We start from the raw sequence: 72089 nt of genomic DNA on the forward strand, positions 1-72089 counted from the left end.
GCGACACGGACTCTGCTGGCACGACCTGCTGTAGCTGCTGCGCTGCGAGGAGGGGAGCGCTACTGCTGCTGATCTACAGCTACGCTGGGAAGATCCCTGCTAAGAACACACACAACACGACATCGCCCATCTACTGCACCACACACACCACCCTGCTGCCGATCTACTGACAGAGAAGCACGCGACGGAGAGATCGCCGGCTGCCTCGTCGTGCTGCTGTTGCTCCCGGAGGCCGGAGCAAAACGAGGAGAAGGGGGCCCTTAGAGATCCACTGCTACTGCACCTAGCTCTACCTAGACGCCCCGACACGACCACCACCTGCACCTGCTACCGGCTACCTGACAGAGAAGCACGGCGCACCACCACGGCGGATCTAAGACGGAACCAAGGAGGAAGAAGGAAGGGGAGGTGATCTGCTCACCTTGGGGAAGGAAGGAGGAACCGATCGGAGGAGGAGGCCGACCGGAGAGGAAGAAGATGCTCGGAGAAGTCCCTGCCCTGTCGAACCGAAGCATGACAGAGAGACCACCGGGGCCGAGCCGTTGACGAGGTCGAGATCATCGGTGAGGACGCTCCTCGTCCTCAGCGACGGCGGGAATGGAGCGCGGGGTGCACCCCCGAGCCCCTGGACATGGCGGACTCGCCGGACGGCGACGAAGACAGGGTAGACGCGGCGAGCTTCTTCCTCTCTCTCTCTGCTTCTAACCTACAAACATACCAGGGAAGAAGAAGAAGAGATGGAGATGGGGATGGGGAGAGGTGGCGGCGGCGGCTGAGGGGAAGAGGAACCCTAGGAGAGGGGAGGCACGGACGCCAACGCAATTTAAGGGGGGGCCTCGACGTTGCTGCTGCTCACGGCGTCGGTCGAGTTCTCTGTGATCCTGACGGAAAGGCGAGCTGGACGCGACGACGTTAGGAAGTAGAAGAGAAAAAGCCACGGGCCTAGTGCGCGAGGGAAAGAGAGAAGTGGGCCGGCCTGTGGTTAGAAGCCCACAGGGTGGCGCCAGTTAGGGGAGAGGAACTCCCCTAGCTCTTTCCATTTACAGGAAACAAATAAATGACAGGGAGAAAACAAAAGCACAAGGAAAAAAATACAAGTGCTAAAAAATAAAATAGCACTTGTTCTGGACATGTAAAAACAAGACTTATGTAATAAAAATGAGAACAAGAATTTAGGAGCAAGCATTTATTTAACAAAACACCCATGGTATGGGCTATTTGTAGTTGCTTACCCCTTTTAAGCCCCTGATCAAAATCAGCAAATCGCACATCTCATCCACCATAATTCTAAGCTAACACATGAGCATTTTCAAAAGAGGAAAGGAAGAAGAGAATCTTGACATAGGGGAAATAGAGAGAGGGGTGATGATGATTTTTGAAACCTAAGCATATACTACCACATGCATCACCTCACACAAGCTATATATCACATGCACACAACACAAGGCAACACATGGAATCATAAGAGCACATTGCAACAACAAGAACACATGGCATGAAACAACATGGTATGCATGAATGCAAGGGAGAGACATTAATAAGGTGACAACACATGAAATCATGGCTCAAAATGACATCATCATAACCATGACAAGGTGGACCCACTTGCAATAGGTTCCAAATAGGGAAGGTTCTACACTTGGGGCATTACACCAGGGCGCCGGCCGGGACTCATGAGCCATTTGTCCCGGTTCATTTGTCACCTTCGGTCCCGGTTCCAGACACGAACCGGCACCAATGTGCCTCGCTCCTGGCCCACAACTAGTAGTCCCGGCTTGTGGCTGGAACCGGGACCTCAGGTTGTCCTTTGGTCTCTGTTCTAGCCACAAACCGGGACCAATGGTTGGCCTACATATACCCCCATAAGCAGAGCAGTGCACTGCTCTGTTTTTTCGGCCAGCCATGGGAGAGCTTTGTGGTGCTATAGCTCACCTCCTATGCACATGAGGTGTTCGATGAAATGCCCGAGCCACACTTAAGCTTTCTCCTTTAGAAGCTCCTTGTCCAAGATCCATTTTCATCAAGATTTGTGTAGTTTTTAATACACTTTATTATATAACGCACGCAGATGAACTGTCAATGGATGTACGGTGACCGACGCACCTCCGAGTATATTAATGGCGTGCATAATTTTCTCAAAGTGGCTAAGGTAAACAAGCAGAATGGTTTTATGCATTGTCCATGTACTGTTTGTGAGAATACAAAGGAATTCGCCGACTATAAAACCTTTCACTTCCACCTGTTTCAGAAGGGTTTTATGCCACACTATAATGTTTGGACCAAGCACGGAGAAAGATGGGTTATGATGGAAGACAACATAGAAGAAGAGGATGATGACAACTACCCGACCCCTGAATACGGTGATGCTGCAGTGGGGGAAGCTGAAGATCAAGAGGAACCACATGATGTGCCCGATGATTATCTTCGTCGGGTCATTGTTGATGCACATAGAGAATGTGAAAGTGAAAGGGAGAAGTTGAAGTTCAATCACATGTTAGAGGATCACAAACAAGGGTTGTACCCAAATTGCGAAGATGACAACACAAAACTCGGTACCACACTAGAATTGCTGCAATGGAAGGCAGACAATGGTGTATCTGACAAGGCATTTAGTTTGCTACTGAAATTAATGAAGAAGAAGATTCCAAAGGATAACGAATTGCCCGGCAGTACGTACGAAGCAAAGAAGGTTCTATGCCTTCTAGGATTGGAGGTGAAGAAGATACATGCATGCCCTAATGACTGCGTCCTCCACCGCGGTGCATACGAGGATTTGAACGCATGCCTGGTATGCGGCGCATTGCGGTATAAGATCAGAAGAGATGACCCTAGTGGTCTTGAGGGCCAGCGCACCGGGAAGATGGTTCCTGCCAAGGTGATGTGGTATGCTCCTATAATACCACGGTTGAAACGTCTGTTCAGAAACAAAAAAGCATGCCGAGTTGATGCAATGGCACATAAAAGACCGTAAGAAAGACGGGAAGTTGAGAGCACCCGCTGACGGGTCGTAGTGGAGAAAGATCGAGAGAAAGTGGAGCGACTTTACACATGACCCAAGGAATGTATGGTTTGGTTTAAGTGCAGTTGTCGTTAATCCTTTTGGGGAGTAGAGAAGCAAGCATAGTACATGGCATGTGACTCCATGTATGTATAACCTTCCTCCTTGGTTGTCATGAAGCGGTAGTTCATTATGACGCCAGTGCTCATCCAAGGCCCTAGGCAACCCGACAATGACATTGATGTGTACCTAAGGCCATTAGTTGATGAACTTTTACAGCTATGGAATGGAAATGGTGTACGTGTGTGGGATGAGAACGAATAGGAGGAATTTGACCTACATGCATTGCTATTTGTAACCATCAATGATTGGCCTGCTCTCAGTAACCTTACATAACAGACAAACAAGTGATACAATGCATGCACACACTATTTAGATGACACCGACAGTATATATTTGGACAAATGCAGGAAGAATGTGTACATGGGGCATCGTCGATTTCTTCCGACCAACCATCAATGTCGAAAGAAAGGAAAGCATTTCAAAGGTGAGGCAGATCACCGGAAGAAGCCCGCCCTCCGTACTAGTGATCACATACTTTATATGGTCAATGATTTACAAATAATCTTTGGAAAGGTTCCTGGCGGACTATATGTTCCGAATGACGATGCGGGACACGCACCCATGTGGAAGAAGAAATCTATATTTTGGGACCTACCCTATTGGAAAGACCTAGAGGTTCGTGATACGTCTCCAATGTATCTATAATTTTTGATGGTTTCATGGTATTATCTTGTCAAACTTTGGATGTTTTCATGCCTTTTATATATTTTTTGGGACTAACTTATTAACTCAGTGCCAAGTGCTAGTTCCTGTTTTTCCATGTTTTTGACCCCTTTCAGAGGAGATTCTGAAACGGCGTCCAAACGGAATAAAATCCTCAAAAAGATTTTTTCCGTAACGGAAGGAGATCAGGAGACTTGAGAGCCAAGGCAGGGGGCCCCAAGGGCCTCGCAAGCCCTCACCCCGCGGCCAGGGGGAGGCCGCGGCCCACAGGCTTGTGGGTCCCCTGGACCTCCTTTTCCCTAGGGGTTGCGCCTATATATTCCCTAAAAATCCCAAAAAAATCAAGAGATCATCGAAAGGACTTTTCCGCCGCCGCAAGCTTCTGTCTCCGCAAGATCCCATCTAGGGCACGTTCTGGTGCCCTGCTGAAGGCGGGATTCGGACACGGAGGGCTTCTTCATCAACACCAAGACCTCTCCAATGATGCGTGAGTAGTTCACCATAGACCTACGGGTCCATAGCTAGTAACTCGATGGCTTCTTCTCTCTCTTGGATCTTCAATACAAAGTTCTCCATGATCTTCACGGAGATCTATCCGATGTAATCTTGTTTTGCGGTGTGTTTGTCGAGATCCGATGAATTGTGGATTTACGATCAGATTATCTATGAATCTTATTTGAGTTTCTTGTGGTCTCTCTTATGCATGATTTCATATTCTTGTAATTCTCTTCGAGTTGTGGTTTTTGTTTCGCCAACTAGATCTATGATTCTTGTAATAGGAGAAGTGCTTGGTTTTGGGTTCATACCGTGCGGTGACCTCACGCAGTGACAGAAGGGATAGCGAGGCACGTATCGTGTTGTTGCCATCAAGGGTAAAAAGATGGGGTTTTCATCATTGGTTTGAGATTATCCCTCTACATCATGTCATCTTGCTTAAGGCGTTACTCTCTTCGTCATGGACTCAACACACTAGATGCATGATGGATAGCGGTCGATGTGTGGAGTAATAGTAGTAGATGCAGAAAGTATCGGTCTACTTGTCTCGGACGTGATGCCTATATGTATGATCATTGCCTTAGATATCGTCATGACTTTGCGCGGTTCTATCAATTGCTCGACAGTAATTTGTTCACCCACCGTAGTACTTGCTATTTTAAGAGAAGCCTCCAGTTTACACTATGGCTCCCAGGGTCTACTCCACACCATATTTTCAGCCTTACACTTTTTACTTCGTTGCTCTTTCCACCTTCAGATCTCACTTTGCAAACAATCTTGAAGGGATTGACAACCCCTTTATAGCGTTGGGTGCAAGCTCTTTTGTGTTTGCGCAGGTACTCTGGACTTGACGAGATTCTCCTACTGGATTGATACCTTGGTTCTCAAACTGAAGGAAATACTTACTGCTCCTGTGCTGCATCACCTTTTCCTCTTCAAGGGAAAAACCAACGCAAGCAAGTCTCCTTCAACGTGTCAATTTCTGGCGTTGTTGTTTGAGAAGTAGCAGAAGGATTTTTGGCGCCGTAGCCGGGGAGGATCAAGTCAAGAACTCATCCAAGTAGGTGTCGCAAACTCATCTCTTGCATTTACTTTGTTTGCGAGTTGCCTCTCGTTTTCCTCTCCCCCACTTCACAATTTGCCATTTTTGTTTGTCTTTTTCGTTCGCCTTTTCGTTCGCCCTTTTTCTCGCTTGCTCTTTGTTTGCTTGTGTGATCGCTTGCTTGCTGAACTCACCATGAATGAAAACACCAAACTTTGTGACTTCTCGAATACTAATAATAATGATTTTATTAGTACTCCGATAGCTCTCGCCACTAGTGCGGAGTCATACAAAATTAGTGCCGCTTTGCTGAATCTTGTTATGAAAAAGCAATTCTCTGGCCTTCCTAGTGAAGATGCCGCATCCCATCTCAATACCTTCATTGAGCTTTTTGATATGCAAAAGAAGAAAGATGTGGATAATGACGTGATTAAATTGAAGCTTTTTCCTTTCTCGTTGCCAAAAATAGTATCGGTTCTTGGGATAAGTGCAAAGATGCTTATATATCCAAGTATTTTCCATCAGCTAAGATCATCTCTCTTCGTAATGATATCATGAATTTCAAGCAACTTGATCATGAACATGTTGAACAATCTTGGGAGAGAAGGAAATTAATGATTAGGAATTGTCCCGCTCATGGCTTGAGTCTTTGGATGATTATTCAAATCTTTTACGCTGGCTTGAATTTCGTTTTTAGAAATATCTTGGACTCCACCTCAGGTGGAACGTTCATGGAAATCACGTTAGGGGAGGCCACAAAGCTCCTAGACAATATCATGACGAACTACTCTTAGTGGCACACTAAAAGGTCACCTACTAGTAAAAAGGTACACGCTATAGAAGAAATTAACTCGTTGAGTGCTAGGATGGACGAGTTAATGAATTTGGTTGCTAGTAGAAGTGCTCCTTTAGATCCTAATGATATGCCCTTATCTTCTTTGATTGAGAGTAGCAACACTAGCTTGGACGTTAATTTTGTTGGTAGGAATAACTTTGGCAACAACAATGCTTGTAGAGGAAACTATGTTCCTAGGCCTTTTCCTAGTAACTCCTCTAATAATTTTGGCAACTCCTACAACAATACTCATGGAAATTACAATAGATTACCCTCTGACCTAGAGAGTAATATCAAAGAGTTCATCAACTCTCAAAAGTTTTTCAATGCGTCCATAGAGGAAAAGCTTCTCAAAATTGACGATTTGGTTAAGAGAGTTGATAGAATGTCTAGTGATGTTGATGCTTTGAAAGTTAGATGTGCTCCTCCCAAAATCAACATGGATGAAACTTTGAAAGCTATGCGTGTTTCCATGATTGAGAGCCAAGAAAGAACCGCCCAAATTCATGCTAGACAGGAATGGCTTAAAAAGGCGAGTTCTCATGATAAGAATCACGAAGATCTTAAAGTGCTTGGTGTGACTCCCATTGAATCTATTTTTTCTCGTGCCAAACCTAATGATTATGGGGCTGGATATGAATCCACTTTGGTTGAAAAGTTCCCCAATGATTCGGAGTCCACCTATCTTGATGCTAAATGCATTGAAAGTGGAGTAGAAGATGTTAAAACTTAGAGTAGTAATGAAATTACTACCGTGGATTTCAAGGAATTCAATTATGATAGTTGCTCCTTGATTGAATGCATTTCTTTGATGCAATCCATGTTAAACTTTCCACACGCTTATAGCCAAAACAAGGCCTTTACCGATCATATCGTCGAAGCTATGATAAAACCTCTTGAAGAGAAACTTGAATTGGAAGTCTCTATCTCTAGAAAGCTTCATGATGAGTGGGAACCTACCATCAAAATCAAAATCAAAAACTATGAATGCAATGCTTTGTGTGATTTGGGTGCTAGTGTTTCCGCGATTCCAAAGTCTTTATGTGATGTTCTGGGTTTTAATGAGATTGAAGAGTGTTCTCTTAATTTGCATATTGCTGATTCTACTGTCAATAAACCCATGGTAAGGATCAATGATGTTCTTATTATTGCAAATAGGAACTATGTACCCGTGGATTTCATTGTGCTTGACATTGATTGCAATCCTACATGCCCTATTATTCTTGGTAGACCTTTCCTAAGGACTATCGGTGCTATCATTGATATGAAGGAAGGGAATATTAGATTTCAATTTCCTTTAAGGAAGGGCATGGAACACATTCCTCGAAAGAAAATAATATTGCCTTATGAATCCATGATGAGGGCCACTTATGGTTTGAGCACCAAAGACGACGATACGTGATTCTACCGCTTTTATGCCTAGCTAAGGGCGTTAAACAATAGCGCTTGTTGGGAGGCAACCCAATGAATTTATCTTTTTCTTTCTGTTTTGCTGCGTCCACACCATCACAATTATGTTGAGATTGTGTTTTTTGTGTTTCTTTTTGTGTCTAAGCCAAGCAAAACCTTTATGACTAGTCTTGGTAATGGTTGTTTGATCCTGCTGGAAAAAGATAGAAACTTTCTGCTCATGAGATGACTTTTCATTTTTATTCAGAAAGAGCTTTTGAGTTGATTATTTTTGCTGCTGGTTGGTATGCCTTTTTCCCAGGCCGTCGCAATTTTTTGGATTTTGTGAGGAACCACAAGTATACGAAGTATACAGATTGCTACAGACTGGTCTGTTTTTGACAAATTCTGTTTTTTGTTGAGTTGGTTGCTTGTTTTGATGAAACTATGGTTAGTATCGGGTGGTACTGGCCATGGAAAAGTGAGAATACAATATCCCAACACCAATATAGATGGAATTCAAGTTGCTACAGTACCAAAAGAGGTAGTAGTTTGTTTTCTTGTGGTAATGTTATCACGAGTTTCTGTTTAAGTTTTGTGTTGTGAAGTTTTCAAGTTTTGGGTGATGTTCTCATGGACAAAGAGATAAGGAGTGGAAAGAGCTCAATCTTGGGGATGCCAAAGGCATCCCAAGCCAAATTCAAGGACACCAAAAAGCCTAAGCTTGGGGATGCCCCGGGAAGGCATCCCCTCTTTCGCCTTCAATCCATCGGTAACATTATTTAGCTATATTTTTATTCACCACATGATATGTGTTTTGCTTGGAGTGTCTTGTATCGTAGGTGTCTTTTATTTTTAAAGTGTCACAATCATCCTTGCTGCACACCTTTTTGAGAGAGAGATACATGCACTCATCGTAATCTTTGCTAGAATGTTCATAATGCTTCACTTATATCTTTTCAGCTAGATACTTTTGCTCTATTGCTTCACTTATATCTTTTAGAGCACGGCGGTGCGTGACTTGGTAGTTGGCTTATGCTATGAAAGTAGTCCCAAATGTGATAGGTACCCAAAGAGGATGCAAAAAACCTCCATCTTCATGTGCACTGAGTAGAAAGAGAAGTCTTGATTCCTCTCAATTAGGTTTGAGACGTGGATTCGGTAATATTAAGAGTTACGTTAGTAAGGTGTTGAGAATCTAGAAATACTTGTTGAAGTTAGTGATTCCCGTAGCATGCACGTATGATGAACCGCTATGTTAGGAAGTCGGAGCATAATTGATCTATTGATTGTCATCCTTTGTGTTGAGGTCGGAATCGCGTGATGGTTAACACCTACCAACCCTTCCCCTAGGAGTATACATTTAGCACTTTGTTTCGATTACTAATGAAAACTTTCGCAACAAGTATGTGAGTTCTTCATGAGTAATGTGAGTCCATGGTATAGATTCACTTTCACCTTCCACCATTGCTAGCCTCTCTAGTGCCGTGCAATTCTCGCCGGTGCACAAACCCACCATATGCCTTCCTCAAAACAGCCACCATACCTACCTACTATGGCATTTTCATAGCCATTCCAAGATATATTGCCATACAACTCCCACCGTTCCGTCTCATGACTTGTGTCACTCTCATATTGCCATTGCATGATCATAAGATAGCTAGCAAGATGTTTTCAACGTCATACGCCATGCTAGATCGTTGCACATCCCGGTAAACAGCCAGAGGCATTTCCTATAGAGTCATCATCATTCTGAGCTTTGAGCTGTGAGTAAATAAAAGTGTGATGATCATCATTATTAGAGTATTGTCCCATGTGAGGAAATAAAAAAAGGGAAAAGAATAAAAGAGTCCAAAGAGACCAAAAATAATAATTAAAAAGAGAGAAAAGAGAAAAGAAAAAAGAGTGGCCTAAGAGCCCAAATAAAAAAAGAGACAGAGAAAAAGAGAGAAGGGACAATGCTACTATCTTTTTCCACACTTGTGCTTCATAATAGCACCATGTTCTTCATGATTGAGAGCCTCTTTCTTTGTCACTACCATATGCTTGTGGGAATCTTCATTATATAACTTGGCTTGTATATTCCAATGATGGGTTTCCTCAAAATTTCCCTAGGTCTTCGTGAGCAAGCAAGTTGGATGCACACCCACTAGTTTTCCTTTTGAGCTTTCACATACTTATAGCTCGAGTGCATCTATTGTATGGCAATCCCTACTCATTCACATTGATATCTATTAACGGGCATCTCCATAGCCTTTTGATACGCCGAGTCAATGTGACCATCTCCTCCTTTTTGTCTCACAACAACCACCACACTCTATTCCACCTAGTGCTATATCCATGGCTCGCGCTCATGTATTGCGTGATAGTTATAAAAAGTTTGAGAAAGTAAGAGTGGGAAAAGAATTACTTGGCCAATATCGGGGTTGTGCATGATTTCATTAGTTGTGTGAGGATGATGGAGCATAGCCAGACTATATGATTTTGTAGGGATAACTTTCCATGGCCTTGTTATTTTGAAAGTTCATGATTACCTTGCTAGTTTGCTTGAAGTATTATCGTTTTCATGTCAATAGCAAACTATTGTTTTGAATCTTACAGATCTGAATATTCAAGTCACGTGAAAGAAGTTGCAAAGGACAACTATGCTAGGTAGCATTCCACATAAAAAAATCATTCTTTATTACTTCCCTACTCGAGGAAGAGCACGAGTTAAGCTTGGGGATGCTTGATACGTCTCCAACGTATCTATAATTTTTGATGGTTTCATGCTATTATCTTGTCAAACTTTGGATGTTTTGCATGCCTTTTATATATTTTTTGGGACTAACTTATTAACTCAGTGCCAAGTGTCAGTTCCTGTTTTTTCCATGTTTTTGACCCCTTTCAGAGGAGATTTTGAAACGGAGTCCAAACGGAATAAAATCTCCGAAAAGATTTTTTCCGTAACGGAAGAAGATCAGAAGACTTGAGAGCCAAGGCAGAGGGCCCCAGGGGCCCCACAAGCCCTCACCCCACGACCAGGGGGGAGGCCGCGGCCCACAGGCTTGTGGGCCCCCTGCACCTCCTTTGCCCTAGGGGTTGCGCCTATATATCCCTAAAAACCCCAAAACACCAGAGATCATCGAAAGTACTTTTCCGCCGCCGGAAGCTTCTGTCTCCGCAAGATCCCATCTGGGGCACGTTTTGGTGCCCTGCCGGAGCTGGGATTCGGACACGGAGGGCTACTTCATCAACACCATGACCTCTTCGATGATGCGTCAGTAGTTCACCATAGACCTACGGGTCCATAGCTAGTAACTAGATGGCTTCTTCTCTCTCTTGGATCTTCAATACAAAGTTCTCCATGATCTTCATGGAGATCTATCCGATGTAATCTTCTTTTGCGGTGTGTTTGTCGAGATCCGATGAATTGTGGATTTATGATCAGATTATCTATGAATTTTATTTGAGTTTCTTCTGATCTCTCTTATGCATGATTTCATATCCTTGTAATTCTCTTCGAGTTGTGGGTTTTGTTTGGCCAACTAGATCTATGATTCTTGCAACAGGAGAAGTGCTTGGTTTTGGGTTCATACCGTGCGGTGACCTCACCCAGTGATAGAAGGGGTAGCGAGGCACGTGTCGTGTTGTTGCCATCAAGGGTAAAAAGATGGGGTTTTCATCATTGGTTTGAGATTATCCCTCTACATCATGTCATCTTGCTTAAGGTGTTACTCTGTTCGTCATGAACTCAATACACCAGATGCATGCTGGATAGCGGTCGATGTGTGGAGTAATAGTAGTAGATGCAAAAAGTATCGGTCTACTTGTCTCAGACGTGGTGCCTATATGTATGATCATTGCCTTAGATATCGTCATGACTTTGCGCGGTTCTATCAATTGCTCGACAGTAATTTGTTCACCCACCATAATACTTGCTATTTTGAGAGAAGCCTCTAGTGAACACTATGGCCCCCAGGGTCTATTCCACACCATATTTTCAGCCTTACACTTTTTACTTCGTTGCACTTTTTGCCTTCAGATCTCACTTTGCAAACAATCTTGAAGGGATTGACAACCCCTTTATAGCGTTGGGTGCAAGCTCTTTTGTGTTTGCGCAGGTACTCTGGACTTGATGAGATTCTCCTACTGGATTGATACCTTGGTTCTCAAACTGAGGGAAATACTTACTGCTCCTGTGCTGCATCACCCTTTCCTCTTCAAGGGAAAAACCAACGCAAGCAAATCTCCGTCAACGTGTCAATTTCTGGCGCTGTTGTTTGAGAAGTAGCAGTCTGCTCTGCAATCGATGTGATGCACGTGACGAAGAATCTTTGCATGAACCTGCTAGGCTTCTTGGGAGTGTATGGGAAGACAAAAGATACACCGGAGGCATGGGAGTAACATCAACGTGTGCATGAAAAATACGGCATGCATCCAGAGAAGTATGAAGGTCCTGCCAGCTACGCTCTTACCAAAGAAGAGAAGGAAATCTTCTTTGAATGCCTGCTCAGTATGAAGGTCCCGGCTGGATTCTCGTCGAATATAAAGGGATGAATAAATATGGCACAGAAGATGTTCTAGAACCTAAAGTCTCATGACTGCCACGTAATTATGACACAACTGCTTCCAGTTGCATTGAGGGGGCTTCTACTGGAAAACGTTCGATTAGCCATTGTGAAGCTATGTGCATTCCTCAATGCAATATCTCCGAAGGTGATTGATCCAGTAATCCTGCCAAGGTTAAGGAGTGATTTTGTGCAATGTCTTGTTAGTTTCGAGTTGGTGTTCCCACCATCCTTCTTCAATATCATGACGCACGTCCTAGTTCATCTAGCCGACGAGATTGTCATTCTGGGCCCTGTATTTCTACACAATATGTTCCCCTTTGAGAGGTTCATGGGAATCTTAAGGAAATATGTGTGTAACCGCGCTAAGCCAGAAGGAAGCATCTCCATGGGCCATCAAACAGAGGATGTCATTGGGTTTTGTGTTGACTTCATTCCGGACCTTAAGAAGATTGGTCTCCCTCGATCGCGGTATGAGGGGAGACTCACTGGAAAAGGCAACCTAGGAGCGGACTCAATAATATGTACGGACGGGCATTCTTGGTCTCTAGCACGCTACACAGTTCTACAGAATTCTACCTTGGTGACCCCGTATGTCGATGAACACAAGAATATTCTGATCTCCATACACCCCGAGCAGTGTGACAACTGGATTACATTTGAATACATCAAGACTTTCGGCAGTTGGTTGCAAAAATGTCTCATGTGTGACAAAACTGTTTCTGATGAGCTGTACTCGTTGGCCAGGGGACCATCTGCGACTGTATTGACTTACCAAGGGTACGAGATAAATGGGAATACATTTTACATGATCACCCAAGATCAAAAGAGCACCAACCAAAACAGCGGTGTCCGCTTTGATGCAGCAACCAAGAGGGGAAAGGACAGATATTATGGTTACATAGTGGACATATGGGAACTTGACTATGGACATGATTTGAAGGTCCCTTTGTTTCACTACAAATGGGTCAATCTGTCAGGAGGCAAGGTACAAATAGGACCATAGTCCGGAATGACAACAGTGGATCTGAACAATCTTGCGCACCCAGAGGAACCATTCATCCTAGCCAATGATGTGGTGCAGGTTTTCTATATGAAGGACATTTCTAACAAACCGAGAAAAAGAAAATATAAGGAAGCGAATACATCATACGATGAGCCAAAGCGCCACATAGTTCTTTCAGGAAAAAGAGACATCGTGGGATTGGAGGGCAAGATAGACATGTGTGAAGATTATGAAAAGTTTCATGAAATTCCTCCCTTCAAAGTAAGTCTAACCCAAGCACCCTGTTAAACGATGAAGATTATCCATGGCTGCGGTGCAATAAGCAAGGAACACAAGCGAAGAAAAAGTGAAGAAACTAAATGCCCTTTGTAACAGACGAGTTCTCGTAGTGCTTTTCATCCGCAATGTGGCTTTGAATGGTGCAATTGAATAGTTGAAAATTGATGACGTTGCTTTGAATGGTGAATTTTTAACACACAAAAATTGAATAGTTCAAACAAGTGCACAAAAATAAAATCCCTTTGTAACAGATGAGTTTTCGTATGAAACCGTGATATTTCGAAAGAGATTGTCCGTTTTGTACACGAAGTGCATCCAGTTTTTGCCGCAACCCTTTCATCTTTTTAGCTCATGCTATGTGGGTGAAATGATGATACCATGCTAACTTTGAACCTTTTCAGAGTTCATTTGTAGTGCTTTCCAATTTAAGGGTCATTTAGCTCAAAAAATCAATAAATGCATGAAAAATACCAAATGAAGTCAGAAATAGTTGAAAATTGATGATGTGTCTTTGAATGGTGCATTTTGAACACACAAAAAGTCTCGCATTCAAATAAGTTCAAAAAATGAAATCCCTTTGTAACAGATGAGTTTTCGTATGAAACCGTGATACTTCGAAAGAGATTGTCCGTTTTGTACATGAAGTGCATCCACTTTTTGCCGCAACCTTGTCAACTTTTTAGCACATGCTATGTGGTGAAATGATGATACCATGCCAACTTTCAACATTTTCACAGTTATTTGTAGTGCTTTTCAGTTTAAGGGTCATTTAGCTCAAAAAATCAGTAAATGCATGAAATATACCAAATGAAGTCAGAAATAGTTGAAAATTGATGATGTGTGTTTGAATGGTGCATTTTGAACACACAAAAAGTCTGGAGTTCAGATAAGTTCAAAAAAATGAAATCCTTTTGTAACAGATGAGTTTTCGTATGAAACCCTAATACTTCGAAAGAGATTGTCTGTTTTGTACACGATGTGCATCCAGTTTTTGCCGCAACCCTCTCAACTTTTTAGCACATGCTATGTGCGTGAAATGATTATACCATGCCAACTTTCAACATTTTCAGAGTTCATTTGTAGTGATTTTCAATTTAAGGGTCATTTAGCTAAAAAATCACTAAATGTATGAAAAATATCAAATGGACCGACGGACCTTTTGTCTCGGTTCTAGCCACCAACCGGTATGAAAGTACTCTTCTTCCCGCCCTTTTGGGCCATCGGAAGTGTGGCTTTGGTCCCGGTTGGTGCCACCAACCGAAACCAAAGATTTGGCATATAGTGCGAGAGTTGTCGAAATTGTCCTTTAGTCATGGTTGGTGTAACAACCCGGGACTAAAGCTATGCTTTGGTCCCGGTTTGAGCCACCAATCGGAACAAAGGTGTTCGTATATTGCGGAGTTGTCGAAATTTCCACAAACTTCCATCCCCCCCGTTCTCTCTTCGTCGCCGTTCCACCCGAGCCCTTCACCGCCGGACCGTGCCTCCTCCACGAGCCCGTCGTCGCCGTCGCCGTCACTCATGATCCCGTCGTCTCCCCGAGCCCATTCTCGTCACCGTCGGTCCCGAGCCCGTCGTCGTCGCCGTCACCGTCGCCCCCGAGCCCATCGTCGTCGCCGTCGTCCCCGAGCCCATCGCCGTCCCCGATCCCATCGTCGTCGCCGTCGTCCTCGAGCCCATCGTCGTCGCCGTCGCCTGGAGCCCAACATCGTTGCCGTCGCGCCGACGCCGGCACCCGCGAGCCCATCGCCGCCGTCATCATCGCCCGTCGCCACCCGTCGTCGTCGTCGCCGTCGTTGTCGTAGCCCCCGAGCCCATCACCATCGTCGTCGTCGCCCGTCGCCCGTCGTCATTCCAAAGCCCGCCATCGTCGCCCGTCGACGCACCGGTAGCACGTCCATCAATCTCAATCTCCCTATTTATGAATCCATGTGTGTGAGAATACGTAGTCTAATTGCGAATCCATGTGTGTGTATTTCAGTCGTATTAGAATATATTGGGTACATTTTTGAACTCCCCAATGTAAAACTAGTTATAAAAATAATAAAAATATTTAGATTATATTCAGTTACAATAGAAAATAAAGTTATAAAAATTATAAAAATATTTAGATTAGATTAAGTTACAAATTAAGTTTTTACGTTAATATTTGGGATTATGGATAAAGGGCTTCCCCCACTTTGTAATATTTGAAGAAACAATGGATATTCCAAGAGACATGGAAAAGAACAAATTTTGGGGGATATAATCCACGGCGACGGTAGTAATGTCAAATTTTTGCTCAGCGACATTGGTGACTACCGAATCCCGGAGGAAGGACATTATCATGATGGCTTCGGTGATCGAACAATGGACGAGGAAGGACATTATCATGAAGGCTTCGCTGACTACAGAATCCTGGAGGAAGGAGACCATGATAACGGCTCCGGTGACCGAACGGAGGAGGGAGCTATTGAAAAGTCCGGATCGAGCCAAACTCCGGTAACGAGACGAGGCCTGACGAGAAGGTTGGGCAAGGATCAAAAGTTCACGATCATAGAACTGTCGAACGATGGCCTACCGATTGAACCCAAGCGGACCAGGGATCCATTTTCTTCTCAGTGCGGAGCTATTGTGAGGGACAACATCCCGATCATCATCAAGCAATGGAATAAGCCTAAGGGCGACAACGTCCCTGAAGGTGATTATGTCACCGTGATATGCTGAAAGATGATCTTTGGACCACGTTGAAAGAAAATTTCACCCTACCGCGAGTGGAGGATCCGAATAAGCGAGTTATAGAGCCATTGGTCAAGCCGTGTGCTCTTAAGAAGATGGCAGAACTATTCAGGAGGTGGAAGAAAGAGTTGAAATCAAAGTATGTCGACAAAGGGAAGACTCCAAGATTCGTCGGCGGATTTGAGAAGATGAGAGAACACTGGCCCGCATTTGTGGCCTAAAAGTCATCGGACAAGAGTAAGGAAATGTCAGAGAGAAATAACAAAAGTGCTGCAAAGAAGCAATGTCATCATCACACGGGGTCAGGTGGCTACCTCAAAGGCCGTTCGTTGTGGGACAAAGCTGAGAATGACCTGATTGCTAAAGGGGTCCAACCACAGACATGGAACTGGCCCGACCGTTCAAGGAATTGGGTCTTCGGGATTGGGGGAACTTTGGACCTTGAAACAGGGAAGTGTACTTGGATGGACGAGCAACTTGCAACACCCATCAACAAGCTTCAGTAGTGTATCACTGCAGCGCAGGAAGGGGCGTTCTGTCCCGAAAGAGAGAAGAACGACCTGATTGAGGCCCTAGGGAATGCTGAGCACCCTGAATGAACACGGGGCACACCAGGCTCCGTTCCATGGAAGGTTGGGTTTCCCGACGTAGCCGGTTACAAAAGCCGAGCGAGAAAGAGGAGAGCGGAGTTGAGCGACATGGAGAAGATCAATGCAAGACTACAAATTCTAGAGGAACTTGAGAGCCAGCGAGCTGCTGACCAACCATCTCAGCGGCACGAAACTACCCCAGAATTTACCCCGCAATCTCAGCGGAGAAGCAGTGTGGCTTCCACGGAGCTTGTTCAGCCTGACTTCACGGCTCCTAGCTACCCCGTGGATACTATCACGGAGTCTCAACCTTGCGAGCTTTTGAAGAAATGTTGGAACCTCCTCAATCCAACGGAACTTTTCACTGCCGTCCGATTCCACGTGGCTATGCTATTGTGATGGTGGATGAAGTACAGGAGGATTTTGAGCAGCTCGATCTTGACCACCCTACAGGTGAAGATGAGAATAAGTTGGTTCATGCTTTGAGGAGTACATGTCTATGGCCGAAGGAGTACATCAAGCTTCCAAACTGGACGCCTCCTCCTCCTCCTCCGGCGAGTGATCAGGGCACTCCTCATCCTCCTCCGGTGACTGATCAGGGCACTCCTCATCCACCTCAGGCGAATGATCAGGGCACTCCTCATCCTCCTCCGAGACATATGGGCACTCCGCCTTCTTCTTCGGCTCCTCCTCCAGCGCGTGGGGGCACTCCGCTTCCTTCTCCGACTCCTCCTCCGGCGTGTCGGAGCAGTCCGCCTCCTTCTTCGGCTCCTCCTCCGGCGCGTCGGAGTAGTCCGCCTCCTTCTTTGACTCCTCCTCCGACGCGTCGGAGCAGTCCGCCTCCTTATTCGGCTCCTCCTCCGGCACGTCGGAGCAGTCCGCCTCCTTCTTCAGCTCCTCCTCCAGCGCGTCGGAGCAGTCCACCTCCTTCGTCTCCTCCTCAGGTGCGTCATAGCATTCTTCCTCCTTCGGCTCCTCCTCAGGCGCGTCAGAGCAGTCTGCCTACTCTGCAACGGCGAAACAGAGACATCGTCGTCGCTCCGCCAAAAATTACACAAGTAAGAAAGATGCCGCCTCCTCCTCCTTCTCTCAAGCAGAAGACAGACTCCGTCGCCGCTCTGGTGGCTAGCAGTGATGCAATGTTAGCAAAACGAAGAAGCGGGAAAACAATTCCCCAGCATGGCCAACAGAAGAAGCAATCGTGCCCCACACTCAAGGTGTCTAGCGATATCGTCGTCGCTAATGATTCGAGGTTGCCGCCCGGTACCAATCGTGGCGATTACGTGAATGATTCAGTAATTTTTTTAGATAGTTGAGGTAACAAATGAAGAAACATTTGAATACGTGCTAGAGAAGCCTCTCATCAAACCTGGTCATCCTCCTCTAACACCGAGGATGCACGAATTGCATGAGTGGTACATGAACATCTTCAGGGAGACTAGGAAAGACTATGTGTACATGAGAGTGAAAAAAGATCACGATTTCATTGGAGCTACAGTGCTGCTTGTTCAATTTGAGGAGTTATTTCAGTTATGCAATGAACTGGCCCTCGACAAACAACTCCTCACTTCCTACTGTTTGTAAGTATTACTTCTATAGTTAAGTCTCAAGCTCAGCTCGTTCATTGCATGTATCTATAATTATCCTCACTATATATATTATGCAGATTGAACATCGTCGGATTAAAAAACAGCAGGAATCTTTGATGTTGGGTTCATTAGCCCAGAATCGGTAAATTTATTGTGGGTACAAAATGAAACCAAAGAGACCGAGGTTAAGTTGCTAAAGCCGTTGCTTGCAAATCAAAACAAAAGGGAAATACTCTTTCCTTACAACTTCAAGTGAGTGTTGTTGTCTTCTCTGTATACTCGGTTTCGCTTACTCGAGGTTAAGTAAATGTAATTGATGAGTTATATATGCGTGTGCAGTTACCCCTTTATTTTGCTATCCATTCAGCTTGATGTGGCAAAAGTAACTGACTTAGACTCGAGACGTAAAGATCCCGAGGATTATGCGGACGTGACTACAATGCCCAAGAAGTAAGTTCACTCAATACCGGGACCATACTGGCATGCAACTTTTGTTAATTTCCTGATATCAAGTAATCATTTTCTTTGCATGACAGGGTTTGGAAGAAGTTCACGAATAAGGTTCGCGGTATACCCGAAGAGTTGCAATTTACGCACCCCCAGTAAGTAGTACTAGTTAGTTCCGCGCATCTCCAGTTGATTCAAATTTATCAATATATCATTACCATGCTTGCTTATCGGTTTGATTGAACTCTATATATTCTCGTGAAGTTCTTGTACCAGGTAGTTGGGACTGAAAAATGTGCATACTACGTATGCGAGTTCATTCGCCTGTCGACCTCTGGGCGGAGCATCTCTGACGAACAATTTGAAGTACGTAAATAATATTCACAATTTTATTTTATATATTACCATCAATTGTGTTGAGTTTTATTCATATATATGCAAGTATTGACCCCCTTCTTTAAAGTAGATCTGGAAGAAGCGGGATGAACCCCTATCAGATGATGGCATACGAGCAATTCAAGAGGAATTGGCGGAATTCTTTCTTGACAACGCCATACCTAAAGACGAAGAATACCATGTGATCTATTTGTGATTGGACCTTAGGTAGATGGTGTTAGGCATTGTAAAAGATGTTATACTGTAAAAGATGTTAAGTATTGTAAATGGTTTCCTTCATTTTGTTATTAGCTAGCGTCATGTTCTCTTTATATGTATAGTAGCTAACGCCAACCAAGCACGGAGAAAGAGAGGACACTTCTCTCTATTAGCTAACTAACACAATATGAAACCACTAAATTAACCCTCCACCCCCCCCCCCCCCCCCCCCCGCGCGTTAAAAAAATAAAAAACCCCAGCTTCGGCCAGATGCTGACGCGTGGATGCCATGTTGTCTCGGTTGGTGTGACCAACTGGGACTAAAGGCCCTCCTGCACGGGCTCCCTGCATCGGCCATGTGGAGACCATTTGGTCCCGGTTCGTAAGCGAACTGGGACTAAAGGTTTTGGGCTTTAGTCCCGACCATTTAGTCCCGGTTCAAGAACCGGGGCTAATGGGCGTCTGGAACCAGGACAAATGGGCCATTTTCTACTAGTGATATGATTCAACTATGTTAGTATTGTCGAGAGAAATTGCACTAGTGAAAGTGTGGACCCTAGGCCTTGTTTCCAAGCATTTATAAAATGTTTTGCTCCTTGTTTACTATTTGTTACCTTCTGTTTTTGTATTTTCATATTACAAAAACCTATATCTACCATCCATATTACACTTGTATCACCATCTCTTCGCCGAATTAGTGCACCTATACAATTTTCCGTTGTATTGGGTGTGTTGGAGACACAAGAAACTCTTTGTTATTTGATTGCAGGGTTGCTTGAGAGAGACCATCTTCATCCTATGCCTCCCATGGATTGATAAACCTTAGGTCATCCACTTGAGGGAAATTTGCTAGTGTCCTACAAAACTCTGCGCTTGGAGGCCCAACACGGGTCTACAAGAAAAAGGTTGTGTAGTATACATCAAGCTCTTTTGTAGCGCCGTTGCCGGGGAGGTTAGGTAAGCGACACTCACATCCCGTTAACGAAGCTCTTTTCTGGCGCCGTTGCCGGGGAGGTGAGTGCTTGAAGGTATATCTTTAGATCTTGCAATCAAATCTTTTACTTTCTTTTTCTTCACTAGTTTGGTTTTATAATAGAAAACTACAAAAAAATGGAATTGAGGTTGCCTCATATGCGTCATATTTTTAATATCTTTCGTGAAAATGATCGAAGGGAAAATTGTGCTCAAGTGTTAGAAGAAGAAGCTGTAAATATGTTTAGCACTAAATCTTTGAGTGATGAGCATGATAGCAATATTGTTAGTATAAATTCTCTGAATACTCATGATTCTAATGATATGCAAAGCCACAAGCTTGGGAATGCTATTCTTGATGAATATGATATTTTTAGTCCCCCAAGTTTTGATGAGAAAAACTATTATGATGATAGCATGCCTCCTATGTATGATGATTATTGTGATGACATGTATGCTATGAAGAGTGATAGTAACCATGAAACTTGTTATCATGATTTTAATATTCAAAGTGGTTATGTCAATCAAGTACCTCATGATAGTTATTTCGTTCAGTTTGCTCCCACTATTATGAAGGAGGAGAAGTTTGCTTATGTGGAGAGTGATAAATTTTCTATGCTTGTAGATCATGAAAATAATGTTGTAGGTGACAGTTATATTGTTGAATTCCTTCAGGATGCTACTGAAAATTATCATGAGGGAGGAGCATATGCTTGTAGGAATTGCAATAATATCAAGTTTCCTCTCTATGTGTTCAAAGTTTTGAAGTTACGCTTGTTTTGCCTTACTATGCTAGTTGATTCTTGCACCCATAAATTGTTTGCTCACAAAATAACTATGCATAGGAAGTGGGTTAGACTTAACTGTTCTTGTCATGAGATTCATGATGCTCTTTTGCATGTTATAATTATTATTCATGTGTGAGCATCATTGAAATCATCATGCCTAGCTAAAAGGCTTTAAAGAAAACCGCTTGTTGAGAGACAACCCAAAAATTTTACTGTCTTTTTTGATGTCTTCACATGATTAAGATACTATAGTAATCATGTTTTATAAGTTTTGATTCAATAAAGTGCCAAGTAAAGCCTTTGGGATAGTGTGGCGGATAGTTGAGTTGATTCTGTGCAAAAACAGAAACTTTTGCTCTTAGTCCAGGAATAGTGTATATTCACTGGAATGTGATTTTGATCTGAATTTTCTACACATGATTGATATACAAATTTTCTGGGTTTTCCTAATTTTTCATAATTTCTAGAAATAGGGAAGTATGGTTACACTACATATCTTCAAAGAATGTTCTGTTTTTGACAAATTCTATTTTGCATGCATAGTTTTCTTGTTTTAGTGTTCCCATAGCTTATATTCAGTGATATAAATTATGAGAATAGTAGAATACAGTAGGTATCATGTGGGAACAATTATGAATCTTGTCTTGATGGTACCTAAGTGAATGATCATTATTTATTATACTAACCCATCTCACGAAGGTCCGTTAATTTTTGTGTGATTGAAGTTTTCAAGTTTTGGCTGAGACACCGATATGAGGAGAATAAGGAGTAAAAAGAACCTAAGCTTGGGGATGCCCAAGGAACCCCCAAATTAATATACAAGGAAGACTCAAGCGCCTAAGCTTGGGGATGCCCCGGAAGGCATCCCCTCTTTCGTCTTCAACATTATCGGTATATCTTACTTGGACCTATATTTTTATTCATCACAGAATATGAGTTTTTCTTGGAACGTCATTTTATTTTGTTGATCTCTGTTAGGTGTTATTTATAATCTTGTTTTTCAATAAAAAGTTCCGAGAATTGCATTAGGATGCTTGCATTGCATACTTTGATTGGTGTTGTGTAAAAATAGAAGTTGGTGCTGTAGTGTTCGAATTTTCATTTTTTTACTGGAATGGGGAAAGTTTGTGAACTTTTTACATAGGGTTTTCATATAAATTTTATAGCATGCCCTAAATTATCATAAATTTTTGAGTTACACAAGTACACTATTTTCATAAATTTCTACAAACTCTTCAGTTTGGACAAATTGCTGTCATAGTTTTGTTATCCGCTTATCCTATGGTTTCCATAGGCTATATTGAGAGATATAAATTGTGCAAATTATAATAAACAGTACATGATGTTCGCAATTATTATGCAACTTGTCTTGGCAGTACATAAAGAGTTGATTTATTATTATGTGCACTAACCTATCTTACGAGTTCTTTTCAAGTTTTGTGTGGATGAAGTTTTTGAGAATAGGGGAAACCGGGATACGAGAGGATTGAAAATATATAAAAGCTCAAGCTTGGGGATGCCCAAGGCACCCCAAGTAAATATTTCAAGAACTCTCAAGCATCTAAGCTTGGGGATGCTACGCATCCCACCTCTCTTCGTCAACTATCGGTTAGCCTATGTTGAGCCTAAATTTTTATTCGTTCACATGATGCGTCCTATTCTTGGAGTGATTTTTTATTTTGTTTGCTGTTTAAATAAAATACTCAGATCTTCAAATATTATTTTTGAGGGAGAGAGAGTCCTCACATAGCTCCTTAATTATTTGACTACTCATTGATCTTCACTTATATCTTTTGTGAGTAGCTTGTCATTTCCTCTAATGCTTCACTTATACCTTTTTGAGGGATGAAATCTTTATGCTCTTGTGCTTCCTTTAAATTGGTTTGAGCATGTCGAAAGGGTAATAACAATATATGAAACTAGTCCCAAAGTAATAGATACTCAAGAGGGATATAATACAAACTTTCATGAAGATCATGGGACAAATTAAACTTGATTATTTGTAATAGTTTTGAAACATGATGATAGTAATATGTGAGTCATGTTAGTGAGTAATTATGCTTTAAGTAGGAATAATGGTGTCAAGGTTTGTGATTCCCTATGCATGAATGAAAGTCAATAGTTATGCAATGAAGTTACATCCTACTGTGGTGCATTATTCGGTGTTAGTTATGACTCAATGCTCACTTATGTAAATTTTTGTATATTGATTTGATTGCTTCCCAATCTATTTGCTAGACATCATTTGTACTAAGTAGAAATACTACTTATGCATCAAAAATCCTTAAACCATATTTTGCCTCATGAGTCCACCATACCTACCTATATGCGGTATTTCTATGTCGTTCCAAGCAAATTTGTATATGCCATCTCTAAATTTTCAAAATAATTTTTCTCTTTTGTGTGCCCGTACCGCTCATGAAACTGTGGGGAGTGTCCAATATTTTTCCATGCTAGGTGGGTTATTCTCACAATATGTGTTGATTCACTATCATTCATGAGAAAGTGACTGGTATTCGGGATGCTCAGTTCCATGCTCAAAAATCAAATCAAATATAATGAAACAAAACTCCCCCAGGAATGTTGTTGGTATGGACGGTACCCGTGGATTCGGCTCGCCATGGAGTGTGAATGATTGTTTGAGGGCGAGTAAAAACTTTATCATTCTGTTTGGGAACCGCCTATAATGTATCTAGCATGGAAAGTATTGTGAGCTACTTTGTCGTTTTCGTTGACAAGAAGAGCAAGCTACTCAAAATAATTTTTCTCTCTCAATTTAAACCTTGAGCTCTTGCACCTCTACAAATCCCTACTTCCCTCTGCGACGGGCCTATCTATTTACTTTATGCAATTTTTATTTTTGCTTTGAGTCTCCATCTTCTCTTATAAGCACCAACTAGGGAACACTATGAACGTACTTGAGCATCGGGCATAGCTAATATTTGAGTGTGTTTCATGAATGGATCCATGATTGAGCATAGTTGGCTAGGGATAACTTTATTTAGTGTTGATATTTTGAAAGACATGGTTGTTTGTTGACATGCTTGAGTATTGAAGTCATTATGTTAAAACTAGACTATTGCTTTGAATCACTTACAAGTCCAAATGTCCATGATATATGAAGAAGAAAAGAATTTAATGAACATGTTACGCAGCATTCCACATCAAAAAATCTGTTTTTATCATTTACCTACTCGAGAACGAGCAGGAATTAAGCTTGGGAATGCTGATACGTTTCCAATGAATCTATAATTTTGCTTGTTCCATGTTGTTATATTATCATTCTTGGATGTTTTACAATCATTTTACTACAACTTTATATTATTTTTTGGGACTAACCTATTAATGGTTGCAAAATCGCACAAGTTTTTGTTTCACACTTTTATTTGTAAGAATTAATTAGAAATTGTGAAAAAAATGCAAAAGGAGCCTTGTTGGAGGAGGACTCTGACTCTCTTGAAATCTATCCACAAACACTTTTTAGAGATCGTCTGTTTGACCCCCGAATACGGTATAAAATGGAACACGCGAAAATTGAGAAAGTGTGGGGAATTTTATGGAAATGAATCTGGACTACAAATTCGTCCAAAACGGAATTCGTATGCGATCTGGAGACTAGTTTTACTAGAGGATAATATCTGATTACGGGATCACGAGAATTGTTGATGTGATTGAGTTCAACTCTTAACATATCTGATATATTCGGCCAAGCCACGATTTTGGAGACTCATGAGGGCTGTGAGAAACCCCTAGGGAGGTTCTAGATGTGTCCGAGAGCTATTGGATCAAGGGTCCATCCATCGGAAGGCAATAGAGCATCACAGACGCACATATAAAGAGAGGAAAAACCCTAATTTTGGTAGAGGCACCAAGAGCACGAATTGGCCTCTCCCTTGGCAGCCGCCAAGAAGGGGAGAGGCTCCTCCTTTGCAGCACCAATACCAAGGAAGAAGGAGGGGCAAGGGGCTGCCGCCCTTCGCCTATGTCGTGGCCGCCATCACCTCCATCTCTTCGGTGTTGCACCTCTCCATCCATAAATCTCTCTTTCTCACCATGATAATGTGTGAGTAATCCTCCTCGGGGCTGAGGGTATGTACTAGTAGCTATGTGTTCAATCTCTCTCTCTCTCGTGTTCTTGAGATGGCACGATCTTGATGTATCGCAAGCTTTATTAATATAAATGAATCATATGGAGTTTTCCCATCTCTATCTTTTTGTGATGAATTGAGTTTTTCCTTTGAAGTTTTCTTATCGGATTGAGTCTTTAAGTATTTGAGAACACTTGATGTATGTCTTGCGATGGGCTATCTGTGGTGACAATGGAATGTTTTATTGATCCACTTGATACATGTTTTGGTGATCAACTTGCGCGTTCCGTGACCTTGGGAATCTATGCATAGGGGTTGGCACATGTTTTCGTCTTGACTTTCCGGTAGAAATTTTGGGGCACTCTTTGAAGTTCTTTGGGTTGGATTGAACATGATGAATCTGAAATTATGTGATGCATATCGTATAATCATGCCCATGGGTACTTGTTGTGACATTGGAGTATCTAGGTGACATTAGGGTTTTGGTTGATGTGTATCTTAAGGTGTTATTTTAGTACGAACTCTAGGTCTGTTCGTGACACTTATAGGGATAGCTCATAAGATTGATCAAAAAATATAACTTTTAGGTGGTTTCATACCCTACAATGATTTCTTCGTTTATTCTCCGCTATTTGTGCCTTTGGAGTGAACTCTTTGTCGCACGTGAGGGATTTATATATGATTCAACTATGTTAGTATTGTTGAGAGAACTTGCACTAGTGAAAGTATGGACCTTAGGCCTTGTTTCCAAGCATTTATAGAATGTTTTGCTTGCGTTTACTATTTGATACCTTGCTGTTTTTTTATTTTCAGATTACAGAAACCTATATCTACCATCCATATTACACGTGTATCACCATCTCTTCGTTGAACTAGTGCACCTATACAATTTACCATTGTACTGGGTGTGTTGGGGACACAAGAGACTCTTTGTTGTTTGATTGTAGGGTTGCTTGAGAGAGACCATTTTCGTCCTATGCCTTCCGCGTATTGATAAACCTTAGGTCATCCACTTGAGGAAAATTTTCTATTGTCCTACAAAACTTTGCGCTTGGAGGCCCAACACGAGTCTAAAAGAAGAAGGTTGTCTAGTAGACATCATCAATATAAACACAATGGGAGCATCATGAAGCCTATGCCAAGCACATTTAATTCTAACCCTCTTCCTAGGAATAGGAATTTTTTAAGCAAAAGTTTTATTATAGAAATAATCAACTGGCATAGTAAGGCAAACCAATCACAACTTCAAGATTTTCAACACATAGAGAGGAAACTTGATATTATTGCAATACCTACAATCATATGTTCCTCCCTCATAATAATTTTAAGCAGAATCATGAAGAATTTAACAATATAAATATCACATAAATAATTGTTTTCGTGATGCACAAGGATATAATTTTTATCACTACCCACACAAGCAAAATCCTTATCATTCAAAGTAGCGGGAGCAAACTCAACAAAATAACTATCATGAGATACTTGATTGATATAATCAAACTAAAAATTAAAATCATGATGACAAGTTTCTTGGTTATTATTATTCTTAATAGCATACATTTCATCACAATAATCATCATAGATAGAATCTTTCTTATCATAGTCAACTAAAATATCGTCCAAAATAGTGGACTTATCACTAAATAAAGTCATCACCTCCCCAAATCCACTTTTATCATTATGTAAAGATCCAACACCCTATAAAATTGTGGGATCATTAGTACTTATAGTTGACATCTTCAAAACCCACTTTAATCAATATAATCATCATAAATAGGAGGCATGCTTTCATCATAATAAATTTGCTCATCAAAACTTGGGGGACTAAATATATCATCTTCATCAAACATAGCATCCCCATGTTTGTGGCTTTGATATCATTAGCACATGGATATTCAGGGAATTCATACTAACAATATTACTATCATGCTCATCATTCAAGGAATTCACATTAAGCATTTTTATAAATTCTTCCTCTAACAATTGAGCACAATTTTCCGAACCATCATTTTAACGAAAGACATTAAGACGAAGCAAATGAGGCAACCTAAATTCTATTTTTCTGTAATTTTATTTTATAAAACCAAACAAGTGAAAAAAAGAAACTAAAACATTTAATTGGAAGATCTAAAGATATACCTTCAAGCAGTCACCTCCCCGGCAACGGGGCAAGAAAAGAGCTTAATGTCTACTATGCAACTTTACTCTTGTAGACGTTGTTGGGCCTTCAAGTGTAGAGTTTTGTAGGACAACAACAAATTTCCCTCAAGTGGATGAGGCTCAAGTTGATCAATCCATGGGTGGTTTAGGATGAAGATGGTCTCTCTCAAACAATCTTGCAATCAAATACAACAAATCCCATGTGTCCCCAACACACCCAATACAATGGCAAATTCTATTGGTGCACTAGTTAGTGGAAGAGATGGTGATACAAGTGTAGTATGGAAAGTAGATATAGGTTTTTGTAATCTGAAAATATAAAAATAGAAATGTAGCAAGTGGAAAACAATGATTAAAATTTTGTATAAATGCTTGGAAATAAAGCCCAGGGTTCGTACTTACACTAGTGCAATATCTTACCAATGCTAACATAGTAGAATCATAAGGTCATCCCTCAACAAGCAACAAAGATTCACTCCTTAGTTCCTATTAGCGGAGAACATAATAAGAAGTTGTTGTAGGCAGTGAACCCCCTAAAATTTATTCTTTTTATCAATCTTTTGAGCTATTCCTATAAGTTTCACAAACAACACTCGAGTTTGTACTAGAATAATACCCATGATACATATCAATCAATCCTAATGTCACTTAGATACTCCAATGTCTCCCCAAGTATCCTTGGGCTAATTGTACGACATGCATCAAACATTTTCAGATTCATCATATTCAATCCAACACAAAGAACATCAGATTCATCACGCTAAATGGAGCCACGTGGGCCCTAGGGGGTGGTCGCGCCCAGTTCCTTGTCACCCTGAGGAGGCTCCCCTCTTGTGGTTCTTTGCTCCAATATTACTCATATGTTCCAGAATAAATCGTCAAAAAGTTTTAGGCAATTTCGAGAACTTCCATTTTCTGCACAAAAACAACACCATGGTAATTCTGCTTAAAACAACGTTAGTACGTATTAATTCTAAATAAATCGTAAAAGTGCATCAAAGCCATATAAAAATATTCTAAACATAGGTGAATATGGCATAAATACTTCATAAATTATTGATATGTTTCGAGGCGTATCAGAGATCCACACCAAACCTCAAAATTTGCACCGAAAGCACATGAGGGTTTCATGCTTGGTTATGGAACGGATTCACACACCTACACAAGCTTCAACATTTTTCACAATAATATTGTTGAGACTGTAGATGTGCAGTTCAATAAAACTAATGGCTCACAAAGAGAGCATATGTTGTCTATGCTAGGTGAACTTCCATCTGATGAAGCTATTAGGCTGCTGGGCACTGGTGAGATCATACCTGAGGAACGAGTTGTTGAGAAAGTCATCATTCCTTCACCTACCCCTCACAAAGACAATGATGCTTGTGAAGATATTGTTGTTGATGAAGACAATGCTCAGTAGTAGGACCAAAGTCTTCGACCTGCTGATCCGTGAGTTGCTAATGAAGTTAAAATCAAGAAGATGCTCGACAACATTAATGCACCAGGTCCTCTCACTCATTCAAGAGCTAAAAAATTTGCTAACTTTTGTGGGCATTTTGCTTCTGTGATGATCTCAGAGCCCACCAAAGTGGATGAAGCTTTTATGGAGTTGGACTGGATTCAAGCAATGCAACAAGAGCTTTATCAATTCAAGCTCAACAATGTATGGGAGCTAGTCAAGTGCCCCGATCCATGCAAGCAAAATATCATTGGCACAAAATGGTTCAATCGCGACAAGCAAGATGAATATGGCCAAGTGGTCAAAAACAAGGCTCGTCTTGTCTCTCGAGGCTACACACAAGTTGAGGGTATCGATTTCGAAATAACATTTGCACTTGTTGCTAGACTTGAATCCATACACATATTGCTTGCTTATGCTAACCACCATGATATATGCTTATACCAAATGGATGCCAAAAGTGCATTCCTCAATGGTAAGATTGAGGAAGAAGTATATGTTGCTCAACCACGAGGGTTTGAAGATCCAAAACACCCTGACATGGTCTCCAGGATCAACAAAGCATTGTATGGCCTAAAATAAGCACGAAGAGCATGTTATGACACACTCGAGGAATTCCTCAAGGACAAAGGCTTCAAGCCTGGTTCGATGGGTCCTACTCATTTCACTAAATCATATGATGGTGAACTATTTGTATCTCAAATCTATGTTGATGACATTATCTTTGGATGTACTAAACTCGATACAGTGATGAGTTTAGCTTCATGATTGTCGAGGGGATAACCCCGGGGTAGGCTCAGCGAGCCTGCTCTTTTACCTTCAGCCAAGAAGGAATAACTAGAACAATTCTACAAGGCCCAAGTCCCCTGGCCGGCTAGGTAGCACCTGTCGGCTGGGGGGCGAGGTGACAACTCTATGGCCGGCCAGGAAGCACCTGTCGACTAGAGGCGAGACGGCTACCTCCCCCTGGCCGCCTAGGCCAAGCCAGCCGACTAGGGGCTAGGCGGCCGTGCCCAGGCCGGCTAGTTAATCAGGCTAGCCAGCTGGGGATCGCAAGTCTCATCAGACCGTAGGTCATGACGAGACCCTACGGTTAAAGGTGCCTACGCGTTAGCAAAGGTACTGGATCGGGGTGCACGACACGTACCAGCATCGGTGGCCACGCTGCTGACCTCCTCCGGCTCAGATCCATCACCCTGCACAGTGTCGGCCCGTCAAACTCCCACTCCATTACTGCACTCGGCATGGAAACAGTGGAGGCGGCCGTACTGTTTGCCCATGACGAATCTTGTTGGACGACACTGGACGTACAACATGTGTCCTGCGTCAACCTTATGCGAGAGTCTTATTGACTAGCCGGCAGGTCCCACAGCCAGACGGGACTTCACAACCGGCGGGCCCCTCCTGCGACAAGACAAGACGCTTGTGGACCCCCTGACTAGCCGGCGAGGCTGCCAGCCGGGTCCCACGCTCGTACCTTTATCCATATTGTAGGTCGGTGGGTTCGTCTATAAAACCCCCCGGCCCCCCTCCATGCAGAGGGTCGGTCAACTTAGCACACACACAAACCACATAGGAGAGGCAGACGCGAGCCAGCAGCTCCTTCTTCATCCTCCGCAATATAGTTCCAGGAGCACTTTGTAGTCCCATTCATACATCATACACTCCGGTAGGATTAGGGGTGTTATCTCTACGGAGAGCCCTGAACCTGGGTACATCGTGCGTTCCATGCTTGTGTCAACCTCGTTCCCAACGCCCTCCGGTGCCACTTCGGTTCCCACCATCTTTAGCCTACCCTTGGTTTATGTTCTGAGTGAACTCCGACATTTGGCGCCCACCGTGGGGCCGTCCGTGGCATCGGCTGGCTTCACGCGTTGGGCGGGGCCCCGCGCTTACACCACCGGATGCATCGCATCCGGATAGATCTGCATGCCCGTGGATCCTGCCTTCGATGAGGCTTCACCGATGATGATCGACGTCCATGTCCTTCATGCGGATTTGGACGGGGAGTCCGATGACAAGGTGCTCCCTAGCATCATCGTCGCTGCAATGGCGAACCTCAGCGTTCTCTTTAGCGATCTGCGCCTCAACGATGGTCCTCGCAACTTTGGCGAGGACTTCGATGTCGAGGCGTTATGCGCCAGCTTTAGTAGGCTCTCTATCGCTGAGACACCTGCATTCGACGTGTACCCCAGTAATGTACTCGTCTTCGACAGTCCTCCGTCATCTGCGAGGTTCTTCACCCCGTATCATGTCGCCACCGTCTCCAACATCGTGGAGGTGATGGTCATCGGCGCTGGCACCAGCACGACTCATGGCAAGGCGTCAACAGACGCTGGTGAGCCTGATGTTGTCACCGCTAACACTCTTCAGGCCGCTCTTACTGTCCTGAAGACGCCCATCTCCGCCTCCACAAACCCCACCGACGCACGGGCCTCGCTGGAGGAGTGATCGCCATCGCCTCGGCTAAACACCAGATGGAGGCCAGGCAGCGTGAGTATAACTCCGCCTACGGCCTCACTCCGGTTTCCGAGGCCCCTAGCCAGCTCGGCTCGGTCCCCGGCCACGGTCGGGTCATCGCCGAGATTCTACGCGGCAAGCAGCCCATCCACAAGACTCCCGCGGCGAAATTAGGGGCGGCCCAGGCGGCCATGGCAGAAATGCCAAGCTTGGAGGGCGAGGAGCGCGCCTTCGAGGAGAAGCGGGTCAAGGATCTCCTTGACGGCGCCAAGGAGCAACAGACACGGCTTGACCCCGGTCAAGCTCAATCGGAGTCTCCCGGAACTAACCCCGGAGTGCGCCGTAACCCCAACAGTCATCAACAAGCCCAAGGATCTTCCTCGCATCGCACTTTCGGCCGGAAGGGCGAGGGCAGCCACGACAGGTGTTCTGTGCGCTAGAGCGAACATACTTCGAGTCGGCGTCGCGGAGATGATGAGAGTGATTTGGTATATGAGGTTCCTCGTCCGGGGAGGACCCATGCTACCGTCTCACAAGGCACCCTTCCGATCGCGGCTCGGATCGACGCTCGCGTCCCCCAGGGTGACCACGACGCCGGCAGGCGTCTCAGCGCACTGGCGCAGTCAGCTCTTCTAGAGGAGGACGGTCCCATCGGCCCGGCATGCTTCGGCCCCCGGATCCGAGGCGAGCCATTTCCCCGAGGCTTTCGTCCGCAATTTCACCGGCACCTACAAGCGCCTTGGCCGGCCTCGCGAGTTGGCCATGTGCAACCAGAGGCCCGACGAACCCCTTCACGACTATGTCACAAGCTGGACGGAGCTTCACAACTCCTCCGAGGGAGTGCATGAGGTACAGGCTATCTAGTACTTCATCGACGGCTGCCGAGACGGCACTCTCCTCAAGCACAAGCTCATGTGCTCCGAGCCCACATCTCTGGCGGTGCTCATGGACAAGGCGGACAATTATGCCACGGTCGACTCTGTGATGCGGGTCAAGGTGACCGCCTCGGACAAGGCTGTCCCCACACCGGCTACTCCCAAGATGGCTGGAGACAATCTAGGCGGCCAGAAGAACAACAAGCGCAAGGTGGATCAACTCGATTCGCGCTCCAACAACAAGCTAGTAGCCAACATGGAGGGAGAGGCGCCGGCTACCTAGGCCGGCTCCCAACGGAGGCGGACCAACAAAATCAACTGGCGGTCCAAGCAGACCTTCGAATAGATGCTTGACGCGCCCTGCAAGATGCATTCTGGGGCACAGCCCTCTACGCACACCTTCGACAGTGCAGCTTCGCACGACGATTGTCGCAAGGGGAGGGCCTGCCGGCTACCCCAGGTGCACCTGCAGCGCCTCAAGCTCCGGCTCCCGGTCCTGCTCCGGCTTCACCACCACCGCCTCGCCACGACGGCCGTCTCCACGACGACTATTGCTACTTCAACAAAAGACCTTCCAACGGCGCCAGAAACAAGCGTGCTGACGGGACACTATTCTTGTCTTGATACTCCTCAGCAACGGCACCAGGAATCCTTCTGCTACGGCTACGCCTTTAGGGACTTCCTTGGCAAATATGCAAAGGATTCCCCCGTGGACTTGGAGCCTTGCATTGGTGTTCCCTCGAAGCGGAAAGGGTGATGTAGCACATCGGCGGTAAGTATTTCCCTCAGTTTTGAGAACCAAGGTATCGATCTAGTGAAGGATTATCACAAGTACATGCACAAAGACAAAGAGCTTGCACCCAATGCTATGAAGGGGTTGTCAATCCCTTATAGATTGTTTGCCAAGTGAGAACTGAAAGCAAAAAAGAGACAAAGCAAAGTAAAAGCGAAAGTGGAAACGATAGGTGTGAATAGACCCGGGGGCCTTAGTGTTCACTAGTGGCTTCTCTCATGAAAGCAAGTAGACGGTGGGTGAACGAATTACTGTCGAGTAATTGATAGAACCGCGCAAAGTTGTGACATTATCTATGGGAATGATTATATCTATAGGCATCACGTACAAAACAAGTAGACTGATACTTTCTGCATCTACTACTATTACTCCACACGTCGACCGCTATCCAGCATGCATCTAGTGTATTAAGTTCATGAGAACAGAGAAACGCCTTAAGCAAGATGACATGATGTAGATGGACAATCTCATATGTACGATAAAAGCCCATCTTGTTACCCTTGATGGCAACAACATGATGCGTGCCTTGCTGCCCCTTCTGTCACTCGGAAAGGTCACCACATGGTATGAACCCAAAACCAAGCAGTTCTCCCATTGGAAGAATCATAGATCTAGTTGGCCAAACAAAACCCAAGACTCGGAGAGACTTACAAGGATATCAAATCATGCATATAAGAAATCAGCAAAGACTCAAATATATATCATAGATAATCTGATCACAAATCCACAATTCATGGGATTTCGACAAACACAGAGCCAAAGAGGATTACATCGGATAGATGTCCATGAAGATCATGGAGAACGTTGTATTGAAGATCCAAGAGAGAGAAGAAACCATCTAGCTACTAACTACGGACCCGTAGGTCTGAAGTCAACTACTCACGAGTCATTGGAGGGGCGATGATGATGATGAAGAAGCCCTCAAACTCCAAAGTCCCCTCTGGCAGGGCACCGGGAAGGGTCTCCAGATGAGATCTCGCGGAAATGGAAGCTTGCGGCGGCGGAAAAGTTTTTTCGTGGATGCACTGATTTTTTCTGGATTTTTAGGGAATTTATAGGCCAAAGACCTAGGGCAGGGGAGCGCCATGGGGGCCACAAGCTTGGTTGTTGCGGCCTCCCCCCGGCCACGGCAACAGGGCTTGTGGCCCCCCTGTGGGCCCACTTGCTTGGCCCTCAAGCCTCCCGATCTTCTTCCGTTCTGGAAAAAATTATTTCGGGGATTTTATTCCGTTTGGACTCCGTTACAAAATCACATCTAAAAAGAGTCAAAAAAACAAAAAAAACAGGAACTGACGCTTGGCACTGAATTAATAAGTTAGTCCCAAAAAGATATAAAAGGTAAACAAAACATCCAAAGTTGACAAGATAACAACGTGAAACCATCAAAAATTATAGATACATTTGAGTCGTATCAAGCATCCCCAAGCTTAACTCCTGCTCGTCCTCGAGTAGGCAAGTGATAAAGAATGAATTTTTGATGCGTTCATGCTACCTAGCATAGATGTCCTTTGTAACTCCTCTTATGTGACGTGAATGTTCAAATCCATTAGATTCAAAACAATAGTTTGCTATTGACGTGGAAACAATAATACTTCAAGAAAACTAGCAAGGTACTCATGAACTTTCAAAATAACAAGGCCAAAATAAAGTTATCCCTACAAAATCATATAGTCTGGCTATGCTCTATCATCACTGCACAACGAATTTAAATCATGCACAACCTCGGTATTGGCCAAGTAATTGTTTTCACACCTTTACTTTCTCAAACTTTTTCAACTCTCACGCAATACATGAGCGTGAGCCATGGTTTTAGCACTATAAGTGGTGTGGAGTGTAGTGGAGGTTGCAAGACAAACAAAGAGAAGATGGTCACATTGGCAAGGCATATCAATGAGCTATGGAGATTCTCATCAATAGATATCAACGTGAATGAGTAGAGATTGCCGTACAAATGATGCACTAGAGCTAAGAGTATGTGAAAGATCTTAAAGACAACTAGTGGGTGTGCATCCAACTTGCTTGCCCACGAAGACCAAAGGCAATTTTGAGGAAGCCTGTCATTTGAATATACAAGCCAAGTTATATAATGAAAATTTCCCACTAGCTATATGGTGGTGACAAAACGAGAGACTCTCAATCATGAAGATCATGGAGCTTAATATGCACAAGTGTGGAAAGGTGGTATCATTGTCCCTTCTCTCTTTTTCTCTCATTTTTTTGAATGGGATCTTTGGCCTCTTTTTTTTGGTGGGCATCTTTGGCCTCTTTTATTTCCTCACATGGGACAATGCTCCATCAATGATGATCATCACACTTACAACTCAAAACTTAGAGCAATGATGACTCTATATGGAATACCTTCGGTAGTGTACCGTGACAATGATCTAGCATGGCATGGAAATTAATGGAAACATCTTGCTAGCTATCTTACGATCACGCAATGACCATGTAGACATGGTGGCACATGTCATGGTGGTAGTTTCATGGCAATATATCTCGGAATGACTTTGAAAAAGCCATAGTAGGTAGGTATGGTGGCTGTTTTGGGGGAGGCTAATGGTGGGTTTTGTGCACCGACGAAAGTTGCACGGAACTAAAGAAGATAGTGATGGTGGAAGGTGAAAGTGCATCTAAACCATGGACTCAACATTAGTCATGAAGAACTCATATACTTGTTGCAAAAGTTTTATTACTAATCGAAACAAAGCATTCAACGCATACTCCTAGGGGAAGGGTTGGTAGGAATAAACCATCGCGGGATCCCGACCGCCACACAAAGGATGACAATCAATAGACTAATCATGCTCAGACTTCATCACATAGCGGTTCACCGTACGTGCATGCTACGGGAATCACTAACTTCAATACAAGTATTTCTAGATCCACAACACCTTACTAATATAGCTTCAATATTACCATAACCACAACTCAAAACTAGTTGAGATGAATCAAACTTCTCTAACTATTCAATGCACATGAAGGTGGAAGTTTTCGTATCCCTTTGGATAACTACCCCTTTTTGAGACAACTTTCATAGCATAGATAAACTACCAAGCCACGCGTCACTGTGCTCTAAAAGATATAAGTGAAGCACATAGAGCAAAATCAACTAGCTCAAAAGATATAAGTGAAGCACATGTGAGCTGAATTGTATACCAAAGGATATAAGTGAAGCTCGACAAAATCACGGTGAGTGCATGTCTCTCTCTATAGGTGTGCAGCAAGGATGATTGTGACACAACAAAAATAAAAGACTCCTACGATACAAGATGCTCCAAGCACAACACATAACATGTGGTGAATAAAAATGTAGCCCCAAGTAACGTTACCGATGGATTGAAGACGAAAGAGGGGATGCCTTCCCGGGGCATCCCCAATCTAAGGCTTTTACGACATCCTTGAATCAACTTGGGATGCCTTGGGCACCCCCAAGCTTGAGCTCTTGCCACTATTTATCTTTTTGTCCATAAGAACTTCACCCTAAACTTTAAAACTTCACAACACGAAACTTAAAGAGAAACTCGTGATAACATTAGTATAAGACAGCAAACCACCACTTCCTTAGGTACTGTAGCAAACTTAAATTCTACTTATTTTGATGTTGGGTTACTATATTTTCAATCTTCCATGGCTAATACCCCCCCGATACTATCCATAGTTTCATCAAAATAAGCAGCCAACACAACAAAAACAGAATCTGTTAACAGCAGACCAGTCTGTAGCAATCTGTATACTTCATATACTTCTGGTACTTCAAAAAATCTGAAAACTTACGACAGTCTGAAGAATTTACGTAGCAATCAGAAGCAAAAATAATCAACTCAAAATCTCTTACAGAAAAAAATATAAAATTCTTTTCGTGAGCCGAAAGTTTCTGTCTTTTCCAGCATGACCAAACGATCATCCCTAAGACTAATCATAACGGTTTTGCTTGGCACAAACGCAAAAAGAAACACAAAAAACACAATCATAACAGAATTATGAAAGTGTGGAAAACACAAAACAGAAAGAAAAAGGATAGATTCGTTGGGTTGCCTCCCAACAAGCACTATTGTTTAACGCCCTTAGCTAGGCAAAAGGTGATGGAATCACGTATAGTAATCTTTGGTGCTCAAACCATAAGTAGTGTGATCATTTATCATCTTAAGATCTTATCTTTATTGGATGACTCACCACTAGCTTTAGGAACAAAAACGGACTTGACAGTCTTTTTGAGAGTGAGATTTGGAGTATTTCGCACAGCGGCAAAAGCGGAACCCAAGTTGGTTATGACATCTTCTAGTTTGCCAATTCTAGAAGAATCATTAACTATATGTTCCTCCTCCCTTCAATTTTTCAAAACATTTCCCACTTTGGATCCGTACTGAGTAATTTGATTGTGGATCTTTCTATCCAAACCCTCAATAAGTTCAACTGTGGCAATTTTGTTTTCAATAGAGTCAAGGTTTTCATCACGTGTTCCAAGGTTAAGGTAGTTCCATTAACCATGAGCGGGTGTGAGCCTCCCAAATTCATGATAGCTCCATAGGAGTCAATAGTATGGCTCCCCAAAAAATTCCCGCCTACGATGGTATCAAGAATATACCTATTCCAAGGAGAGATTCCAACATAAAAACTGCGAAGAAGGACGGTAGTGGATTGCTTACGAGTGGTTCTACTTTAAGCATTGCAAATCATGTACCAAGCATCCTTTAAATTTTCTTCCTCATTCTGCCTGAAATTGAGAACTTCGTTCTCAGGGGTATCGTTTGGAGTAGTGGGTCTAGCCATTGATGGACTATCCCACACAAGAACGAGCAGGAAGAAAGCGAGTGAAGCGGGAAAAAGAGTACGGCAAAGGAAGACAGCAAAAAGGCAAAAGGCAAAAGGAAACGACAAAGGAGAAAGGCAAAAGAAAACGGCAAATATGAAGTGGGTGAGAGGAAAACGAGAGGCAACTGGCAAAAAAGTAAATGCAAGAGATGAGTTTGTGAGACCTACTTGGATAGATCTCTCCTTCCCCGGCAATGGCGCCGGAAATACTTCTGCTACTGCAATAAAAGACCTTCCAACGGTGCCAGAAACAAGCGTGTTGACGGGAGACTATTCTTGTCTTGATACTCCTCAGCAACGGCACCAGGAATCCTTCTGCTACGGCTACGCCTTTAGGGACTTCCTTGGCAAATATGCAAAGGATTCCCCCGTGGCCTTGGAGCCTTGCGTTGGTGTTCCCTCGAAGCGGAAAGGGTGATGTAGAACAGCGGCGGTAAGTATTTCCCTCAGTTTTGAGAACCAAGGTATGGATTTAGTGAAGGATTATCACAAGTACCTACACAAACACAAAGAGCTTGCACCCAACAATATGAAGGGGTTGTCAATCCCTTATAGATTGTTTGCCAAGTGAGAACTGAAAGCAAAAAGAAACAAAGCAAAGTAAAAGCGGAAGTGGAAACGATAGGTGTGAATAGACCCGGGGGCCGTAGTGTTCACTAGTGGCTTCTCTCATGAAAGCAAGTAGACAGTGGGTGAATGAATTACAATAGAACCGCGTAAAGTCGTGACGTTATCTATGACAATGATTATATCTATAGGCATCACGTCCAAAACAAGTAGACCGATACTTTCTGCATCTACTACTATTACTCCACACGTCGACCGCTATCCAACATGCATCTAGTGTATTAAGTTCATGAGAACAGAGTAACGCCTTAATCGAGATGACATGATGTAGATGGACAATCTCATATCTATGACAAAAGCCCATCTTGTTACCCTTGATGGCAACAACATGATGCGTGCCTTGCTGCCCCTTCTGTCACTGGGAAAGGTCACCACACGGTATGAACCCAAAACCAAGCACTTCTCCCATTGCAAGAATCATAGATCTAGTTGGCCAAACAAAACCCAAGACTCAGAGAGACTTACAAGGATATCAAATCATGCATATAAGAAATCAGCAAAGACTCAAATATATATCAAAGATAATCTGATCACAAATCCACAATTCATCAGATCTCGACAAACACACCGCCAAAGAGGATTACATCGGATAGATCTCCATGAAGATCATGGAGCACTTTGTATTGAAGATCCAAGAGAGAGAAGAAGCCATCTAGCTACTAACTACGGACCCATAGGTCTGAAGTGAACTACTCGCGAGTCATTGGAGGGGCGGCGATGATGACGAAGAAGCCCTCCAACTCCAAAGTCCCCTCCGGTAGGGCACTGGGAAGGGTCTCCAGATGAGATCTCATGGAAACGGAAGCTTGCGGCGGCGGAAAAGTGTTTCCGTGGATGCCCTAATTTTTTCTGGATTTTTAGGGAATTTATAGGCCAAAGACCTAGGGCAGGGGAGCGCCAGGGGGGCCACAAGCTTGGTTGCTGCGGCCTCCCCCCTGGCCGCGGCAACAGGGCTTGTGGGCCCACTTGCTTGGCCCTCAAGCCTCCCGATCTTCTTCCGTTCTGGAAAAAAATATTTTCGTGATTTTATTCTGTTTGGACTCCGTTCCAAAATCAGATCTGAAAAGAGTCAAAAACACAGAAAAAACAGGAACTGGCGCTTGGCACTGAATTAATAAGTTAGTCCCAAAAAAGATATATAAAAGGTAAACAAAACATCCAAAGTTGACAATATAACAGCGTGAAACCATCAAAAATTATAGATACGTTTGAGATGTATCAACTATCCCCATCAAGACGGAGCATTCGTCGTCTTCACCAGCGAAGGCGACAACAAGCATAGCCAGCGCCAGCGCCGGCGTGAGGTGAATGCAACGGTCCCCCCAGTTCCCCAATACATGCACTGGTATGAAAAGCCCATGACATGGAGCGGGGTCGACCATCGTGCGGTGATGCCCAACACGGGTTCATACACGCTCGTCCTCGACCTACCTTCGCCTCCCACAGGCTCACCTACCGGTTCTCCCGGGTGTTGGTCAACGGAGGCAGCAGCATAAACACCCTCTACCTCGACACCCTCCTCAAGCTCGGGCTCAAGGAGAAGAACGTCTTGCCGACCAGCACTGTCTTCCATGGCATCGTGCCGGGACAGTCGTGCTCACCGATCGGCAAACTCCAGCTGGACGTCCTTTTCGGTTACAAGGATCACTTCCGCCGTGAGTCCATATGGTTCAAGGTGGTGGATCTCAGCAGCCCGTATCACGCACTGCTGGGCAGACCGACTCTGGCCAAGTTAATGGCTATCCCCCACTACGCCTACCTAAAGATGAAGATGCCGGGTCCAAAGGGCATTATCACCATTGCTAGCAACTACAAGAAGTCACTCGAGTGTGCACAGGACAGCAGCCGCCTGGCCGACGCCATGGTGATTGCTGAGGAGAGAAGGCAGATTGACCGGCTCGTGGATCAGGCTACCGAGCAGCCGACGATCCCTACTCCTCCATCCCAGTCAGCCGGCGAAGGCTCCTTCAAGCCGGCTAAAGAAACCAAGCAGGTGTCGCTCGACCGTGCGAACCCCAAGCAGTGCGTTACCATCGGGGCTGGCCTCAGCCCCAAAAAGGAAGGCAGCTTGTCGACTTCCTCCATGAGAATCGGGACATCTTTGCATGGTCCCCCAAAGACATGCTTGGTATTCCGAGGAAGTACGCCGAGCACAAACTTCATGTGCGACCGGATGCAAAGCCGGTGAAACAACCTTTGCGCCGCTTCGTCGAGGGTAAGCGACGCACAATCGGAGAAGAGATTTCCCGGCTCCTTGCAGCCGGCTTCATCGTGGAGGTTTTCCACCCGGACTGGTTAGCCAACCCAGTCTTGGTGCTCAAGAAAAACAACACCTGGCGAATGTGTATCGACTACACAAGCCTGAATAAGGCATGCCCGAAAGACCCATTCGCCCTGCCCCGGATAGATCAAGTGATCGACTCCACAGCGGGCTACGAACTGCTGTCGTTTCTGGATGCTTATTCCGGCTACCATCAAATCAAGCTGGATCCAGCTGATCGCATGAGGACCTCCTTCATCACGCGCTTCGAGGCCTACTGTTACACCACCATGACGTTCTGTCTGAAGAATGCTGGTGTGACATTCCAACGCTGCATGCAGCGGTGCTTACTCCCATAGATTGGCAGAAACATCCACGTCTATGTGGATGACATCGTCGTCAAGACAAAGAAGCACTTCAACCTCCTCGATTACTTGCGAGAGACGTTCGCCAACCTGCGCGAGTACAAGATACGGCTCAACCCGGAGAAGTGTGTCTTTGGGGTTCCAGGCGGAAAGCTCTTGGGGTTCTTCGTGTCCGCTCGCGGCATCAAAGCGAACCCCGAGAAAATCGGCACCATCGAACGGATGGTGAAGCCAGCTCGAATCCAAGACGTCTAGAAGTTCGTCGGCTGCCTGGCGTCCCTTAGCCGGTTCGTCAGCCGGCTCGGTGAGAAGGCCCTTCCACTCTATCAGCTCATGAAGAAAACAACAAAGCTCAAGTGGAACGACCAGGCGGACGAAGCCTTCCGCGACCTCAAGCGGTTCATCTCGAGCCTGGCAATCTTGGAAGCACCGGCTGAAAGGGAACCCATTCTCATATGCATTGCAGCGACCACGCGCTGCTCGTAGTTGAGCGCAAGGAGGAGGGCAAGGTATTGTTAGTGCAACGCCCTATCTACTACCTCAGCAAGGTCTTGTCCTCCTCCCAGCAAAACTACCCCACCACCAAAAAAATGTGTTATGGTGTTTACCTTGCCGCAAAGAAGTTTAAGCAATACTTCCAAGAGCATGACACCACTGTGGTGAGCACTGCTCCACTTTTAGAAATCATGGGCAACCGTGACGCGACCTGCTGGATTGCCAAGTGGTCCATCTCCATGGCTGACCACGACTTCTGCTACGAGCCTCGCACTGCCATCAAGTCTCACGTGGTGGCCGACTTCCTTGTCGACTAGGCCGAAACCCAGTTTGAGCCGTCGCCTCCAGATTCCACTCATTGGCGGATGCACTTCGACGGCTCGAAGATGCGAACTGGTCTGGGAGCCGACATTGTCTTGACGTCTCCGAAAGGAGACCAGCTCAAGTATGCTCTCCAGATTCACTTCGCCACCTCCAACAACGTCGTCGAGTACGAAGCGCTCGCTCATGGCCTCCGGCTTGCCAAGGAGATTGGTATCCGGCGGCTCCTTGCTTCGGCGACTCGGACCTCGTGGTGAATGGGTTGCCAGGGACACCAACATGGCGAGCTACCGCTTCCTCATCCAGCAGCTCACTGGCCCTTTCGAGGGTTGTGAGTTTCACCACGTTCCGAGGGTGGAGAACGAGACGGCTGATACATTGGCCAAGATTGGCTCCACAAGACAAGCCATTCCAGCCGGCGTCTCCCTCGAACAGCTGCACAAGCCCTCTATCAAGCCGTCTCTAGAGTCAGCATCAATTTTTGTGCCGGCTGATCCATCGGTGCAAGCGCCATCGGCTACACCAGCTGCGTCGGCTACAGCTCCATTGCCGGCTACACTGGCTCTGCCGACTCCAATTGCGGCACCGGCTACAACCATTTCACCGGCTACGACTACTTCGCCGGCTACAACAACAAGTCCGACTGCGCCAAGCCTCGGAACATGTCGTCTTGACACCCAGTGGGTGGACGTTATTGAGGTAGACGGCGAGCCGGCTGCCACGACGGCATCAGAGACAGAGAGTCTTGAGCCTGCGGCTGCTTCGTCAAGCGCGGGGGCTGCAGAAGTCCCTGACACTCAGGTCAAGACGGAGCCAATCCTTGTGTCGGCTCCGTCGTGGGCTCAACCCATCCTGGCATTCCTTCTTCGTGGCGAGCTTCCTCAAGAGGAGGCAGAGGCAAGGCTGATCCAGCGTCGATCTGCAGCCTACGCTATCATCAATCGCGACCTGGTTCGGCATACCGTGACTAGCGTGTTCCAGCGCTGCGTCGAAACAGAAAAGGGACAGGAGATCCTCAAAGACATTCACCAGGGGGAGTGCGGCCACCATGCTGCGTCTAGAACCCTGGTGGCCAAGGCATTCCTCCATGGATTCTACTGGCCCACGGCCCTCGAGGAGACGGAACATCCATGGAACGCAGGGTTGCTTCGCCCGTTCTATTGCTAAGAAGGCAAGTAAAAAAACTGGAAAGAGCATGCACATATGTATCTTCCTCCCTCTTCGGGATTTCCAATGAATACAAATAGATGTTTCAAGCCAATGGTTGAAACATACCTCTTTTGGGTTCATACTAGAGTCTTCACTCATTCGATGAGTCCCTTGGTCCGGCTCCAACGGGCTCAGGGGCTTGCTAGCTGCACGAACGACTAACTTAGATGTAAAAGGACATATGGTGTACGTCGGGTCGAACCCTGGCCATCTCGTAACAGCTACAGACCGGCGCCGGGCTGTCCGGCTAGCGAGGCGGTGCCACGTAAGGCCTTCTGCGTGAAAATTTCAAACTACAAAAAGGGGTGGAACTGTTGGACTGACAATATATTGCACACAACCAAAACAAAAACAGGACCTGCAAAGGGGCGACGGCCTCATCAGTTGCCCCGACTGCTGCTCTTGAAGTGGTGGCTTCACCATCGCCGGCTGCTCCCGAGGCGGTGGCGCCGTCTCCTCCAGGAGAGTTTCCGGCTCCGTCCTTGGCGGAGTCGGCATACGCCTCGCTGTTGGAGGCAGCATCTTCCTCCTCATGGGCCGCCTCGTCGGAGCTGCCATTGGCGTCATAAGGTTGAAGACCGTGTAGATCCTCACGGACCACGTTGCCGTCTTCACCCCGCTCCAAGTTGTGCTCATCCCAGGCGGCGTTCGAGGCGATGTCGCTAGCCCTCACACGCAGCTGCTCCTCCACGGCCTGCAGCTCCCCCTTCGAGCCGTCGCGCTGCACGACGAGCTTGCCCAAGTCAAGGTTCCGGTACCAGGACTTGGCCAAGCGCGGGGCCATGTAGGATCCATCACGCGTGGCTGAGGCGCGCCAGGCGTCAAGGCAATCGTCACCAGCCGTGAGCCAGCGGGAGAGCCAGCTCATTGACGTCGGCTCCATGACGTCAGGCCACAGAGCCTTTATCATTCACGAGCCTGCGCTCTGAAGCCGCTCCACGGATTCGGCCATGGCACGCACACGGGCTCTAAGGCCCGCGCCAATCTCCTCCACACTCCAGCCGGCACTGACATCTACCTCCTGCCCGGCAACGCGACGCTCCTCATGGCTGACCTTGACACTCGTTTCAGCCGCTTCCCGTGTCTCAGGGAAGAATCCTGGGATAGGGGAAGGGGTGCGAAGAAGAATAAGAGGAGGAAGCAGCAAAGAAGAAAATTGAAGAAAAAATAAAAAGGACTTACGGTCAAAATGGTTGTCAGTCTCGTGGGAATTCTCTAGGGCCTCGAGCTCCCGCACCTTGCTTTCTTGAGTTGCGAGGGAGACTTCTTCCTGGAGGGCCGCGGCCGTCTCCAAAACTTTGGCTAGCTGCACCTGCCTCTGGATCAGGGCTTCCTCCTTCTCCTGCAGGGCAGCGTCCTTGAGCTTCATCTCCTCAAGATGAGCCGTCTTGAGATGCTCCGTGTCAGCAGCATAGGAGTCATCCTTCTCCTGCAGGGAGGTGCGCAGCTGCTCTTGCTCAGCCTGGCGGTTCGCCTCGAGCTCCTTCTTCTCCATATGGAGAAGAGCCAACTACTGCTGGAGCCGCTGGTCCGCCTCGTGCAAGGCGTCCCGCTCCGTGACGGCCTCGCCCAGCCGGACCTGAAGATCGGCAACCTGGCCGTCATCCGTCTGGTTCTGAGCCCGTAGCGTGTTATACGCCTGCACCTGGGCATCCTAAAGGTCCTACGAGCAAAGCAAAGAAGAAGCAAAATAAGATTCGGCCCGGTTAATTCACAACCGGCTCGATTCTCGGTGGCTACACCCAGTGGGTGCGCTAGCGCGCCCCCACTAAAAAAGAAAAGACAAGGGATAAGCTCGAAGAGATTCGGCCTGGCCAATGATTGGCCGGCCCGATTCTCGGGGCCTACACCCAGTGGGTGCGCCGGCGCGCCCGCGCTAATTCAAGAGAAGAAGAAAAAATCAAAACCAAGATGAGGAAGATGCAAAGGATAAAGTACTCACCCTAGTGCGCTCCTCGAGGCGCTCCAAATCGTTGTCCGCCATGCGGGCCGCCTGCTTCACCTTGTACCGGCTGTTGGTAAACAACGACACTAGCTCCGGGACGCCATGAAGCACGGTGCCAGCGGGCAGCGTCTGGTGTTCAGGGTTGGCCGCCCGCCAAGCCTTCATGGGCCGGCTCCCGGCGCTGGGGCCAGCTCCTGGAGCAATCGGGCCACGGCTGGAGACAATGATGGTGTCGTCTCCAGGCGTCTGACTGGCGGCCGGCTCCATCGACGCCCCAGCCGGCGTCGTCTCCACAACAGGAGGTGGATTGGTCGCGTCCGGTGCATCCATGGCCACCTCTGGCGCCTCCAGGTTCAGCTCCTGCACATCGGACGCCGCCTCGGACTCCGGCGTTTCGGGGATCTCCTCGAGGTCCACTGGCGCAGAGGCGTCCTGCTCGGATGGCTTGGCCGCCTCGTCCCTCTGGGTACGCCTCGGGGTTGCCTCGCTAGCTGGCTCATGCATGCGAGCACACGTGGAGGGGTCATGTCTAGCCTTTGTATGCCTCTCCGTGGGCTTCTCATCCCGGCTTCCACCTCCCAGCAGCCGGGCGGATTGTTCTTTAATAGCCTTCTGGGCAGCGTCAGCAGCTGCTTAGCCGGCTCGCTCAGCGGCGGAGGCGATATCTTCCTCCACGTATCGCTTTGAGGAACCTATCTTCATGCGAGACAAAGCAAAAGGGAATGAAAAGGAACCCTTAGCCCGCAACGATGGGCACCTGCCTCCTGCGGGCACCAGCACAACGCTTCTTAGCGCCACCTGCTCGTCCTCCGGCTGGAGGTCCTGTCGCGACACGCTTGGGGCCAGCCTGGAAGTTGTGGCACCCTTGCCTTTCTTCCGGGCCGCCTTGCCAAGACCGGCCGTCTCGGCCGCATGGCAGCGACCACGCGTCAGGGGTGGGTTGGTGAGTTCCTCCACCCGATCGAATCCTCCTCGAAGCCTGCATCACATAAGGAGGGCGATGTCTTGTCATCATCCGTCCAATCAACAATGGAGGGCTTCAGATGCTCACCAGACAGCTCAGAGCACTCCGAATCCAGCGCATCCTCCGAATCCTCGGAGGCAGCAGAACGCGACTTGATCATGCCCTCGTCCTCGATCTCCGAGTCGTCGAACGTCACCACGTTGGCGGCAAGCGGGTTGAGCGCTTGCAAGTTCTCGAACAGCTGTGTAATGGAGTCGGCGGGCGGCTCAAAAATAAGATCGACTACTTCAAAAAAAGACAAGAACAACATCGACAAGAGTGCTTACCATCGGAGGCAGATGGGCCCTGTCGTAAGGGACTAGCCCCCACTCATAGTTTCCACTATCATCCAGGTGGGCGGTGGAGATCTGGTTCACACCCCAAGCCACCGCGCTGGCTGTGAAGTTCTTGGTGAAGAGTCGGCAGGGATCATACCGGTTGCCCATCTGGCAAACCAGATGGGGCCGCCTCCGCAGGGGCAGGATCCTGCATGTGATCATGGTGGTATGCACGTCGCGGCCTAGGAGGCCGCAATTCTTCAAGCTATCAAGGTAGGCGCTGATGTGCTCCACCTCAGGAATCGGCTTCGAATACTTGGCCTGCCAATTCAGCTTCGCCATCGGAGGCTCGATGGCGAAGGGAGGCATGTTGAGGATGTCGTGTGCGGGGCTGGCGTTCTTCACATAGAAGAAGCCTTTCTGCCACTGCTTGATGGATTCTTGAAGTGGCAACTGGGGGAAGCCAGACTTCGACCGATGGTGCACCAGTGCGGCTCCGCACGGCATCATCGGGCAAGGGTCGTCGAGCTTCTCCAGCTCGGCCTTGTCCATCTTCTTGGACTGCTGCTTGAGGAAGAACAAGCTCTGCCAGAGGTCGGGGCGGGGCTCGATCCCCAGGAAGCCACCGCACAGGACGACGAACGAAGCAAGTTGGAGAATGGCGTTCGGCGCCAGATTGTGCGGCTGCAGGCCAAAGAAAGTGAGGACGTTGGAGAAGAAAGTGCTCGCCGGAAGCCCGAAGCCCCAAAAGAAGTGCTCGTCGAACACGACGATCTCTCCCTCCTGCAGCGTCGGGGCCGCCTCGGCTTCGGGGATACACACTGTCACAAGAGAGGCTGGAGGCAACATTCGGCGGTGGCGAAGCGCCTCGATGTGGTCGTCACAAATCTCACTGCCAAACCAAGCCCCGTTGGACTGGCTCTTCTTCGAGGAGGAGCCGCTCGCCATGACTGTGGGCAACGGGCGCTTGGGAAGACTGGTGGCGACGGGTGGCGCGACGGCGACGGAGAGGATGAAGACGAAGACAGGCGATCTCTTTCTCTCTGGGCTCAGGGAGGAAGAGGGCGTTGATGCGAGGCGAGAGGGGGGCGAATGGCCTCCTTGGTACCCCCGCGCCCCATTTAAACCCCACAAAGGATCGTGGGGAGGGGATCCAGTGCGCACAAGACCCCACTAAACCCGTTTATTCCGGGTGATAACGCTTCCCGAGACCCAACCTTCGCGGAGTAAATCGGCACAGGATCCTACGCACGGGGGCCGAGGGGGCGTCGTGGCGGGACCCTGGGCCCGGTCCCGTCACCTGCGTGAACCATCATCACGTCAGGCCGGGCCCGGCACGTGGCGCGATTCACGCGGCCTACGACGAAGCTGAGGCGTCGCTTGGAAGCCAGCTGGCTTCTGAGCCGGCGTCCCCTGCCGCAGGCGGCGGCAGGAATACAACAACAAACAATCAAGCTGGTGAGGCCACCCGCTCCAAAGCACCGGGCCTCCCCAGCTTCGGGGACTACTGTCGGAGGGATAACCCCGGGGTAGGCTCAGCGAGCCTACTCCTTTACCTTCAGCCAAGAAGGAATAACCAGAATAATTCTACAAGGCCAAAGTCATGTGGCCGGCTAGGAAGCACCTGTCGGCTGGTGGACGAGGCGACCAACTCTCTGGCCGGCCAGGAAGCACCTGCCGGCTAGAGGCGAGACGACTAGCTACCCCTGGCCGCCTAGGCCAAGCCAGCAGGCTAGGGGCGATGCGGCCGTGCCTAGGCCAGCTAGTCAATCAGGTTAGCCGGCTGGGGATCTCAAGTCACATCAGATCGTAGGTCATGACGAGACCCTACGGTTAAAGGTGGCTACGCGTCAGCAAAGGTACCAGCATCGGCGGCCACGCCGCTGACCTCCTCCGGCTCTGATCCATCACCCTGCATAGTGTCGGCCCATCAAACTCCCACTTCATTACTGCACTCGGCGTGGAAACAGTGCAGGCGGCCATACTGTTTGCCCATGACGAATCTCGCTGGACGACGCCGGACGTACAACATGTGTCATGCGTCAACCTTACGCGAGAGCCTTATTGGCTAGCCGGCGGGTCCCACAACCAGACGGGACCTCGCAGCCGGTGGGCCCCTCCAGCGACAAGACAAGACCCCCGTGGGCCGTGATACGTCTCCAACGTATCTATAATTTTTGATGGTTCCATGCTATTATCTTGTCAAACTTTGGATGTTTTGTATGCCTTTTATATCGTTTTTGGGACTAACTTATTAACTCAGTGCCAAGTGCCAGTTCCTGTTTTTTCCGTGTTTTTCACCCATTTCAGAGGAATATTTTAAATGGTGTCCAAACGGAATAAAACTTCCGAAAAGATTTTTTACGGAACAGAAGATACGCACGAGACTTGAGAACCAAGGCACGGGCCACCAGGGGAAGCCACAAGCCCCCTAGGCGTGGCCAGGGGGACCGCGCCTAGCAGGATTGTGCCCCCCTGTGGCTCGTCTCCCTACCTCTTCCGCCTATAAATTCAGAAAAATTCCAAAACTGTGGGAGAGATCCACGAAAATACTTTTCCGCCGCCGCAAACTTCTGTCTCCGCAAGATCCCATCTGGTGCACGTTCTGGGGCCCTGCCGGAGGGGGGATTTGGACACGGAGGGCTTCTTCATCAACACCATGTCCTCTGAGATGATGCATGAGTAGTTCACCATAGACCTTCGGGTCCATAGCTAGTAGCTAGATGGCTTCTTCTCTCTCTTGGATCTACAATACAAAGTTCTCCATGATCTTCATGGAGATCTATCCGATATAATCTTCTTTTGCGGTGTGTTTGTCGAGATCCGATGAATTGTGGATTTATGACCAGATTATCTATGAATCTTATTTGAGTTTCTTCTGATCTCTTATATGCGTGATTTCATATCCTTGTAATTCTCTTCGAGTTGTGGGTTTTGTTTGGCCAACTTGATCTATGATTCTTGCAATGGGATAACTGCTTGGTTTTGGGTTCATACCAAGCGGTGATCTCTCCCAGTGACAGAAGGGGTAGCAAGGCACGCATCATGTTGTTGCCATCAAGGGTAAAAAGGTGTGGTTGTCATCATTGGTTTGAGTTTATCCCTCTACATCATGTCATCTTGCTTAAAGCGTTACTCTGTTCGTCATGTACTCAATACACTAGATGCATGCTGGATAGCGGTTGATGTGTGGAGTAATAGTAGTAGATGCAGAAAGTATCGGTCTACTTATTTCAGACGTGATGCCTATATGTATGATCATTGCGTTAGATATCGTCATGACTTTGCGCGGTTCTATCAATTGCTCGACAATAATTTGTTCACCCTCCGTATTATTTGCTATTTTGAGAGAAGCTTCTAGTGAACACTATGGCCCCCGGGTCTACTTCACACCATATTTTCAGTCTTGTAATTTTGCTTCGTTGCACTTTCCGCCTTCAGATCTCACTTTGCAATCAATCTTGAAGGGATTGACAACCCCTTTATAGCGTTGGGTGCAAGCTCTTTTGTGTTTGCGCGGGTACTCTGGACTTGGCGCGATTCTCCTACTCGATTGATACCTTGGTTCTCAAACTGAGGGAAATACTTACTGCTCCTGTGCTACACCACCCTTTCCTCTTCAAGGGAAAAACCAACGCAAGCTCAAGAGGCAACAGAAGGATTTATGTCGCCGTAGCAGGCCCCCTGACCAGCAGGAGAGGCTGCCAGCCGGGTCCCACGCCTGTACCTTTTATCCATATTGTAGATCGATGGGTTCATCTATAAAACCCCCCGCCCCCCTCCATGAAGAGGGTCGGTCAACTTAGCACACACACCAACCACGTAGGAGAGACAGACGCGAGCCGGCAGCTCCTTCTTCCTCCTCCGCAATACAGCTCCAGGAGCACTTTGTAGTCCCATTCATACATCATACACTCCGACAGGATTAGGGGTGTTATCTCTATGGAGAGCCCTGAACCTGGGTACATCGTGCGTTCCATGCTTGTATCAACCTCGTTCCCAGCGCCCTCCAGTGCCACTTCGGTTCCCACCATCTTTAGCCTACCCATGGCTTATGTTGTGAGTAAACACCGAGAATGATGCAAGAGCAATAATAGATGTCTATGATGGGAGGGCTGTAGTTCTTTCTAGGACTTTAGATTCGAGAGCAACCAAATGGGATGTTCATATCACACGAGAAGTACCTCAAAGACTGCCCCAAGAAGTTTGGCATCCAAGATTGTAAAGGATACAAGACACCAATGCCAACAAATGGTCATCTCTACACTAATTAAAATGGCAAATATTTCGATCAGAATGTATATCGCTCCATGATTGGCTCTTTATTGTACCTATGTGCATCTAGGCCATATATAATGCTTAGCGTTTGCATGTGTACCCAATTCCAGGTAGCACCAAAGGAATCACATCACGTCGCGGTGAAGCGAATACTTTGATATTTGGCTCACACCCCAACGTCGGGATTATGTTATCCAAAGGGCTCGAAGTTTGATCTCATCGGCTATTCAGATTCAAATTTTGCTGATGACAAAGTTGATCACAAGTCTACATGAGGAACATGTCACTTTCTTGGTCGATCACTAGTTTGTTGGTCTTCGAAGAAGCAAAATTGCATCTCACTCTTCACTGCTAAACCCGAATACATTACTATTGGTGCTTGTTGTATGCAACTTTTGTGGATGAAGCAAACTCTCAAGGACTATGGCATCAACGACAAGAAAGTACCTCTCTACTGCGACAATGAGAGTGCTATCAAGATCGCCTACAACCCAGTACAACACTCGAAGACAAAGCACATTCAGATAAGATATTATTTTCTTCATGATCATGTGTTGAAGGTGAAAGGTGCTAGTTATCGACTAGCGGGGGTGAATATGCAATTTTTATGAAAAGCTTCGAAACAGTAAATGTATTAAAAGTTAAGCAAAAGCGATATAGGATCACGTAGGGATAAGAATGAAGGACCTATGCAAAGCATGCAATACTACGAAGACATCCAATCATGCGAAGCATAGTTATCATGCACACTAAGATATATCACAGATAAACTTAGGAAGTGTGAAGATAAAAATCAGTTGGGAATGTCTTCGGGTGAGATGATCAAGTAATGGCTTCATAGTGCACTAAGTAAATATTGTGAAGGTTAGAAGCAATAGCTTGACAAAGACACAAGATTTGTTGGACCAGTTCCAGTTGCTTTGACAACTGCACGTCTAGTTGGGGAGGCTAATACCTCATCTTAACCTTGATCCCCTTGAGCCGAAATATCTCACACAAGGCCAATTACTTGGGTAAGTGTTTAGGGGAGACTTCTGAAACCTGTACGAACTTGGTCACCCGTCAATCCAAAATGACTCTTGGATTCATCTAGACCATGGTCACCCGGCTATCCACAATGACTCTTGGATGCACTAGACCACGGTGCCTAACTCTCTAGAAGATCATAGTCTTCAAGTGTAACAAGTCTTCTGTTCTTTGAGAACAGAATGACTTTCATAATGCTCAAACACTCTAGCTCTAGGTCTTTGGGTTTATCCTTGCAAGATAGTTCTTTGTCTCAATGTCTTCGAGGTGGGTTGGTCCAAAACGACAACAGCCATATCAACTCTGAGCAGCCGCCAACCTATGGTTGTGGGGGTGGGCTATTTGTAGACAACATGGAACCCTACTTGATATGACCGAAATGACCCTGGGTCAATGGCCAACCGACATGTGTTCAAATGGTCGGATTTGAAAGACACACACGATAACATTACTTGGGCTGCAAGTAACACTGACTCGACCATCTCTAGAAGAGATTTCCTCTCAATGTCTTTGCTCAAAGACATAGGTGAATGTGGGTTGAGAATTACGTGAGCATCTGACTTCGATCACATTGACCCCAGTTAATAGTATGGTGGTTCCTATGACTCTGGACAGAAGAAACAAGACATCAAAAGACTTCGTCTTCGTGTTTGAGTGTCTTAAAGTGATTATCTTCTCGCACCAACAATGGCTTTGGCCATCATCAATGTCTTCGGACATTTTTGGGGGTCGTCTTCGATGGTTAAACAAAATCTCCAGGGACTTCCGTTTGTGTTATCCTATGAACTCTCACAAACAAGTTAGTCCCTGAACCACGTTTTCCTTCCATACTCCAAAACCAACAAAGGGTGGCACTAGATGCACTTACAGTCTCCCTCTTTTTGGTGATTGATGACAAACTAGTTAAAGTTTTCAATGGGGATACAAATATGTGAAGATATATAGCTAGAGAATATGTTTGCAAGTTATAGAGAGCTCCCCCTGAAGATGTTCTTATGAAGATTTTGTTTTGAATCTAAAAACACATGCAGGTTGTAGTTGGTGGAGATATCCCCTATATCTTGGAATCCAATCACTATGCATTTGAAGATAATCATGGAGATAATTAAATGCATAATGAAAATGGGCGACTGCTGAATGACTTCGAGCGCATATGATATGAAGTAAAATAGCGCCAAAGTTATGATAAGTAAGGAATGTGCAGACGTCCATCGGGACTTCAGTTTTACAACCCAAAAGCACGAATGTTTGGAACGAGAGTTGTAAATTTAACAAAAATAGCAACACCCAACCCATATAGACCCGTTCAAATGCTACCAACCAATGGTTCTCCCCCTTTATCATCGAATGACCAAAAACGACGAAGTAATTGGTCACTACTCGTCCCCACTGTCAGGATCCTAGGACTGGGGCTACCCAAGCCTGCGTGCGTGCGGCCCAGGGCACGGTGCATGTTGTGGCCCCGGGAGTGCTTCCCGCCAAGGCCCAGGAATTTGACCCTCGCGAGCCCCCCTGTTTGTGAGGTACAGATCATCGAAGGTTGCTTGCGACCAGCAAAGTTCCACTCGAGGCCATTCCCCCTGAGGCCCGCGTCGTGAAGCCACCTCCTGACGCCGCCCCTCAGGGGCCGCACAGAGCAAACTAACGAAGAACGGGCTGCCGAGGTTGCACGGTCCTGCTTCCTCACGTGGGTGACATGGGCCACGCAGGATGGCGCCAGGGTCAGTACCACCAAGCACGGATAGACATGCTTTCCCCTTTGATGTGAAGGGAGAAGAGCCAGCCTATGGGTTCCCAAAGAAACCCCTAAAGGTTTTGTATTTTCTGCAAGAGGATCAAGCCTAGGGCCTCGGCAGGACAGAGGTCACCCCCAAGCCCACGAATGCGTCATGGCAAAGAGCTTTAATAGGCGTAGACCACCTTTTTCTGGGTGGACTGCAGTCGTGTCCCCTTTCAAAATGGTCATTGAGGCAACCCTTCCCGTCGAATGTTTTTGGGGGAAGAGGATCGGGGCCGGTATAAGAGGGAGGTCCTGCCTCCGTAGGAAGGGAGATCCACCAACTCCATTAGGGAAAGAACCCACCCCCCTTTTTGGACTCGTCTTCCACCTCAAGCAATCCAGACAAGCACGAGTAGGGTTTTACATTGCAAGGTGGCCTGAACTTGGGTAAACTATGTGTGTGTTCTTGTTCATATTCCTTAGCTTGAGTCACCAGAGAGTCGCCGTGAGGTTGAGAGGTAGAACATGGTAGGAGAGCTAGTGTACAACACTGTTTCAACCTTTCTGGATCTGCGGAGCCCTCACTCCGACATTTGGCATGCTAGGTAGGGGTGTGCAGCCGTTTTTCAGCTCTAGTATCGGCTCCAACTTCATTGACCCCACGGCCGACGCTCCCCGTGTGCAAGCGGAGCCGAGAGCAGACTGGGTCGTCGTGACCATGCCTGTGGGCCATGGCGCCCGCCGTCACTCTGCCGGGGCCAAGGCCGCAGCCATTGACCTCGTTGCCCGCGAGCAACAGGCTTCCTCCATGCACCCCTCCATGCAGCGGGAGGGCCGCACCGCCACAGCTTCCTCCTCCCACGTCCGTCTCAAATGGGTGAATCCGCAAGCGGCACTACTCTCTGCGAGTTGTCCGTTGCCAACTTCAAGGGCATGCACGACCGTAACCTCTCCATCAACGACTTGTGTCACGTGAAGCAGCACTCTAAGGAGACCCTCCACAATTACATCCAGTGGTCCAGCCAAGTGCGCAACAAGATCTTGCGGGCCACGGACAAGGCTGTCATCATGGCATTCACCAACAGTGTCAAGAACCTCAAGTTGTGCGGAAAGCTCGCCATCAACGACAACCTGAGCACGGCCATGGAGTTGTTCAACCTCGCTGACAAATGCACCAAGGCCGAGGAGGGCCGCCTGTTTGCCCAAGACAAACCTAATAACGCGCCCCACGACACCAAGGCCAAGGCCAAGGAGGTCAAGCGCAAAGGACCCGTTGTGCTTGCGGCTGAACCCGTGCAGAAGCATGGCCACGAGCGAGGCATGCACGAAAAGGACTGTCGCGCATTCTGCATCTACCATGACGTGTACACCCAGAACACCGAAGACTGCCAAGAACTCAAGGTCCTCCGAGATGAGCGAGTTGGCCGGTGTCCGGAGCACAATGACCGCGGTGCTCGTCGTGGTGGCGGCCGTGGTGGTGGCATGTGGGACATGCACAATGGCAATCCTCGCGGGGGTTGTTACGAGTAGTCTTGCGAGAAAGGCTAACGTGATTAGCCTCGTGAGGTGCACCCTCCGAACAACGCGGCGCACCCTCTGCAATACCCGCCGTCGAGAAGGAACGATGACAACCAACACACCAAGGATGCCGGAACCTATTAGGAGCCTCGCGTGCTGGCTTTCATTCTTGGCAGAGCTCATGCTCCCTCGTCAAACCGCCAGTTCAAACATCTCTTTCGCGAGGTGAACGCCGCCCCCCCAAGGTTGGTGGCTGCGAAGCCCCTCAAGTGGTCATAGTACGCCATCACCTTTGATACTAGGGACAACCTCAAGTCCGCGACTACCGCGGGCACACTCCCCATGATGTGTACTCCCACCATCAGAAATGTCAATGTCACTAGGGCATGCTCTAGGTGCCTTACGACCAGCTAATGCCGACTAGGATATTCTGTGGGGTGACCGACGGCTCCACCACTCCTCTATGGCACATCCTCCTTCCGGTTACCTTTGGCGCACGCGACAACTATCATACTGATCTCATTGACTTTGATGTGGCGTACATTGGCCTCCCATACTATGGGGACCCCGACTGGCAAGTCGAGTTTGCCGTGCCCAGTGACCCCAAGGATCAATGTTCATTGAACACAGATACTGAATAATAGAGTCTTACATCCAAGTACCAAATTATTACATCAAATGACCAGAAGGTCGGGTTCAAGAGCAAGGCCTAAATCCAAATAAAGGGATACATCGAGTAGCGGAAACTCGTAAGGGCTAAGCGGTGCCCATGCCATCAAGCCTACACCGACAGGCATTCTGACTCGGAAGCATCCTAGATCGCAGGTCCGTCTCTGACGGCGTACTCATCGCCAAACTCCGGTCCTTCCATGTCTGGTCAGTAACATAACCAGTGGCAAGCTAATGAGTACTTTGAATGTACTCGCAAACAGCCCATGATACGAACAATGAAAGTGAAGGATAACAGTAACATGCATCTTTAGTGTAACTCATCTGAGTGGAATGATCATGTATATGCATCATGTTAAAGAATTAATTTTGAAGAACAGGTTACAGATATCATCATATCTGCTAAGGGTTAAACACACCGGGTTCACCCTAAATGCCAAGTCATCGGACTTGTCATAACCTCAATGTATTAATGAGGGCTAAACCATCCGGGTTTACCCTATATGTCAAGTCACCGAACTTGATCATATTATTGTGATTGTCATGATTATAATAACACCTTTTTAACACCACACACACACACACTTGGTTTATGCGGAAACTCAGGACGTAGTTTAAGCAGCACCACCCAACTGTCCTTCACCGTGGACATGACTATTCGAATAGTTTACACTCTGCAGAGGTAGTACGCTGGACCCACGAGAAACGGGAAACTTCCGTGTCATCCACGACTCGCGGTATATCACATATACCCGAGGTAAGTACCCGATCATCATCTTTCCCCTGACGATACTAGACAAAGAGGTCCACTCGATTGGTACCCAGCCCACATGTTGTACGTCTTACGAGCACCGACTCTGGACCGTATCAACCATGCAGGGACCAACGGTGTGCGTGGAACTCATAATAATGGCATAGTCGTCCTACCTGGCACGACCCCATCACGAGAGTGACACCGATCAGTCCCGCCACTAGTAATGTGGCTCTTTGCTAGCACCGACCAGAGTAATCAACAAAGCCCCGTCCCATAAAGGGGTATCGTGGTCGTACTGGGTAAGGTTGGGACGGTCGACACATCATAAATCTAATCCATTTCCGAAACCATACTCACACCAAAATCACCGGTGCATCACTTCACCAGAAGTGATCACCAACTCATCATCACCCTCAGGCATTAGTGGCACCCGACAGGGTTTTCATAAACTCTTTATTTAACTCATCATCATGCTCATGATAAAATGCTCTATTATTACTTGTCAACATGATAATATCATGACCCTCACGGGGTCAAGCTCAATGCAGTGATTCTACTCTACTAGCCAACATGACAGTAGCATGATCCTCGTAGATGGTAAGATCAAGCTCATCATGTTTGTGCTCCGAGGAGGTATGTGAATATCATTATCAACAAGCAAGTGCTTCGAAGAAGCCTCCGGTACCATCACATCAATGATGAACCGGCACTGTGATCACATGCAACGGGAAAAGTACTTGCTATTCTAGCATGCATCATTTCATATGCTCAAGTCATGGTCAAAGGGCATGCTTGCCTTGGTCAGCTAGGTATCCGGGGTCTTCGAGGTCTTCCGCTCCGGATCCTCCGTCACTCGGTAACTCTATCATCGAGAAAGGAATAAATAAATACTAGCTTTTACTAAAACAGTTCACAAAGTGCTTTTAAAAGTGTTGCAAGGCTTGAATAAATTCAGGTTATTATTTTGAAAAATGTTCCCTACTATTTTATTAGCTAAGCATATTTATTTAAAAGCAAACAGAAGCAAACAAGTGCTTTTTAATATCATTTTATTATACTAAAATAGTTTCTGTTATTGATAAATGTCAACTATTACAGAATCAAATACTACTCATTTTTAGAAAAATACTGGTGGAAGAATTATATTTTTCTACTGGCTAAATCTTTTTATAAAAATCATTTAGTTTGCTGGATTAAAACAAAAGAAAAAGGCCACGGAAACAGATCCAGCCGGCCCAGCCAGCAGGCCTGGCCACCAGGCGCGCGCGGGCCAGGTTCAAACCTGACCTGCGGGCCCCTGGGGTCATCGTCAGCGGCTGCGCGCGCTGGCTGCCCCAGGACACCGACAGGTGGGCTCCACCTGTCGGGTCCTTCTCCTACCTCTGGCTAGAGGAGTGGAGACGGACGTCGGCGAGGCTGTCGTTGTCCTCAGGCCTAGCTAGGAACGGGAATGGGTTCCTCGTGCCTCCGCCTACCTGCTCGTGGTCGGGACGTCACCGGAGGTGGTCTGGGTCGCCGGCGACGAGGTGCTTGTGGCGGAAGAGTTTCGGGTTCGTGTTGAACTAGGGGCTAGAGGTATGGATTTGCTCGGGAGAGTTAGGGGAAACGTTCCTGGTGTCGAGAGGAGTGCAATGAGAGGTCGGTAAGCGCAGGAGCCGACGTGTAGCCGGAGATCGACCGGAGCTCCGAGGCAGAGGGGCCTCGGTCGACCTCGTGCACCGGGGCTCTGCGAGCTCGATTGGGCGGCTAGGGAGTGTCTATTGGTTGTGCTGAAGCTGTTTGGAGGGTGCTGGAGTGCCGGGGGGTCTATTTATAGGCCAACGACGGTGACCCGACTCGGGCACGCCGGTGACTCACCGGGGCATGCGTGCAAGCACAGTGAGGCACTGGCCGCGAAACCACGGGTTCGGGACGTGGTTTAGGGCCTCCTGATGCAACGGCCGCAGAGGGAAAGCGAGTGGGGATGAGCTGCAGCGACCGTGCATGCTCGGCCGCGTCGGGCGCGCACGGGCACGCGTCGCCTGAGCTCTTGCGCGAGGGGGAGAGGGTCCCTGGGGTAGCTTTGCACCGAGGGGCTGTCGGGGGAGTGCTTGGACTCAACTCGGGAGGCTGGGACCGGCCGGAGCGTCGGCCCCTTGCGGGTGGCTCTCTGCAGCGTGCCCAGAGCGCAGTTTTGGCATGCCACGGTATGCTGGCTCGCTCTAGGGCACTTGGGACGTGTCCTCCATGTCCTGAGTGTTGTTGGGAGCGTGCCTAGCCGTTGTGGTTTAGTGGGAGCTCGAGCTGGTCAAGGGACCAAGGGACACTAGTGTTGCCAGTACTGTCCTGCAGCTCAAATTCGAGTTCTTGTCACTTGTGCTCGGAATTGGGGAGGGGCTGGTTGACTGGGTGCTCAGGGTGTTCTGGTGCTCTAACCCACCAAGTTTGGGGCCTTGACATTGGGTAAAACAGTGGCTAGGAAGGTTTTTACCTTCCTGTCAGTAGGTGTTCGACAGTGACTTGGGGTGCTTCCACTCCACCACTGTAAATGAAACTTAACACGTTTGGTCTTGGGGTAAAAACATGGGGTTCCACCAAATATGAGCTCCATTGAACAATTTTGGCTTTGCAAACTTGAAAATGTCTCAAAGTGACCAGTACTGTCCCTTACAAAGGAAGTGTGGTCAAACAGAGTCTCACAAATCCCATTTTTGGTGTGGTGTCCTCATTTGGGGTGTTAAACACCTCTGCAAAGTTTCAGCTCCATTGGAGAAACTTTGCAATGTAGAGTTGTTCCAACTCTACTATGGACAAAGAGGGTTTTGGGCTCTCTAAGTGCACTTACCCACCTTGGATCAAGGTGAGATTTTAGGTGAGCATCTAATATGGTTTGGGAGGGCTCCTGTAATTTTATGGGAATTTACTAAGATACTTTCCTTTGCAAACATCTCAAAAAGCTAAAACAGACAGAAATGGTTTTCAGGGTTTTACTCAAATAATATTAATATAAAATAGGGTTGAAAATCTTATGTATGGAAAATATATGTCCTTCTGAGCTTCCATGAATTTACTCAGAATTTCCTAAGGCAGGAAAGTAATTTTCCTTATGGAAATATCATTACTGGCCTTAGAAATAGACATAGATATAAAATAGAAAAATAATATTTTAAATCACTAAATAGTCTTTTTAATGAATGAAAATGATATTAGGATCAGATCACCAACTTTAGTTGAAAGTGCCACTTGGCTTCATGAGCTAGTAGTGTATCCCAACATGATGAAGGTGATCTTGATGTACAGGAAAAAGGGTTTTTGATGAGAGAAAAATAATAAGTTTTTCATGGGTTGAGTCATCAAACAAGCAAGCATACACTCAAACAAGGGTTGACATTGCACTCACAACATTATTTGGAAAAGTTTTAACCAGCTCTGATTTTTGCAATACAGAAAACTTGGGGTGGAAAAGAGGCTGTGACACATACAATGCCATCTTGGGCTACCCCGTGCTAGCCAGGTTCATGGTGGGACCACCACAGTTACAACGTCCTTAAGATGACAGTTTGTAGTGGCATCATCACCATCACCTATGATAAAAAGGACGTTGTCTGGTCCCTTGAGCACTCCTACAAGGCCTCCGTAGCGGAGCGCTGTGACGATGCCAGGGATGATGTGCCTCATGAGGTTGTAACCCCGAGGAAGAAGCAGTCGATGCTCGCCTCTCGCTCCTCCCAGGAGAAGGGTACAACGACTGACCTCAAGGTCGTGGGGCCCACGCACATTGCTGGTGCCTGTCTCCTTCCGACATTGGAAGGCAAGCATGGCGTCTCCCACGTGTTGGGATCGGGGGCTTCTACCAGGAACGCATATGACCTGGCCGGTACATCGCTAGAGGTACTCGGGCACCACCTGGACGTGCGCCTCAACACGCGCCCTCGTGAGCAAGGGGTACGATGCCGTACACCAGGGGCACAAAGGTTCATCATCCAAGAAATCAATAAGCTGCGGGAGGCGCACGCCGTGCATGGCAAGCATCGCCCGGAGTGCCTCGTCAGGAGGATCGCCGCTGCCAGGAGGATCGCCGCTCCCAGGAGGTCCGATGAGGTGCGTATGTGCATTGACGTCGCAGGACTTAATGGGGTCGACTCCTAAAGCTCCATCTGGACTTCGTTCGTGGGCCTAGGTCGACGCACCGCCGCCGACCGTGTTCACATGGCCTTCGGCCTGGAGAACGCCGGTGCTACCTTCCAAAGGTTGGCATGGCTCGCAATGGCGCCTCCCGTGGCACCAGGACCTCGCCAGACCCGACAGCTGCGGGAGCCAGCCGGCCCCTGAGGGGCTGGCCTTCACTACGCGCTTCGTCAAGCAACCTGGAGCTCCCACGACAACACAATCGCTATGTGAATTTTTGTTTTGTTTGAGATCGAGGGCACCCTTTGGGCTGCGTTATCCTCAGGCTTGAGGGCCCACCCTCGCGGAATTCTATCTTTTTGGTTGTGTAGTAAACACTATTATTCCCTTCAAAGCATTTGTCATGCGCTTAAACCGTACGTTTGGTGCCTTGCCACCGTTTGAAGTAGCCGCACTCTAGCAACCTTCCTCTCAGATATCCCTTGGAGGTGCTAGGCACGACGTCTGTCCTAGGGTTTGCCCTGCAGTGTTGACAAATGTGGGGACCCCGACTAGCAAGTCGAGTTCGCCGTGCCCAGTGACCCCAAGGATCAATGTTCACTAAACACATATACTGAATAATAAAGTCTTACATCCAAGTACCGAAATTATTACATCAAACGACCAGAAGGTCGGGTTCAAGAGCGAGGCCTAAATCCAAATTAAACAGATACATCGAGTAGCGGAAACTCGTAAGGGCTAAGCGGTGCCCATGCCATCAAGCCTACACCGACACGCATTCTGACTTGGAAGCGTGCTAGATCGCAGGTTCGTCTCCGACGGCGTACTCGTTGCCAAACTCCAGTCCTTCCATGTCTGGTCAATAATATAATCAGTGGCAAGCCAATGAGTACTTTGAATGTACTCACAAACAGCCCATGATATGAATATTTGATAGCAAAGAATAATAGTAACATGTATCTATGGTGGAATGCAATTTGGTGGAATGATCAGGTAAATGCAACAAGTTAAAGAACTACTCTTGAAGAATAGGTTACAGATATCAACATATCTGCTAAGGGTTGAACACACCGGGTTCACCCTATATGCCAAGTCATCGGACTTGTCATAACCTCAATGTATTAATGAGGGCTAAACCATCCGGGTTTACCCTATATGCCCAAGTCACCGAACTTGGTCATAATATTACTCTCATAACAACACCTTTTTAACACCACACACACACACTTGTACACTTGGTTTATGCGGAAACGCTGGACGTAGTTTAAGCAGCACCACCCAACTATCCTTGACCGTGGACACGACTATTCGAATAGTTTGACACTCTGCAGAGGTAGTACGCTGGACCCACGAGAAACGGGAAACTTCCGTGTCATCCACGAGTCTCGGTATATCACATATACCCGAGGTAAGTACCCGATCATCATCTTTCCCCTGACGATACTAGACAAAGAGGTCCACTCGATTGGTACCCAGCCCACATGTTGTACGTCTTACGAGCACCGACTCTAGACAGTATCAACCATGCGGGGACCAACGGTGTGCGTGGAACTCATAATAATGGCATAGTCGTCCTACCTGGCACGACCCCATCACGAGAGTGACACCGATCACTCCCGCCACTAGTAATGTGGCTCTTTGCAAGTACCGACCAGAGTAATCAACAAAGCCCCGTCCCATAAAGGGGTAACGTGGTCGTACTGGTAAGGTTGGGACAGTCGACACATCATAAATCTAATCCCATTTTCGAAACCACACATGCAAAATACCCGGTGCATCACTTCACCAAATGTGATCACCAACTCATCATCACCCTCAGGCATTAGTGGCACCCGACGGGGTTTTCATAAACTCTTTATTTAACTCATCATCATGCTTGTGATAATATGCTTCTATCTTTACTTGTGAACATGGTATAACATGACCCTCAAGGGGTAGGGTCAAGCTCAATTCAATGATCTTACTCTACTAGTCAACATGACAGTAGCATGATCCTCATAGATGGTAGGGTCAAGCTCATCATCCTTGTGCTCCGAGGAGCCACATGAATAACATCACTATCATGCAAGGGCTTTGGAGAAGCTTCCGGTGCCATCACCACAATGATGAACCGGCATCTTGATCACATGCAACGGGAAAATACCAACTATACTAGCATGCAACAATTTTTGTGCTCAAGTCATGGTCAAAGGGCTGCTTGCCTTGGTCAGCTAGGTATCCGGGGTCTTCGAGGTCTTCCGCTCCGGATCCTCCGTCACTTGGTAACTCTACCGTCGAGAAAGGAATAAATAAATAATAGCTCACACCAAAACAGATCACAAGGTGCTTTTAAAAATGTTGCAAAGCTTGAATAAATTTAGTTTATTATTTTGGAAAATGTTTCCTAGGATTTTTATTAGCTAAGCATATTTATTTAAAAACAAACAGGAGCAAACAAATGCTTTTAATATCATTTTATTATACCAAAACAGATTCGGTTTTTGATAAATGTCAAACTCTAGAGAATCAATTACTACACATTTTTTGAAAATTGTTGGTGGAAGAATCATATTTTTCTACTGGCTAAATATTTTTATAAAAATCATTTAAGCTGTAGGTTAAAGATAAAAGAAAAAGGCCACGGAGGGAGACCCAGTCGGCCCAGCCAGCAGACCGGCCACTAGGCGCGCCGGCCAGGTTCAAACCTGACCTGCGGGCCCCTGGGGTCAGTGTCAGTGGCTGCGCGCGCTGGCTGCCCCAGGACACCGACAGGTGGGCTCCACCTGTCGGGTCCTTCTCCTACCTCCAACCAGAGAGGTGGAGACGGACGCCGGCGAGGCTACCGTTGCCCTCATGCCAATCTAGGAGTGGGAATGGGTCCCTCGTTCCTCCGCCTACCTGCTCGTGGTCGGGACGTCACCGTAGGTGGTCTGGGTCGCCGGCGACGAGGTGATCGTGGCGGAAAGGTTTCGGGTTGCCGTCGAGCTAGTGGCTAGGGGCACGGATTTGCTCGGGGGAGTTGGGGGAAATGATCCTGGTGTCAAGGGGAGTGCAATGGGAGGTCGGGCGGCAGGAGCCGGCGTGTAGCCGGAGATCGACCGGAGCTCCGAGGCGGAGGGGCCTTGGTCGATCTCGAGCACCGGGGCTCTGCGAGCTCGACTGGGCGGCTAGGGGGAGTTTAGTGGTTGTGCTGAAGCTGCCTGGGGGGTGCTGGGGTGCCGGGGGGACCTATTTATAGGCCAGCGGCGGTGAGCCGACTCGGGCGCGCCGGTGACTCACCGTGGCGCGCGTGTGAGCACAGTGAGGTGGTGGCCTCGAAACCACGGGTTCGGGACGTGATTTAGGACCTCCTGGTGCATCGGCCGTAGAGGGAAAGCAAGTGGGGTCGAGCCGCAGCGACCGTGCATGCTCGGCTGCGTCGGGCGCGTGCGGGCACTTGTCGCCTGAGCTCTGGCGCGAGGAGAGGGGGCCCCTGATGGTAGCTTTGCACAGAGTGGGTATCGGGGAAGCGTTTGGACACTACTGGGGGGTTGGAACTGGCCGGGGCGACGTCCCCTTGCTGGAGGTTCTCTATAGTGCGTCCGGAGCGTGGTTTTGGCATGCCACGGCATGCTGGCGCGCTCTGGGGCCCTTTGGACGTGTCCTCCATGTCCTGAGTGTTGCTGGGAGTGTGCCTAGCCATTGTGTGCTAGTGGGAGCACGAGCTGGTCAAAGGAGGCAAGGAACCCAGTGTTGCCAGTACTGGCCTGTGGCTCAAATTGAAGATCTTGCCACTAGTGCTTGGAGTTGGGGAGGGGCTGGTGACTGGGTGCTCAGGGTATTCTGGGGCTCTAACTCACCAAGTTTGGGGCCTTGACAATGGGTAAAACGGTGGCTAGGAGGGTTTTTACCTTCCTGTCAGTAGGTGTACGACAGTGATTTGGGGTGCTTCCACTCCACCACTGGGACTGAAACTTAACAGGATTGGTCTTGGGGTAAAAACATGGGGTTTCACCAAATTTGAGCTCCACTGAACAAGTTTAGTTTTGTAAACTTGAAAATGCCTCAAAATGACCAGTACTGTCCTTTACAAAGGATGTGTGGCCAATCAGAGTCTCACAAATCCCATCTTTGGTGTGGAGTCCTCATTTGGGGTGTCAAACACCTCTGCAAAGTTTCAGCTCCATTGGAGAAACTTTGCAATCTAGAGTTGTTCCAACTCTTCTCTGGACACAGAGGGTTTTGGGCTCATTAGGTGCACTTCCCCACCTTGGATCAAGGTGAGACTTTATGTGAGCACCTAATATGGCTTCGGAGGGCTCCTGTAGTTTTATGGGAATTTATCGAGATCATTTCCTTAGGAAACATCTCAAAAAGCTAAAACAGACAGAAATGGTTTTCAAGGTTTTATTCAAATAATATTAATATAAAATAGGGTTGCAAATCTTATATATGGAAAATATATGTCCTTCTGAGCTTCCATGAATTTACTCAGAATTTTCTATGGCAGGAAAGCAATTTTCCTTATGGGAATATCATTCCTGGCCTTAGAAACAGACATAAATATAAAATAGGAAAATAATATTTAAATCACCAATTAATGTTTTTAATGAATGAAAATAATATCTGGATCAGATCACCAACTTTGGTTGGAAGTGCCACTTGGCTTCATGAGCTAGTAGTGTATCCCAACATCATGAAGGTGATCTTGATATAAAGGAAAAAGGGTTTTTGAAGAGAGCAAAATAATAAGTTTTTCATGGGTTTGAGTCATCAAGCAAGCAAGCATTCACTCATACAAGGGCTGACATTGCACTCACAACATTATTTGAAAAAGTTTTAACAAGCTCTGATTTTTGCAACATAAAATACTTGTGATGAAAAACAGGGTGTGACAGACCTATCCCTCTTACAAGAATCTCGTCCCCGAGATTCCTAAGCTAAGCGTTAAATAGCTCGGGAAATTCTGATCGGAGATAGTCTCCACGTTCCCACGTGGCTTCTGCTTCGGTATGGTTGCTCCACTGAACCTTGAAAAACTAGATGGTGCGGCTTCTGGTGCAACGTTCGGCTTCATCCAAAATGCGGATCGGTTTCTCGCGGTAGGTAAGGTCCGGTTGAAGATCAATAGCTTGATGATCAATGTCCTTGTAAAGATCGAGACGGTTCGGCACTTGTAAACACTTCCGGAGCTGTGACACGTGAAACACACATTGTGCACACCCGAAAGCTCAGGAGGTAGCTCCAACTGCTAAGCTACTTCCCCGCGCCTTACCGTGATCTTGAAGGGTCCAATGAACCTGGGAGCTAGCTTCCCTTTGACGTGGAAACGCTTGGTCCCCTTGAGAGGCGTGACTTGCAAGTACACCCGGTCTCCGGGAACAAACTCCACATCTCTGCGGCGAGGGTCCGCATAGCTCTTCTGCCTTGACTTAGCTGCCTCCAAGTTCTCTCGGACAAGCTGAACCTTGTCCCCTGCTTCCTGCAGTGCTTCTTGTCCGAAAACTAGTCCTTCACCGGTTTCGGACCAATTGAGTGGGGTGCGGCACTTCCGCCCATATAACGCTTCGAATGGGGCCATCTGAAGACTGGACTGGTAGCTGTTGTTGTAAGAAAACTCAGCAAATGGGAGGCAATCTTCCCACTTGGCACCATGAGCCAAAACACAGGCGCGGAGCATGTCCTCAAGTATCTGGTTTACCCTCTCGGTCTGTCCGCCCGTTTGCGGGTGGAAAGCCGTACTGAAGGAGAGTTTGGTTCCGAGAGCTTCTTGAAACTTCTTCCAGAATCTTGAGGTGAATTGCGTGCCGCGGTCGGACACGATCTCCTTGGGAACTCCATGGAGACTCACCACTCGATGAATGTATAGACTGGCCAGCTGGCTGCCATCGTAGGTGGTGTTAACGGGGATGAAATGGGCCACCTTGGTCAAATGATCAACTATGACCCAAATGGAGTTATGACCCTTATTCGACCGGGAAAACCCGGTGATGAAGTCCATGCCGACTTTATCCCACTTCCATTCCGGCACTTGAAGAGGTTGCAGCAATCCAGCAGGTCGCTGGTGTTCAGCCTTGACTCGCTGGCATACATCACATTTAGCGACATAGCAGCCAATTTCCCTCTTCATGCCATGCCACCAGAATCGTTCTCGGAGGTCTTGGTACATCTTAGTACCACTTGGATGGATAGAGTACGGTGTGTCATGAGCCTCTTGCAGGATCAAGTCCTTAAGGTCGGCCTTGTTAGGTACGCATAAGCGCTTCCCATACCACAGTACTCCTCGCTCATCAATCGAGAATCCTGGGGCTTTGCCTTCTCGCACCTTCCTCTTGAGGCCTTCGATACTCTTGTGTCCCTTCTGGGCTTCCTTGATGTCATCTGCCAGAGTAGGCCTGACTTCGAGGTTGGCCAGGTATCCTGGTTCGACTATCTCAAGCCCGAAGCTCTCCATCTCTTCATACAAGACGGGTAACCTCTCCTTGAGCATGACGTTCAAGGAGCCTGCCTTCCAGCTTAAGGCATCGGCTACCACGTTCGCCTTGCCTGGGATGATACTGAATGCTGAGGTCGTAATCATTGATTAACTCAAGCCATCTCCGCTGCCTCATATTAAGCTCCCTTTGGGTGAAGATATATTTCAGACTTTTGTGGTTTGTATATATCTCACATCGCTTCCCCAGAAGGTAATGTCGCCACGTCTTCACAGCATGCACTACAGCTGCTAGCTCGAGATCGTGGGTGGCGTAGTTCTCCTCATGCGGTCCCAGTTGCCGTGACAAGTACGCCACGACCCTGCCATCTTGCATCAGGACTCCACCGAGCCCAGTTCTAGAGGCATCACAATATATTACGAATTCCTTGTTGATGTCTGGGGTAGCCAATACCGGGGCGGTAGTTAGCCTGTTCTTCAACTCCTGGAAACTTGCTTCACACACCGGTGTCCACTGGAACTTTCGGCCTTTTTCAAGAGCTGAGTCATAGGTCGAACGATGCTGGAGAAACCTTCTACAAACTTGCGGTAGTATCCCGCGAGCCCGAGAAAACTCCTCACATCCTTCACGTCCTTTGGTGATTCCCAGTTGGTCACTGTAGTAATCTTGGACTGATCTACGGCCAAACCGCTTGCCGTCAGGGTATGACCCAGAAATCCAACTTCGTTCAGCCAGAACTGACACTTGCTGAATTTGGCATAAAGCTGGTGCTCTCGAAGCTTTCCCAGAACTAACCTCAGGTGTTGCTCATGCTCCTCTTCGGACTTGGAGAAGATTAATATGTCATCGATGAACACGACGACAAACTTGTCCAAATATTCCATGAAGACCTTGTTCATGAGCTACATGAAGTAGGCTGGGGCATTTGTCAAGATGAAGGGCATGACAGTGCATTCATATAGACCGTATCGGGTCACGAATGCAGTCTTGGGTATATCTTCGGGTCAAATCTTCAACTGGTAATATCCCGATCGAACATCGATCTTGGAAAATACCCTGGCCCCGTTTAACTGGTCAAACAGGTCTTCGATCTTGGGAAGCGGGTACTTGTTCTTAATTGTGACTTCATTAAGAGAACGGTAATCGACGCAGAGTCGAATGGTACCATCCTTCTTTGAAACAAATAGAACAGGTGATCCCCAGGGTGATGCACTCGGACGGATGAACCCTTTCCTGAGTTCCTCATTCAGCTGCTTCTTCAGCTCTGCCAGCTCTTTGGAACCCATCCTGTAAGGCTTTTTATATATAGGCCTTGATCCGGGCATGAGCTCAATGATGAACTCGATGTCTCGGTCAGGAGGCATTCCGGGTAGCTCGTCAGGAAAGACGTCCGGGTATTCACAGATTACACGCACTTGATCAAGCTCTACCTCGGATAGACTGTTGACTCGAGGCACTTGAGCCGATACTGGATCGGAGAGAAACTTGACCTTGACCCCTTGGTTGCTTGTCATGGTAATGGCCCTGTTGGCACAGTCCAAAAGACTCTGGTGCTTGGCCAACCAATCCATGCCGAGGATTACTTCTACACCTTGCGATTTAAGCACAATGAGGTCTGGCAAGACCCTCGTCCCATTGATAACTATCTCGACACTGCTACACCCTAGGTTGGTCCTCAATACTGCTCCCGGGGTTTGAATTGCCATCTGTCCACAGAGTAGAGTGGGTTTTAAACCACACTTCTCCGCAAACCTTTCGGTAACAAAAGAATGCGAGGCACCACAATCAAACAACACTGTTGCTGGAGTTAAGTTGACGAGGAACGTACCCAGAATGCAGTCCGGGTCTTCCTGTGCCTCTTCTGCAGTGATGTGATTGATCCGGCCCCTGCCATTGAACTGCTGGTTGCGGGGGGCCTGGTTCCTTCCTTGTGCACCTTGACCAGGGTTGGGTGCATTGGGACGTGGTGCGTCGGGCTTCTTGTTGGGGAACTGCCTGGAATAGTGCCCGGTCTGACCACACCCAAAGCAGGTGACCTGCCCCGGAGGGTTGGTCTTGACTCCACCGTTGTTCGGCGGGTTGACTACTGGCTTGGCTTGCTGCTGAGGCTGATAATTCTGGCGGAACACCGGGTGCTTGTACTGCTGCTGCTGAAAGTTGGGTCTTGCAGGTGCTGATTGCCATGGTATTGGTCTTACGCTACCGGGTCCTCCACTGCCTATCAGTTTGCGCTTGCGGGTGTCGTCCATCGCACGACGCTTGTCTTCTAGCATAAGCGCCTTGTTAACCAACACGCTGAAAATCTGGCAGTCGAAAACCACCAGCTGGTATTGCACGGACTGTTGTAACCCTTCGATGAGGCGTTCAACCTTAGTGGCCTCAGTGTTAACATCTTTGCGCACGTACCTCGACAAGAGGTTAAACTTCTGCAGGTACTCCTTAACAATTCCGCTGCCCTGCCTCAAGGCTCGGAATTCCCGCTTCTTAATGGTCATCAGTCCAGGTGGAATGTGAGACGCACGAAATCCTTCCTTGAACATCACCCAACTGATGACTTGTCCTATCCGGATGATCTGGAATCCATCCCACCATGCCCTGGCGGTGCCTCCGAATCAGTGAGAAGCATAAAGGACCTTCTCAAGATCGTCGGTGCATTTGACCAACGCAAGGAGGTCTTCAATGGTGCGGATCCAGTCATCGGCGTCCAGTGGTTCGGTCGTCTCCGTGAATATGGGGGGCGTAGTCCGCATGAACTCAGAAAGAGTAGAGCGGCCACCGCCATTCTCATTCCGCGGCGGGTTGTCCACCAGGACTTGAGTCAGCTGCTGAATAGCTGCGTTGCTGGCTTGACGCTCCTCCCGAAGAGCTTGAAGGAACTGCGCCATCGTAAAGTTCTCAGGAGGAGGTGGTGGAGGAAGGTCTCTAGGCTGCTCGTGGTGACCTCGAGCGTGAGCTTCTCCTTTGGTTCCCTGCGGCGTCGCTAAGGAGCCGGCGCCGGGGTTGCCGAAGGTGCTGTTGCGGGTTGCGTTCACCATCCTATCATAGAAACAGACAGGTCAAAATGCCACCTTGCTCGGGAATACAAGGATTCGTTCCTAGTAAGAGGGGGTCCAATACGTGCAAGTGCCATGTTTTCAAAACCAAAGTTTTTGACAAACGGAAATTGCATTCATAAAAACTAGGTGATGTAGTCACTTATAGGCTGCCTAAGTCAATAGGTGACTTACATCATGCACACATACGTAAATTAGAAACGGATACATGGATACCCTATGATCGGGGTACTCCTACTTGCCTACGCTAAATCCTACGCGGCGGACTGCGCACTCTCAAAGGCGGATTCAACGGGATCCTCATCGTTGTCCTCGTCTTCATCAACATCTTCTTCCTTTATAGGAGTGGAAGAAAGAATCCGCACATCACGACGTCTCTTAGGCGAGGCGGCGAAGATCTCGGTGTACTCTTCCGCTGTCAGGCGGCGACTCCGAAGAGGGATTGCCTGGATGGGTAACACACCACCCCTAGTAGCAACAGCTGTCCTCCCTTCAGGTGCGCCTGCCTTCTTTACTTTGCGATTCTGCATCTTCTCAGTGTGGAGCAGGCCCTTGACTAGGTGCAGCTCTTGGCGAAGCTAGGCTGACTCCTTAACAAGGAAGTGTGTCAGGGTGTCCGACGAGAGGCTGAAGTAGGTCTGAAACCTTAATGGCATCCCATCCTCCATGGCTGGGGTGAGCGTCCAACTCCCATCCATTCCTTCCTTAATGAAAGGTAGGTTACGAGTGACAGGCTCATTAGCCATCTCTGGGAGGATGATGCGGAGACGCACGAGCGCCTCTCGTGCGGCCGTCTCTAGTGCCAACATCAGCTCTCCCATCTATGGTCCTTCGAAGAACCAACTAGACGGGGAGTCATTAGCCTTCACTATCACGTCCACGTGATATTCCTTAGTGTCGGCGTTGACCCAGTGCTCGTGGTAGAGGAAGATGGGCGTGCGACGTACGTGGCACTTCTCGAGACAATCCACCAGGAGTAGTGGAAAGCCGGTCTCCAGAAGCGTCTCAGGTACGGCAGACATCTACAAGGCATAGGAGAGAGGTCAGAAGGTTGTATGTGCAAAAGTTTGTGCAAGGCTGGCGTTCTAACATTCTCGGTAACGTCCATGCTATATAAGGCTTCCTATAGTCAGGATGGCTCTGATACCAGTTTTGTAGGGACCCCGACTAGCAAGTCGAGTTCGCCGTGCCCAGTGACCCCAAGGATCAATGTTCACTGAACACAGATACTGAATAATAGAGTCTTACATCCAAGTACCGAAATTATTACATCAAACGACCAGAAGGTCGGGGTGAAGGGCGAGGCCTAAAGCCAAATTAAACAGATACATCGAGTAGCGGAAACTCGTAAGGGCTAAGCGGTGCCCATGCCATCAAGCCTACACCAACATGCATTCTGACTTGGAAGCGTCCTAGATCGCAGGTTCGTCTCCGACGGCGTACTCGTCGCCAAACTCCGGTCCTTCCATGTCTGGTCAATAATATAACCAGTGGCAAGCCAATGAGTACTTTGAATGTATTCGCAAACAGCCCATGATATGAACATTTGATAGCGAAGAATAATAGTAACATGTATCTATGGTGGAATGCGATTTGGTGGAATGATCAGGTAAATGCAACAAGTTAAAGAACTACTCTTGAAGAACAGGTTACAGATATCAACATATCTGCTAAGGGTTGAACACACCGGGTTCACCCTATATGCCAAGTCATCGAACTTGTCATAACCTCAATGTATTAATGAGGGCTAAACCATCCGGGTTTACCCAATATGCCCAAGTCACCGAACTTGGTCATAATATTACTCTCATAACAACACCTTTTTAACACCACACACACACACTTGTACACTTGGTTTATGCGGAAACGATGGACGTAGTTTAAGCAGCACCACCCAACTGTCCTTGACCGTGGACACGGCTATTCGAATAGTTTGACACTCTGCAGAGGTAGTACGCTTGACCCACGAGAAACGGCAAACTTCCGTGTCATCCAGGACTCGCGGTATATCACATATACCCGAGGTAAGTACCCGATCATCATCTTTCCCCTGACGATACTAGACAAAGAGGTCCACTCGATTGGTACCCAGCCCACATGTTGTACGTCTTACGAGCACCGACTCTGGACAGTATCAACCATGCGGGGACCAACGGTGTGCGTGGAACTCATAATAATGGCATAGTCGTCCTACCTGGCACGACCCCATCACGAGAGTGACACCGATCACTCCCGCCACTAGTAATGTGGCTCTTTGCTAGTACCGACCAGAGTAATCAACAAAGCCCCGTCCCATAAAGGGGTAACGTGGTCGTACTGGTAAGGTTGGGACGGTCGACACATC

This window comes from Hordeum vulgare, chromosome 6H (assembly GCF_904849725.1).
Source record: "Hordeum vulgare subsp. vulgare chromosome 6H, MorexV3_pseudomolecules_assembly, whole genome shotgun sequence".
In the NCBI taxonomy this organism is placed as follows: domain Eukaryota; kingdom Viridiplantae; phylum Streptophyta; class Magnoliopsida; order Poales; family Poaceae; genus Hordeum; species Hordeum vulgare.